This window comes from Labrus bergylta, chromosome 3, assembly GCF_963930695.1.
Source record: "Labrus bergylta chromosome 3, fLabBer1.1, whole genome shotgun sequence".
Lineage (NCBI taxonomy): Eukaryota > Metazoa > Chordata > Actinopteri > Labriformes > Labridae > Labrus > Labrus bergylta.
In genome coordinates this window covers 5,066,451-5,127,398 of record NC_089197.1, presented here as the reverse complement: position 1 = coordinate 5,127,398, position 60,948 = coordinate 5,066,451, and the positions used below count along the sequence as shown (strand labels likewise).

Here is a 60,948-nt window from a genome sequence, read left to right as displayed (position 1 = left end):
CTTTTCTCTAGTCCTTGACTTAAACAGCTTTTAGACACAAGCCGTCCCGTCCATGTAAACACGGCTCTGATAACAACACAGCCAGCGGGACTCGAGCTTCTCACTCATTGTAGACAGTCGTGACTCAGACACATTTACAGGATGAATTTGATGTCTGCTGTATTTATGTGTAAAATGTTGCACCTTCTTCCTTTCACCTAACGAGCATTTCTTTGGGCAGTAAAGCACCTCTCACAGACCAGCATCACTAGCTGCTTTAAAAATATTATAATAGAAATAACAACAAAAGTAATAATCCTAAAAGCAACTCAAAACACAGAAAAACTATGCAAATTAATCTGATAGTCAGACATTTGAAAAACGTGTCTAATTTTCTTTTTAAAGGCGAAGCTGAGGATATCGGCTTAGGAAGAGTGTTCCAAAGTGTCGGAGCCACAAAAATCAAAGGCACAATCACCTTTTTGTTTTCCGTCAGACACAAGGAAGAACACCTGAGGGTCTTCTGGTGATTGGTAACTAACGAAGGGACAACATGAGATTATAGATATGTGATTAACAACTTTGATATTGGGACCTCGAAACTTTGAATTTATGTACCTAATTTAGACAGCAGCTACCGCTAGTTGCAAGTGTAAGGATAAATGTGAAGCTAGCATTGCTCAAATTCCATTTTGAAGTTATACTAGGTCAGTTTCTGTCCGCAAATGACCAGAAAATGTGTAAGGATTGTATAGGGTTGCAACTGATTCGATTAAAGAGAAATAAAAGCAGTAACGAACTACAGAGGAAACAAACCCAGACAACACTGTTAAATATTAAACACATCGACGATCTTAAAAAAAATGTTCAGTTCAACTGTGGCCCAACATCTGCATCATCTGAGTGGGGTCATCTTCCTTTTTAGATCTCAGTTGGTTCAATTGTTTAATTTAAACGAACTACTTTTTGTGTATATTTTCACAGTAAGCAAGGCAAGGCAAGTTTATTAATATTAATATAGCACATTTCAACAACAAGGCAATTCAAAGTGCTTCACACAAGACATCAAAAAGCATCATGACAGAGGAAAGAAAAGAAACATTAAAAAATAAAATTTAAAAATCACTGAAATTATCAAATCTGAAAATATGTTCAAATAAAAATATAATTCAAATGAAATTAATTGAAGTAAAAATATAAAAAGAGTTAAAAGTTACAGTGCAAAGTTAGAGTTAGAGTTTAAAATCGTATTAAAATTGTTTAATTAAAGGACAATTAACCTATAATGGGTTATTTGTGCCTTACAAATATTTTAACATTTGTTTTGGACAGCATACCCCCTCCTCTGTGTAGTGGACCCCTATTGGTCTACAGCATTACTAGCAAAAGTAACTTCAGCATTACTTTCTATATGTTAATGACCACCCTGGTTGACAGCATTGGTTCCTGTTTTTTTTATTTTTTTAAGATTTAGTTTTGGGCTTTTTGTGCCTTTAATGGAGAGAGAGTGGGGAATGACATGCAGGTTAGGAGCGACAGGCTGGACCCGAACCCGGACCAACCCACCCTGAGGACCACAGCCTTCACAAGTGGGGCACGCACCAACCATTGCCCCACCAGCGCCCCTGGTACCCGGTTTTATCCAGATTTGCTCAAAAGTATCAGATCAGAGGCAATGGAAAAGTACAGGCGTGTTAGGACCACGCTCTACATTCAGTCCAATCACAGGGAGGTGGCTGAGCACAAACCGGACTGGCTGGTTTTTGATTGTGTGGTTCAGGTGGTGGTGTTTGCTGGGCGTGGTGAGGGGAGAGGATCATTAAGACACCAAATCACATGAACTGCTCTACCTAGTTCTCACACACTCACTATTCAGTGAGAAAAAAAAACAACGACTGCAGTCTGTAAAGAGGCAGCAGGAGAGATATGCATGTGTGGTTCATTGTCGTCATCATGTGGTGGTTCCTGGAATTGCTGTTAAATGCACAAACAGGAAAGGTGACTGAACAGAACAAAAACATGGACAGACAGCGAGACAAAATGAGATGAAATGTAATTAAAAAAGAAAAGAGGGAAAAAGAAATAAAAAATACATCACATAACATACAAAGCAAGAGTAGAATCTTGTTTAAAGACAGGATTTTAAAGATGTCCTTGAGTTTGCGAGCCTTATATCCTCAGGTTGTTGAAAGATGTTAAAATCACTGTCTTCTTTAGTTTCAAGCCTCGACTTTGTAACGTCTGGTAAAGCCCAACCTGAGGAACTAAGGCTGCAAGCTGGTAGATAACAGGGACATTTCAGTTTTTTAAAAATGCATCCATGTTTCCCTCATTAGCGTTTTTTTCCTTTTTTTCATAGTTTCAAGAGAGAAGAGAATAAATGAGTTTACAAAGACATTCAAATGGACAACGTGCCTCAGCATCCTCCCGTTGAACAGGATGAATCCAGAATATCTATATGATTTATGGGCACCAACATTTTGTAAATTTGCAACCAGAGTCTGCGCAGTATAGGGATCAGCTGAGGTTTTTTGTTATTGCTATTGATGTCAGGTCGCTTTGTGCCAGCAAAAACACAAATTTAACCTGCCAATTATATATTTAAAAAATACCTCAGGTGGGTACAGTCCACAGCAGAGAGTGTGGGTTCAAAGCTGACACTCACAGTTATCTAAATTTAATGACACTTGTGTTAGTGTTTGTTACGTTTTCAGGGTTACATAGCGCTGCAGGAGCCGCATTCGCTAACATGTAATTATACGGCTTTATAACACCAATTAATGTTTTTTGTTTTTTTTTCTTAAATACGTTCTTGACTTGTGTCATTACAACTTATTATCTTGACAAAAATAAATGACGTTCTTTTTTATTTTATGATTTTACCCATGTTCCAATTGTTAAGATAGAGGAGGCGGGGCTTATGAGCTACACTGCAGCCAGTCAACAGGGGGAGCTCTAAATCTTCTGGCCTTCCATCTTATGCAGCATGTACACCATATATGGCTGAAGCCAATACCAGCTGGATGAGAGAGACGCAGGGCACACACCTGGGGACAAACACCCCCTGTGTGTGTGTGTGTGTGTGTGTGTGTGTGTGTGAGTGTGTGTGATATCATCATGTCTAACATATGCAGAAGTTTTTGTTAATGTACTCTGTTTTTGCATTTTTGGCTTCATTGATAGGACAGCTGAAGACATGGAGAAAATGTTGGGACGAGATTAGACACGTATTGAAAGGTTGTGGCTCCGATTCAAACTGATGCATCATGACCCACAGCCTCTGGGATGCCTGCTCTGACTGATCTAAACTAGCAAGCCACATGCAAAGGTTATGCAAAAGCATGGTATGTATGTGCAGGATGAGCGTTAATATCAAGCCTCTCATTGGTAACACATTTGTCCTCTGTGGTAGAACCACTGCAGGTTTCTGATTCTTTTTGCCTGAGGCTAATAGTTTCAGATAAGACTTGCCACGTTTCAGCTTCCATAGCCACATTATCATTTATTGATTTGACAACAACGACATAACTGTTATAGTGTGAGCATTAACCACATCCCCAGCCACAGACTCAACCAGCACAGAGCAGCTGTGATTATACTCTGGCTGTGTACTGTCTCAGCTTTTAGAGGAGGAGTGAGTTACACCCAGGTGTACAGTATCTCATCATTTCCTCCTGTGTGTAGCAGCTGCGGAGGGTTGCCCTAAAATGACGGATAGGACCAACACACTTACTAGCAATACCCTTTGAGGGCCCTCCTGCTGGATGTAGTCACAAACTGCAATAATTTACAACATCTTCATGTAAGGGGCTGCACAGTGATGCAGTGCCCTGTGACTGATTGTCAACCAGTCCAAACTGTAACCACCTTTCCTGTACAATATCAGTTTGGGGTTCAGTGCTTTGCCCTATAGGACACTTGACAGATGAACTGCAGAAGCTAGAATTGAACTGCCAAACCCCCGATTGAGAGACAATCAACCTCACCACTGATCCAAAGCCATCCCTCATCTTGAATTTAGCCACATGATGCTGCCCTGTCACACCACATCTATAGCGTCGACAGTGCTCTCTAGGCATGCTCCGTGTGTTGACGATTTCTCCAGCAGGAGTATAGCAGCTGATTTTAATGACACAGCTCTGATAAAGCCATGGTGCTGTACATGCTAAATGTCAAACTGCAGACAGACTGATTCAGCAATTCCAGATTGATTGTCTCGTCTTTACTTCAGTGGAAGATGGAGAGAGAACAGCAGACCTGGAGTGGACTACTGCGGTTCTGGAGTCCTTAGGTTTTTTTAATTACTTCATTTGTCACTCATAGAGCGAGCAAGGTTGATCAAAAGAACTGAAAAAAACAGAAGACGTGCTTTAATCTATTGTGGGGAACTTTTATTTAACGCAGATGTTTTCAACCTCTATGGACAAGCATCTTAAATTTTTTTTTCATTATTATTTGGGGACTTTTAATGGAGAGATAAGACAGCGGATAGAGTTGGAAATCAGGGAGAGAGAGTGGGGAATGCAATGCAGGAAAGCAGCCACATGTGTGATTTGAACCTGGGCCGCCCGCTTGAAAGTTGTCACTGTTCAGGTCTGTGGAGCCTTGTGTGTATTTGAAAGTTACAAAAGCCAATCAATGGCCTGGTTTTAAAATTCCGATTATTTTTACTGAAGTTATGCTGTTAATTTTACATACTGTGCTCAGGGTCTCACATGTCTCACCTGTCTCACAACTACTGTTTTAAGAAATACATATTTTTTGTTACTTTTCTTCAAAACAGCAACTCTCTGAGAACATTATTTAAAGTGCTCACACGAGGGGACCCGGGCCCAGATTTGTGTACACTTGACCCCAAAGTTCAGTTAATTTGATCAGTGTGAACAGAACATACTGTACTAGGGTACCAGACCCGAGTCCACTTGAAGAGGTGGTATTGGGAACGATTCACATGTACTCCAGTACGGTCCGTGGGAGATGTGAAGGGAACTGTGCTCAAACAAAGAAGTGGACCGCTATATTATAGATATATGATAATGTAATTCTAAACGTCTCTGTCTGAGAACATATTTTAAAGTGCTCCACATCAGAATTTCAGTCAGAAGTCGCTTTGACTTTATACGATGAGAACGTTTCAAAAGTCTGGCATGTGTATTTTAGTTAAAAACAGGAAAACAAATTTGAACACTCACCTGGTGAGACGTCATGTTGAAACCTGTGCCATCAACGAGGTTGCAAGCACAAACGAGAACTGTCAAAACAACAATCTGAATATGGAACATTTTCTGCTGCCACAACTTGACGGAGTCCATAGTTATCACAGCATCTATAACCTTTTGTTTAAGTGTAGTTGAGTGTGACACCTTTTGTGACACAGTAAAGACATTTGAGCACAGGTACAAGATGTGTTAATTAAGGTGGAGAATGAAGTTAAACAAGAACTATTGAATGAAGAGCGAGTTGCAATAAAAACTAATACCAGGCCAAATGTGCACGACATATGTGATAATTGCAAGAACTTGAAGCGCTGCTTAATTTAATTATAGTTTATTATATAATTTTTATAATGACTGTTTTCAGCATGCTCATTGCTTCACTTTTATTCAATGCTGGACAAACTCTCCCGATTTAACGTCCCCGTCGCCCCCTGCAGGTGGATTACAGACTTCCTGTTTTAAGAGAATGACCATTTGATGACCTGGTGCGGTCAGAACAACCTGGAGCTTAACGCTCTGAAAACAGTGGAGGTGGTTGTGGCTTGTGAGCTTTTATCGCGCTTTTCTAGTCTTCTGACTACTCGGCAGGTCACACCTACACATTCAGACCCATTCACACACCGCTTTATAGTAACCATTAGCTAATCCCGTTCATACCCTGCTGATAAAGCAGTGGGAGCAGCCTGCGGTTAAGTCTCTTGCTCAAGAACACATCTGATATGTGGCGACAGGAACTGGGGATCGAACCCCCAATCTTCCAGTTAAGAGATGACTAACTCTAGCACTGAGTTATAAACTTACTGTAGTTGAATTTAGCATTGTATTGAATTGTATCGCACCAAATTGTATCGCACTGAATGACTCTAAATTAAAATGTAAAACTATCCGAAGCATATCCTGGTCTATGTATCGAGATGCGTATTGGGAAGGATGCACATTCTTACTGAGTAGTGTTTTTCCTGATAACTACAAACTGTCAAGTTGTCACTCTCCATGAATCTTTGCTGTGTGCTGTGAATGGCCTCCTGTAACCCAGACCTGGGGGGAGCAATTACAGTAAAAACTAGTCTGTGGGAATAGACAATCATGTTTTCTTTTGTATACGTCATGTAGAGACATCAGTCAGTTATCATGTTCCTGATTGGCCCTGCTCTGCATGTTGCAGTAAACAACATTTGGCTGCCTACACAGCATGGCTCTGGGAACTCGACACACAACAAATTAGGTTAACACATTCAAATGGACAAAGCACAAGCAAATTAGGAAAACATCCAGAAATTGTTCTAAATTATCATCCTCATTATCACAAACATGATCATCATCATCACATTCTATTCTAAATGAATGGATGAGGGACAAGGGGCACAAAAAGTGGTGATTGGATGAACAATTCAGCTTCATTACTTGGTTGTGGTTATTTGTGTTAGTTTAAAACGTTTCAATGTCAAGGAATATAAAACAATAGAATATGTTTATTGTCATTGTACATGTATATATATCCAATACTGTGTTGCACTGACCTGAGAGGAGTTCAAATAGAATAATAAAAATACATCTTAAACTTAAAACCAAACATGCTCATACAATGCCGTCAGATACAGCCTAGCGGTTATGTTGCATGCCCATGTATGGGGGGGCTAGTCCTCGTCCGAGGGGACGTGAGTTTGAATCTCGACCTTAACCTTTTGCTGCGTGTCCTCCCCCACTCTCTCCTCCCAACCTTTCCTGTCTCTCTTCAGCTGTCCTATCCAAAAATGGCCCCAAAAAGTAACTTAAAAAGTGCATACCAACATACACATAGACGTATGGTAGCAGAGAGGTTAGTAACTTATACAATAAATGATATGATAGAAGAGTTGTTCACTTTACGGTAAAAAACAGTAAAACCTGTTGGTTAGTCTGTTGGGGATTGCTTTAATGAAACTTTGCAGGTCAAATAGTCCAATTGCACTGACACAATGGATGTGGATCAGCATAGACTGACTGACAACCAAAAACTGAATTTATCTTCTGGTGCGTCAGGTGACATCTAGCCCAAGGCTGACAGAAGCAACCAATGGTAAACAAATGTAAGGGGGAGAAAGAAGGTTCAGCCTGTTTATAATAACAAGGAAAAACATTGACAGTGAACAGCGTGACCTCTTGTCTCCTCACATGATGTGAAACTTGAACTACAGCTCCATGGCAGCCTTTATGTCGTCTAACTTAGCAACACAAAAAAGCCAGTTTCATGCAAACAGATGCTCTGGGCATGAACATACAGGAGCACAAACAGACTTCTTATTTTGAATGTTTGCTTCATGCCAGAGAAGTCACATTTCGGTGGCTATAGGTTGCTTTTTGGTGTAATGATTGAAGCAGATTCAGCCTTTTCTGATGCATCTTCCAGTGTGCAGTATGTGCAGGACGACACTTAAGTGTTTGTATGATATGCGCTAAAGGAATGAACAAAAAAAGGACGTGATAGTTTCTTACCGAAAATAACATGAAAACACCTCCACAGAGAGAACTTGCACGATACCATCGGTCTGATTGATTTAATTACACAAAAAGAGGATTAAGCTGCTAATAAACTCAAGAGTTACAGCTTAAACATCCCTTTCGATGCACGTAGCAGCCATATTGGATCTGAACTCGGAGTTTCCGAATCGTAATTACGACTTCAGGGGGGCGTTCCAGTTGACACTACCGACTGGGAACTGGCAACTTCCCACTTACGAGATCAACTGGAATGCACCATTAGCCTGTCGTTAGGTTGACTGAAGTTAGGCTGAGACAGCAATTGCAGTGTTTTTCTTTTTTTCCCTCTTGTACTGTCTGTCTCAGACAAGAGGGGGGAAAAGGTCACCACATGTAAGCAAAGAGAGAGCCATTTTGAGCGAGTAGAAGAAAGAGTTGAAGCAGAGTGAAGGAGGAGTTGGATGGCGAGTGTGGTGGTAAGAAGAACTGGCTGGAACTGAATTAAACCAACCAACACAAGCCATTATAGAACGTCCATGGAAATTACAAAAGTCGGAGCCTCGTTAGTATGGTAAATGAAACTGTGAAACTTTGGACATCTCCAGCTTTCTTTTCTTGCTGCTTTTTAGACACTATAAACATTTCCCATTGAGGAACTATGACTGAGTGTCAATGTGTACTTGGGCAAGACACTTAAACCCAACTTGCTGTTGCTGCTTAGTCAGTGGTGTGAGATAGTGTATGAAATTGATTCGTTAATACTGATGGACACATTAGCAGCCTCTGCCATCAGTGTTTGAATGTGTAAGTTTGACCTTTGGTGTAAAAGCGGTTTGAGTAGTCAAAAGACTAGAAAAGCGCTACAGGCTACAAGCTCATGTCCATTTACCGTTTACATATCTGGCCATGTCCTGATGTCCACGTTTATCTCTATCTCTATCTAAACATGGCGCCTTGTGCTTTTTAACCACCTTCAAGTGGACACTAAAGGAATTGCAGTTGTTTGCACTTCCGCATTGTCTACAGCAGGGGCCTTCAACAGGTAGCTCGGGAGCTACCAGTAGCTCGCGGGCAGGTTTTAAGTAGCTCGCCTATAGGTTGACCGACTGCGTTAAAAATATATACATATATCTGATGACAGTAAATGCACCTCTTCCTGCTATCCATATATTTGGTCCATTAAAAACAAATGTAAAGTAGAAATGTTTTTTGGACCTTGATGTGAATTTAAGATTATTGATGAGCATTGGCTTTTTACAATTTCACCCGTGTACAAACAGCAGCTTAATTCAGCTGATGTGCACTATGTAAATAAATGCAAGCGATTTGATGCAAGTAGCTCTTGGTCACTTTCATTTTTTTCAAAGTAGCTCTCAGATGAAGAAAACTGTTTCTTAGCCCTGCTTTAACCAATAAACAAATTAGACATTGACACCACAACCCGTTGTGTGTACCAGGCTGTAAACATGTTTATTCCTGCTCTATAAGTGGACAGTTTATCATCAGAGGGCTTTTGGAGTCAGCCTGAAGTGGACACTCGAGGAACTACAGTTTTTTTTTTTGCACTTCCGCGTTGGTTTCATATTTCACCTCCGCTTCAACTCTGGAGGTTGCCTCTCACAGCAACGGAGGAAGGGAAGAGGCGTGCCGGCCGGTGGTGTCTGTGCGTTTCCGTGCCACTTCCTGTATTTTCGGCGGAGGGGCAAAAACTTTTCTCGGCTCGGACACGGCCGGGGACAAGTTACTTTTTGGCCTTCTGGCGTCAAATGGTTTAACTTATCATCTAAGTGTCACTGCATCGCCCCCAGCTCGCCTTTCCCCCCCGAGCTGACAGAAAGTTTGGAGCCATGGCTGACGGACGAGAAGAGGAGACGAGAGAAGAAGACCAGGAGCTTCTGGGCGCAGTGGGAGGGGAAGGTATGTGAAGCCATGTCTGCTCTTATTCTCAAACACAAACACAACTTTCAACCATACTTTTCTATTCTTTAAGTAACATTATTATTATTATTATTATTATTATTAACAAGGGATGTGAAAGTGTTCCTCTGCCGCGGTGAGAGTGAAACTTAAAGTTATTCAAAAGAGGACAAACATTAAAAACCTCAAATACCAGAGGATGTTTTCTGTCCCCCCATGCTTTCGGTTTTAACTTAAACTTGCGGGAAGATATGTTCATACAATCTTAAAATGTATGCATATTAAATCAGAGCCTTATAATGAACCTGTGAGGCCTTATGTCTGAACTGCCCTGTCATTAAAGTGCTCTGGTGACAAACAAGGTCATAAAAGAGATTTTAGACCGAGTCAGGTCACTGAGTCATAGAGCTACTTATAGGATTTGAAAACAAGGAGAAACAGACATAATTAAGTTGTACAGGTGTGCTTTTTTTTATTTATTTTTTATTAAAGAGGACATATTCTCAATTCAAATTCAAAAAACTTTATTTGTCCCCGGGGGGCAATTCAAAAATTAACAACAGTGCAGGTACGAAACATTTTAACCTGAATATAAAGTGTCAATTTAAATACAACTTAAAGCTTAAACTTAACTTAAAAATACAAAATATATGAGTGGACAGTGATCGGACTAACAGATGTAAACAGAACTATGTGCAGTAAACGGGAAATTACCATATATATATATATATATATATATATATATAAGTATTTGTTCTAGGCTGGGGGTGGAGTCGATGGGTGGGTGGTGGGGGGTTATTCCTTTATTGGAGGGATAGGACAGTGGATAGAGTCAGAAATCAGAGGCAGAGTGCAGAATGAGTGGGGAATGACGTGCGGGAAAGAAGCCACAGGTTAGAATCGAACACGGGCCACCCGCTCTTGCTGACTACAGCCTCTGTACACTCTGCCCTAACCAAACGGCCACCGGCGCTCTGAGGGGATTTTTTTTTTTTTTTTTTTTTACAAGAATCCAACTTGTGACATCACAAGTTGAGCAAATTTGAAACGGAGCATTTTTCTGTGTTGTAAGACCACAGACAAAGGACCAGATGGGTTTATTTCACATTTTGTGGGTGAAAAATCAACTTTGACAGTGTTTTTGAACATATTTTTGGGTAACCTGAGTGTCTACCAACCCACAAAATGTGAAATAAACCCATCCAGTCCTTTGTTTGTGGTCTACGTAAATCTTACAACACAGAGAAGAGTGCTCCGTTTCAAATTTGATCTGGTTAAAAAAAAAAATCCATCCCCTCCCCTGGGTGGTATCTCCACCCATGGACTCCACCCCCAGCCTAGAGCAAAACTTTTGCGCAGGTCAGCCGTTTTTATTCTTGCCACAGAGGAGTGATGTCTACCAGAAACCTCCTCTGCTGTTTGATTCATGTTATATTTTGACCAAAGCACAGCAAAGATGTTTCATTTAGACCACAGGGGGACTGTTTGAAAAAGGGTATATTATGTCCTCTCTAAAACAATGTGGGACCTTTAAGGCCCTGGCAAAGAACTAGAGGCGACAAAGGCGGCCTGTGGCGTTGCCTCATGTTTTGGCCAAAAAGTTGCACTAGAACACACCGCAAAGACTTCAGCCGACGGCCAACCACCACGTACGTTCTGCGCATGTGTAAGAGGAAATAACTCTCAATGCCAGCAGGGGGCGATAGTCCGTTGTTATGATAGGAGAAGACCATTTGTGGATGTGGCTCACCACTCGTATTATAGGTCGTCTACTAATGGAGAATAATGTCTGATGAAAAGTTGAAAATGGCGCTGGCGTTGTCAGTCCTTGGTCTTTTAATGGAAAAAAAAAAAAAGAAGAGGCGAGAGCGTCAAATGAGGAGAAACTGCCCTAATGGGTGAAAGCATGGATACTACAGCGACATGCTCAAGGGGCTTGTCGTGTCGAGAGCTGGAGATGAATGAAACTCGAACAGCCAATCAGAGAGATTCCTCTCACCGACCACCGATTCCACATGTCGAATCGGCCGAAAAAAGGCAGACTGGTAGTGACACACCGCAAAAATTAGGGTGACAACAGCTCACCGGTGCTCCAACTAGGACCTCGGGCCGACGATGTCCTTGGTGTGTCAGGGCCTTAAAGAACACTGAAGCTTCAGTGTTTATCCAGCTCTGCATGGGTCTGTAAACCTTTCTGCGTTCTAACTTCTCTCCTTTTTTCAAAAGGATCTCCATTATTGATCCTAGTTTGAGCACGTTTCTGCTCGTGGAGCTTATTAGAAACATGCAGAGGCTTTTAAGGTCGGGTACAATCACTTCTATCTGTACCAGTGCTCGTTCAAAACGTCCGTCAAACCGCCTACTTGTGATATGAATCAGGTCATATAGGCCACCTCAAATTAGCAAGGAGCACATGACGGTATATTGCTACATGATTTATTGAGCACAGCCTAACCATATCTCTCCATTATTCTCCACTCCTCTTGTCCCAATAATGTCTGAGGACATATTTTAACTTTAAAACTCAGGAAAATGTCAAACTGAAACACCATTTTAAACTACATGTCAACATTAATATGGAGTTCTTCATTTCATACATGGTCTGCATCATTGTAGTAAAGATACGCCTAAGTGAAGAGTTTATATTAATACTTTTTTATAAATATGTTTTCAAACTAAACTAACTGTACGCTATTATCAATCTTCTCATTGCTTCAGATGTCATTGATGACCCCATCATTGATCAGGGAGCGGTGGTCCTCAGAGGGTAAGTTCATAAATAATCCAAATAAAAATGATTCAATCACAGATTTCCAACACAAAGTTATTATTCATGGAGACCCAGTGACTTGATTCTTCGCTGGTTTGATCAAATTAGACGGGAGGTCAGGTTGTTTCTGCAAAATCAGGATAATTGGAGAACGTTAATAATGTTCAAAGAGAAGGACCATCACACTGAGCTGCAAAGTGCGAAGCGATGTGGATGAGGGTCAGCACCTCCAAGTCCGAGGCCATGGTTCTGTTTCTGGAAAACAGCGGATTGCTCCATCAGGGTGGGGAGCGAGTCCTGGCTTCAACTGAAGGAGTTTAAGTATATAAGGGTCTTGTTCACGGGTGAGGGTAGGATGAACTGTGAGAGTGACAGACAGATGCCTCCTGGACGCCTCCCTTTGGAGGTTTTCCGGGGACACCCAACTGGGAGGAGACCCCGGAGTAGAGTTCTGTGGAGGGGTTATATAACCCGTCTGGCCTGTGAACGCCTCGGATTCCCCCCAAAATGTTGCTGGGGAGAGGAACGTCTGGGTTGACTTACTGCGCCTGCTGCCATGGCGACACGAACTCGGACAAGAGGAAGAAAATGGATGAAGAAGGACCATAATATTTTTCTATATAACATAACATTACGATTACATGTTGTATGAAACCCATCGAACATTTACTGGACTGGAGGGACGTTAAAAGAGCTTTTCAGCACAGCCTGTGTGTCTGTATCATTGAGAGCTGATCTGCAGTGCTGCAGGCGTTAACAAAAAGGGAGAAGAATTGGTGTCATTAATTTGTAAGAATTTCATTGATCTCATGTAGTGATTCAACCCTTTTCACAGTGAGTGCAGATTATTTGGTATCCTGATATCCTTTAAGCCTCCAGTCTGTCAGACTTTCATTGGTATAAACAACTCTGCTGGTGGTATTATTATTATTATTATTATTATCTAGGTCCACTTGTGGAGTCTACTTATACCATGTCTATATACATAGCATAGGGTATTTTATATGTTTTAATTGTTCCTTCTGTCTTTATCTGCTGCAGAGTCTTGCTTTCCTTTACAGATTCAAAATCGGGCGACGAAGCAGACAGTCCATGACCCTCACTCTGTGTACATGTCCTAGGTATGTGATTGAACGTATAAACGCCGAGGAGCCCGGTCGACACGTGTCGCCTGAGGATCTGGGAGGAAGGTCGAGTGAACAACAGGATCCACAAGTCAAAGAAGTGGTGGAACAGCTGCTAAAGATCGCTGATGAGCTGAACAGGAACGCCGAGCTCCAACAGTAAGCTCAGCTTCATGATAAAAAAAAAAGATGCTAGGATCAGATCAGTCAGCAGAGGCCTGTGATAGATTTTTAATATGAAAGATATCTTTGAGCATATTAAGACTAAGTGAAATCAATCAATTTTTTGTTAATTGTGGTGAATTCTGCACTTTATTGTTATTTTTCCACCTGTAATGCAATCCTTCTCATTTTAGCCATATATTTGATTAATTAAATTAAAAGCCTCTTATTAATTAGATGCATATTTTTAATCGGTTAACAGCACTAAAATGAATCCATTGTGACATTAAAGTCTTTTCTTGCTGTCATGTCAGACTCATCAACCAGGTTCCAGGCAACTGCGCCCAGGGTATCTTCATGAAGGTGGCCAGAAACATCTTTGCTGATGGCATCAACTGGGGTCGTGTGGTGGCTCTCTTCCATCTGGCCTACAGACTCATCTACAAGGTGATACACTTTTCAAATCCCAAACACAACAGAGCATCACATATTCATGTCGGGGTGCTCAATGTCTAAGTTGACGTAGATTTGTCTGTTTTATCCAAATAAATTATGACTCATAGCCTGTATAAGTATAAATATCATCTTATTTATACTTTTAAAGTAATTCCCAAAATATCGTAAATCATTCTCCTAAATCTCCGATTTCCTAAAACGTACCCTGTTAGCGCACTCACACTAGGCAGTCCATACCGCACGCTTCACCCCTAAAGTCCAGTTTTTTTTACTAGTGTGAGCTCTCCGATCTGTGCTCAAGCGCACTTCCTTGGCCCTAGCACCCTTGAAAGAGGTGTGCTTCAGCATGTTACAGTTAATGCACGAGCACAAGCATGAAGGCGATACACAACGTCGACAGCCTTCATTATCGAGAAATCTCGGAGTGTTCTGGCTGTTTCTGACTAACATGACTCAAAATAAGACACAAATTCAGTAAAGGAGCTGTCATGTTTTCTGTGTTGTTCTCTGATGTGCAGACGCGGATTCGACCGCTGGTTCCTTGTAAACTAAGCATGCTTCATATTCACGTAAAGCCCAGCATGTGTTGTATGACGACGTCATGTACAAGAGGTAACCGTGCTCAGGCCCGGTTAGTCCTGGAGCAGTGTGAGTGTGTGTTTATTGGCTTAATTTGATTAGCCTTTATGAAAAAGAAACTAAAAGGACAGAGGTGTTCAGCTCCCAACGAGCAATTTCATTTTAAACGGGAACGTTTTGATGTTCTTTTGATTTTCTCTTTTACAAGGAACATTAGTCATCAGCACAGTTGCTTGCAATTGGCTGGCGCTTCATATTAACGTGAAGCCCAGCATGTGTTGTTACGGCATTACGTACAAGAGATGCATAATGTAGTAGCAGTAGAAGCAGATAAACATCGCACAAAAGTAAGGAAATTAGTGTTTGGTGGATTATGTCTTGGCTTCTTGGCAATAAATCTTATACCGTTGGAAAGCCTGTTTATTTCCCTTTTCAAATGGTTTCAAAACGTTTGTAAGGAACATGCAATTGTGGGATGAGCAGCAGAGCTAAGTATGTGGGTTGTGAGAAACTCTGAGTGAAGTCCGAGTGAAAAATTCTGCTGTTTGAGTTCACACATACAGCTCCTCCTGAAAATACGAGGAGTTTTTCAGGAGTTTTCTGGAAATGTGAAAGCCCTTTCCTTAAAGTCTGCTGACCTGAATTCCTTGGGCAGCTATTTTCCGTGCCTCAGGCCTTCGACTGCGACTGTGCTTTTAACCTGAGTTTTTCAGCTGTGCCTCAGGAACACATTGAATACCTCTGCCTTAGGATAACGGTAGTCAAAGAGGTCCGATATATAGCGTGGAGAGAGGCTATCGATAAGCGGAAAGGTCTGCAGTTCATTCCTAAGATTGATTCTAAAGAAACTAGTATTCAATGCAAAGAGGCTGAAGCAGGCGTAAGGTGATCACTTTTCTTGGTTCTGGTTAAGAGTCATGAGCATTGATGGAAACGGTGAAAAAATGTAGTTTGTTACAGTTGTGGGCGATATAACGGTATTAGATTGTGAAGGATTTTAACGTGCTGACGATCTGCCAAGGCAGAGAGATCGTAGAACCGGGCTAATGTGTTTATTCTATCATGCTGCAGTTTATGCTATTACACAGACGCGTCTCCCTCCCTCCTTTTTTTGCTCCGCAGCGGTGAAAACGAAACCGAAACTTAAGTCCGCAAAAACAATTCCATCCCGGTTATATGCAACTGTTCTGATATTTTTCCAAACTGACACAGCGTGAGCAACAGTTAACTTATCTGCATAGTTTGCATAGTTAAATTTACATCTCAGATAGCGACACAAGAAACCTTTTAACGAGCCGGAGAGACGTTAACAGTCTGCAGAGAGTCAAGACAGAGTGGACCTCAGGCAGACAGTGATGGGAGATATAACCCCGGTGTTTCAAATGATGCTGTCGGTGTTTTCTGCTCTCTCAGTTTTTAAAAGTTACTATCAAGCTTCTCCTCCTGAAGCTCACCTGTTGTGATAACTGAATTTATAGGGATTACACTAAACGACGTTACAAAGCAGCAGGCAGGTGAGAGTGAGTAACCATGGTGACTGTCTGTCTGTCAATCAACAATGTCCCGCCCCCTCTATGAATTAAACTCTTCTGTTAGTAAAACTTACTTTGATCATGTGTCACAGAATGAACACATTATGTTTGATTATATATAAACTAAACTAAAGTTAGTCCAATGATGTAATAAAAAAACAAAGACTACAGCTATAGCTACGAAGCTATAGCTGTAGGAACTCTGCAGGGCTAAGTAGAACAGAAACACAAGAACTCGAAGTCTACATGTTTTTAAATGAATGCATCACTGCGTGAAAATGTTCCCGATGAACATAAAAAGAGGACACATAACTAAATCATAATTTCAAAGTGGTAAGGAATACCTTCAAATTGTTCATAAATATTGATCAAATTGAGGGAAAGACATTTCTGTTGCTAAAGATGTTCTGGGTGAGACCTCCAGACCTCCTGCAAAGATGTTTTTCAAATAGATTAAACTTGTCTGCACAGTTTTTGTGCATTTAAAAACATTATACAGGGAAATAAGTTTTGTTTGAACTGGTCAGTAACTTACAAATTTGTCTAAAGATCAGTATGAAAGAAATCGTGATAAAATCGTGATAAAACCGTGATTGTGATTTTTCCCCAAAAAAAAAAAAAAAATCGTAATATGATATTTTTACCATATCGCCCACCTCTAGTTTGTTAATATTAATTTGTTTTTATTTCAAAGGCGATAACAAGCAACCATCTAGAGAACATCAAAATCATCATCAGCTGGGTTCTTCAGGTCATCAGAGAGCAGCTCCACACCTGGCTCGTACAGCAGGGAGGCTGGGTGAGTGATGGATGGTCTGTAAGGACCTGTCAGTCATGTGCTTAAGTCATTTCTCACATATTGACCTGTCAGTAGGGTCCAAAGCTCTAATCCTGCTCTCTGTACCTTTCCAGGAGGGAGTGATCCGTGGGATTTCTCGCTGGAGGACAGTAGCCATAGTAGCATCAGTAGTATTAGTGGCAACTTTTGTTTACTACAGGAGAACACGCTGAGATCTGCAGATCTCACAACCAGGACCGCAGTGCCATCACTTGGGGAAACGCCACTGCATAATAGAGCCAGTTTCTAGAAACATTTACGACCACTCCTAAGCCTCCGTCTTCTAATGCAGAGGAGGTCAAATACTGTACTAAGAGGGGAAAACCTCTTTTCTTTTAAGGATTTCAAGAGCCAAAAAAGTGCTTTTACAGTCTGCTGTCCATCAGGCGTCTCAAGCAGCAACTTCAAACTTAATTTCATGGAATGACACGTTCAGCTGCATCACCACCCACAGCAGCCATTTGGAGGGTTTCCCCCCGGGTGCAGCAGATGATGGTGTTCATGAACAAAGGATGTAGCAGTATGTTTCTTTTTAAACACACTGGAGGACCAAACCCCACCTGAACCACAGGTCTCAAGATTATTATTTTTTTTTTTTGTGGTCCAACCTGAATTTGACCAGCTTCTATGTGGATCACCTAAAATGACAAGAAAAGGTCGGAGAAAAATGTCTGATGACAAAATATGCTTCAACCTAAGTTTGCTAATCACGATTCAACAATTACAGAGCAAGTTGGCTTTAAAAAAAAAACGAAAGTGTTTCAGTTAAACATTTAACAGCTTGATTTCCAAAAGATCATGTTTACTCAAATGTTCACTAATCAAAAGGCACAGAAAACGAAACTCACCAAATCCACATTCATCACCAGCTGATGTTTCTGATGTGTTCATCTTATGTACTGTGTTGCTCTATTCGAGTTTTTTTTAAACAAAATATACTCAACAACATCTTTGATTTCCGCTTCGACAAACGTGAAAACGATCTTCAGCCAATCAGATCTGATTTCCAACACCTTGTTCAATAAACTTCACACTGCAAACCTTAAAGGAAGAATATGCGACTTTTTGATCCAGTAGATGTCGCCCTTGAGTACTAAACCAAAGCAAACTGCTGTTTGGCGACAACTCCGCTATTCTCCAGCCTCCGATCTCTTCCAGTGGCACACCTCCAACTCCTCTCCACTCGAATTCACAGGAAGGAGTTATCAATTAAAACGCACCATGAAGCGTAAGTGGTGGACACAATTGTCCTTTGCTTGAGCTGCAATTGCCTGTGGCCTGAATTGTTGTGTTAGCATGCTAATGTTAGCACACTTTAGTTAACTAATAGCTTCATAGTGATCTACAGACACTTACACTGAAATACTTTAAACCACAGACACTGGCTTTATAAGTGTCTCTGAGTCAGCTAATGCTAACTTTAATGTAAAAACAGAGCATTGGCTGTCCGGCATCTATGCACAACATGGTATTGCTGCATATGTTTGTTAGAGGGTGAAATACTTTACCGTTGTTGAATCAGCATTTAAAGAGTCAGTCTGTTAGCTAAGTAAATATTGAATGTGGTCTGCTGACTGTGAACGTACTGTGAACACGACTGCTTTTTAAACTGGCTCAACCGAACCTCACAAGTAGATTCATTTTAGCACTAACTTAGCCTGCTTTGCTAACAAAGGCAAATTCAACTGATGCATTGGAGACAGGGTTGTGAAACTCTGTATCAGTAGGATTTTGCTTTTTCCTGACTTCATTTTCGCCTGATCTGATTCCTCAGGTTGAGATTTGAAGCTGTCACATTGGTCTACGTTTGAACTCGTACATTGTAAGAGCTTCAGTAAAGTAGAGTATGACAAAGCAGCCTGACTCTCCAACATCTCAACCTCGTCGTCATTCCCAGCTCGGTTGCTCTGTGTAGTATTTTAACATCATCCTCACATAACATTTTAACAGTTAACAGTTAAATTTGTTTTTATCTTCTACCGCTGCAAAAAGCATTCATTTTTTCTTGTTTTTTTATTTGTAAAAATCTCGATTAAGATTCTTGAAAACATGAGAAAAAGGACCAGACTTTAAAAAAGAAAAGAGTTGTTCCGTGGGTAAAGGTATAAATGTTTAAAGGGGTCATATTATGCTTTTTCTGGTTTTATATGCTCTTTAGTGTGTTTTCCAAGTGTCCTGTGCATGTTCAGGCACATCTATGTGCAAAAATTCAAAGTGCGCGGAAACGCGGCTTCTCCTACCTCCTCCTGTTAGCTGCTGCATGTAACGCTCGGTTCTAGCCCCCCTCGATAAAAAATTGCCAGTGTGACGTCTTGTCAGTGTGAGATCACTGATCTAAGCCCATTGTCTCCCCTGCAGCTCATGTTGCACGGCCGTTAACTTCTGTAGCACGCCCACAATATGCCGTAGCCTGCGGTAGCACAGTAGTGCTAATGTTTATGCTCCCCTCGGAGCCAAAGTGGCTGCATTCCCAATATGGTAAAAGGGGCGTGACATTTCCGAGAACCGTGCTGAGTGACTGGTCAATTACGGCAGAGCCGACAGGCCAACCAATCAGATCAGACGTGGCACACGTGGGGACTCTGAACGCGGGCACTTCAGAGCCTCAGAGAGAGAGTCAGAAGCGAGCCGGTGCATGGAGCGGCAGTTCATGAAAACAGACACTTTTTTCAAACTTTAGCTATTGTGAACATACTTTAGTAGGTACAGGATTAAATATATGAACCCCAAAAAGGGCAGAATATGACCTCTTTAAATCATGTTTGTTGTTTTAGCTTTTAAGGGTATTATTTGTTATGATTTATTTTGGAACAGTCGATGGCTAATAACAAACTTTTATCTAGTGCCAACTGAGCTTTTATCAAATATTTTTACTGTCAAAATGATTGTGCAATGTTAAAGGGACGTTTACTATTTATCTGCGGTTTTCAGGTGTTTCGTAAAAATGTGACCTGCTTATTTTATCGTCAGTGAAATGATGTGATTGGACTCGAGTTCTGTGAATAAATATGTGTTAAACCACACATCTCGCTTTGTGAATTATTCACCACATCTGGGTAATGAGCTATCTAGCCGGACATATGCAAGATGCAACCTGAAAAAAAAGTGCAGTTCCAGTTTCTACTGACCACTTGAAGCATGCTGCAAATGCCCTTGGAAGTTCCATTGGCGACCATATTGAAAAGCTAACTTTTAAAGCAGAAAAAAACAGCAAACAAATAGCTCATGTTTTTAGTTGCACAAAATGAACAGGTGAATCTTTCACTCCTGACACTATAAATAATTTGATCTATTTAGGTAATTAACCATCTTAACCAGATAACCTTATGTGTGCTCCATTTCAAACAACCACAAAAAAATAAGTGACACACAAAATAACACACACACTTATTTTGGAGTTGGTCTGCTGTCAGATTTAAATTCATCTTGCTGCTGTAGATAAAAGACACATCCTACAGATCAGTGATGTTTTCTGGGTTCATTGGGTGTTTTGGGTCTCGCAACATCATGCGTCCTCGCCTATGCAACCCAGTCGGTTTTGATCAAGCCCCGACTTAAATCCCAGCAGCATTAGGCCATGAATCCCCCCTTTCTATCCACAGCCACCTGGAGACTTTCTCTGCTGCCCCCGTTGCAGTCCTGATGGCTGTTCTCCTCAGTTACCCTCTCATACTGAGCAGGGTGTAGACTCTGTGGAGAGAGCGGCCTGCAAAGCCTCAGCAGCTTACCTCAAATGGGTAACAGTTCACTTTCCGCCCTCGTTTCCGGCTATACTCAGGAAGTCCCTGGTATCTGGCCAGGGCACAGTCATTTCTCTCAGTGCAAGCTGTCTTTAGGCCTCTGATAAAATGACGATATCTGGTCACAAGCTCTGAGATGTAGTTTGGGCTGCTCTCCTGCCTTGATGAATGATATTGTACAGTAGTTTAGTCACTGCTCTTGATAATGCTGGTATTGACGGTCTAAAGCCAGACTGTCTCCTGTCATTTCTTTTCAATCACATTGATACCAATAGTTCAATATCTATAGCTCAAGACTAAAATAATACAAACATAAGAATATCAGATTGTCTTGATTGTGTCATTTTAGTGTCTGAAGTTTTGCACATAAAATTAGACGAAAATTAGACAATTTATTTACAAGACAAAGCTAAGTCCAATGATTTTCTAATTGACTGTCCAAAAACTAAAAATTCTTAATTCACAATTTTTAAAAACAAAAAGCTGATCTCAAGAAGAATGAGAAAGCAGTTGATGCTCTCTTATTTGTTGTAACATCCAAATGCAAGATCTGTAATGAAACATGATATATATTGAACTTAAATGTAATGTCTTGGATACGACTCAGCTGGTCATAGAGCTGAGTGTTTATAAAATACCATGAAAGGAAATACAGGCAGTTTCTTCATATTCCAATAGGGCATTGCAACAGATTTATTTTTACAGCATTTTGTATTTATATCATAAAACTTGTCAAACACTACTGCTACATGTGCTGAACACCCACACTTTTCAACTGAGTTAACACTTTAGTTGATCAAGATATGACTCGTACATAAATTGAATCAGAAATACTCTGAAATAATCTGAAATACACAAGCAGACATCCAGCAGCACCTGAATTATTAACCACTGTTAGGAAGGCAAGTAGACTTAACTCAGCACAACATAAGAATTTCAATGATCCTCAAAGGTGTTTTGTTGGTGGACATTTAAATTAGATGTGATATGTATGTGATCCATACAGGAATGCCACACTGACCTCTGCTGGCCAATTAAACCTTTCTGTTAACAGTGATTTATAAGGAACTTATAAATCACTGTTAACAGAAAAGTATATTCTTCCATAAGTAAACAATGATTCTGATATAGTTGGACTTAGTACTTCCTTGACTACATGCACCTGTACTATGAAGTACTTTTACTGTGTACTTTTTCAGAAATCCATTGCTACCATTAGCATACTAACACAACAATGCAGCTCGCGTATCATAAACATCAGCAATGTCATAAAAAAAAATCATACCTTTTAGAATACACATGCTCAATACAAGAGTCAAACACATTAAATTCTGCTATTCTAAAATAATTTATTTTCAAATAGTTAAGGACGAGACCTCTCGTTCAGTATTCATGAAGGATTTGGAGGGCCAAGGTCTTTGTTAATTATAGATGGATGGATCCTTTATTGTCATTGCAAATCACTACACAATGAAATTCAGTCCAGCCTCAACCCTTTGATACTTTAATAAATATTTTTAAATAATTCAAAGATATAGAAAGTAAGCAAGTTTATGGCACATAAGGAAAAAAGAATGCTTGAAATTACAAGGATTTTTACAAAATCAAGAAAAAGAAACTGTCATGTGTTACCAGAGATTGTACTCTTTCAAAAACCAACCTCTTCTTCATCATTCCCCCCACAAATTAAAAAATAAATGCATATGCTAAATAATGATATTAGAATTAAGTCTTCTCATGAGAGATAGGAGCTCAGCTGTTGAGTAGATAATACAATTACATTATAAGGAGTTGGATTTTATTGCAATCCCAATTGTTAGATAAATGTAGTTGTTGCTGTTCATAGTCTTTGTAATTTCATATGTATGTTCTACGAAAATGTTAATGTTTATAATAAATGTAAAAAAATGTCAGTATTTTTTTATTCGTGAAAGATTATTAATATTTGAAAAATGCTTGTATGTGTGTTTATTGCAATATATTAAAAGTGCAACATGTAGCTGTGAAAGAGCGAATCAAATTGGTACTGTCACATTCAAAACACTGCAGAGAGCTGTGCTGTGTAAGGGAGCTTGACAGTGGATTTCTCTGAAAGCACACAGTAAAAGTACTTCATAGTACCTGTGCATGTAGTCTAAGAAGTACTCAGTCCAACCATATCAGAATCATTGTCTACTTATGGAAGATTTTTTTTTTTTTTTACAAGACATCAAAGTCAGAAAAAAAGACTCATTACAGTGATTTATTAAGGACTTTGACAGTGGATTTCTCAAAAAGCACACAGTAAAAGTACTTCATAGTACCTGTGCAAGTGGTCTAGGAAGTACCAAGTCCAACCATATCAGAATCATTGTCTACTTAAATGTAAGAACATATATTTTTCTATTTTTTTCCAAGGAAAACACCTTATTTTAAAAAACGGAAGTTACTGCAGACTCGCAGTATCATTCTCAAACTAATTTCACCGACCTCAGAAGCTTTTCCCTGAACAGTATTTTGTTTACTCCCGTTTCATACACGTGTATTTCATAGCCAGTTTTATGGTAAGACTTCGGCATTTATCACTTTTGCCTGGAAAAGGAGATTAATAACAGACTCGCTCTCTCTGTCTGTTCCTCCTGCTCGCTCTGCAGTCCGGAGCATTTACCATAAAGATCAGAATACGTGAGCACTTCAGATTTAGGGTCGGCTCACTTCACCAGGTAAACTGGAGGAGCGGCTGGTTTGACAGCAGTCACAGACACACATACCCAGCTCGTATAACAGTAATGTATGAGAGGTATTAAGGATCCAATAAAGGGTGGCAGCAATCACCTCAGGGTGTCGGGTCAGGACACTATTTTTGATGCAAAGGTGTGTGTGAGGAAGAAAGATGGAGGATCCGGTCATTTATATAAATTTCAGGTGAACAGTACAAGGCATGAGTTTGAGGCCTTTCCTTTCCTTGAAATAATTGAACCTATGTGTATTTGTGTGTGGTTCTATGATTAAAGAAATAAAAGAAAGACAATTAGGAATGTGATTTACATAGAACATTCCAGAATACAGACTGCTGAAAACACTTAGCAACCAATGCACTTTTGCAGCGTAACAAGCTATGCTACTGTTATCAATTAGCAGCAATTAGTATGTATTTAAAGTAGAAAAATAACATCAGTACTTAGAAATTGAACAGGCAAAGTTGCTATGAACAATACAAAAGACATTCATTTCCAGCAACACTCAACTCACTTATCTCACGGACGCACAGAGTAATAATAAAAGTCGGTCAGAAATACACCAGTCCTTCTAGTTGAATCCAAATCTTGTCTGGGCACGTGTCAGAGGTGTGCTGTGCATGCTGCGTTCAGGGGCGCTCAGACAAAAAGCAACACATTCAGGTGCACTCAGAAACGGGAAATGCAGAACAAATACTAACTTGAACAGGCCTTTTTTTACAAGTAATGTAACAATGAGTAAGGTCTTTTACCTGCTTTTTGTAACATAACAATAAGTAAGGTCTTTTACCTGCTTTTTGTAACATAACAATAAGTAAGGTCTTTTACCTGCTTTTTGTAAAGTGTCTCGGGATAACACTTGTTATGAGTTGACGCTATACTATCTGCAAATTGACACTCGGGGAACTGCATTCTTTTGCATTTCCGCATTGGTTTTATTTATTCAGCTCAGCTTCAACTCCAGAGGATGCCTCTCACTTCCCCCGAGCTGACAGAAAGTTTGGAGCCATGGCTGACGGACGAGAAGAGGAGAAGAGAGAAGGCCAGGAGCTAATGGGCGCAGTGGGAGGGGAAGGTATGTGAAGCCATGTCTGCTCTACAGTCCAGCTGTGCAGCTCTTATTCTCCAATATGAACACAACTTTCAAAAGTGTGTGGGGGGTCTACACTATCCTGGAGCTTTGTTAGCTACACAGCTGTAGATACAGGCATGCAGAAAGTTTAGGAGCAGCTTCTCCCTGTGAAATGTGAGTAAAGTTCAGCTGTGGTTGGTGCCAGTGGATCATCAGCACTAAAATCTGATATGTAGGAGGGTCCGTTCAGCTTTGAATTCTCTTTTGCATCAATGGCCATAGTCTCGTCTCTTTCAAGGCGTTCACACTCCAGCTCTTTGATTTTTTATTGCAGCCACTTCAGGACCTTGGACAATAATATTATTTGGTATTAGAGTGGTTTTATATTTTCAGAACTGTTTAGGTAACAGCAACAATACATTTGGGTGTTAGACAACTGTACTACTAAATACTTACATCTTGTGTCCATCACGGTTTCTAGCAGGAAGTCGGCGGTTCTGGTGGAAAGTCAATGTTCTGTATACAGGTGTGACCAAACTGCTTCTATGCATACATAAGGGTGTGCTTTTGGAAGTTCTCCAAATCTGAAGTTGGGTAGAAAAGGCAGACAGAAAACAACCTGCTCTGTTAGTGACATACTTCTCACTTCCTCTTCATACTGCACCTAATAACATAAAGGTGAGCAGAGTCCTCAGCTTGAAAATCAGCTGGAGAGATAGAAAGAGTCAAAATATAAAGTGTGTCATTTTAAATACATTTGGTAATGGTCCTAGATAATAATGATTTAGCCATTGTTGATGTGAAAAAGTCAAAATGTGTTTGTATAAAAATCATTATGAATACAAGCATTTGCATGACTAGAGTCATACCTGAAGATGATGAACTTTGTAACAGGGGCTAGATCAAATGTGAACTTAGCAGAGAGAACATTTCTGCAGTGATGCTAACATGCTCATGTGATCACATCATTTTTTTTAAACCCTGTTTCCAATTAAATTTTTTATATTTATGGACTAGGTCACAGAAAAGTTGTGTATACAAATGATCTTCCATTATATTTACATGTAGACATCAGCTTTCTCTTAGATATGCAACCAGTAAATTAAACATAGTGTAACTGAAGAAGTGGAAGGAATTCTTCTTCAGAGCTGCCCACACCATCTCCACAGCACTTCTGAACAAGATCCTCCCCATCAATACTGCAAAGAAACAAACATAAACACGATAGACCGGAATGACAGGTCAGTGAAATAATGCACCTACATGCTGTTTCTCAAGTCATGAGCCTCCTCCTCCTCATCCAGGGAGTGCATGCTGCAACCAGAGTATAGAAAGACATACAATTAGATTCTTACTATTCAGTCAACACAACAATGTGTTTGCGCGTTCAAGATGTAAGTCAAACTTACCTATATTCTAAGACATCAGCCTCCTCATCTTCCTCATTCAGTGGCTGAACACGTCAGGCAGCATACACATCTTTCCTGAATCCTGAAAAGTAGAATATTACATTTTACCATTCAATGACAGTAAAGGATTAGATAATGTTACTCCTTGAAAACATACCTGTCCCCTGTCTGACTATGTAAGACTGGACTGTGGCAGGGATGGAGGTTGCATTTGTCCCTCTCTGGAGATCATGCTGATCGCCTTTTTAGAAAGCTGGTATAAAGTTTGAAGTCAGTATGCTAGTTGATACAACTGTACAGAGTATGTATAGTTAGTTTCAACAGCAACATGAGGGCAAAACTTTTGACCTGCGAGAACGTTAGCCCCATACACAGAGAATTAGGGCCACGTTAAAGAGGTCATATTAGTTCCTTTTTGGAGTTCATATATTTAATCTATGTACCTACTAAAGTATGTTTACAATAGCTTAAGTTTGAAAAAAGTGTCTGTTTTCATGAGCTGTCGCTCCATGCACCGGCTCGCTTCTGACTCTCTCTCTAAGGCTCTGAAGTGCCCACGTTCAGAGTCCCCACGTGTGCCAAGTCTGATCTGATTGGTCGGCCTGTCGGCTCTGCCATAATTGGTCAGTCACTCAGCACAGTTCTCAGAAATGTCACGCCCCTTTTACCATATTGGGAATGCAGCCACTTTGGCTCCGAGGGGAGCATAAACATTAGCACCTTAGCACTACTGTGCAACCGCAGGCTACGGCATATTGTGGGCGTGCTACAGAAGTTAATTGGACTGCAACATGAGCTGCAGGGCTTGCCGCAACGAGCCAATGGGCTTAGATCAGTGATATCACACTGACAAGATGTCACACTGGCAATTTTTTTTCGAGGGGGGCTAGAACCGAGCGTTACATGCGGCTAATGCTACAGCTAACAGGAGGACGGAGGAGAAGCTGCGTTTCCACGGACTTTGAATTTTTGCACATAGATGTGCCTGAACATGCACAGGACACATGGAAAACACACCAAAGAGCAGATAAATAGAATAGAATAGAATGTCTTTATTGTCATTATACAATTGTACAACAAAATTATTTGGATTCACCTTAAAGTGCACACACATACAAGCATCCACAGCTAAAAACAGTAAAAGAAGAAGAAAAAAAAAAAGGAACTCTCATTCAGGTAAAATGGGCAAAGTATGGTAGGAGTTATTTATAGGTAGTAGCATAACAGAATATAAATAGATATTGCAGAAATACAAAATAAATATTGCACAGTATGAAATGTAAATATTGCAGAAATATAAATAAATATTGCACAGTATGAGATGTAAAATATTGCAGAAATATAAAATAAATATTGCACAGTATGAGATGTAAAATATTGCAGAAATATAAAATAAATATTGCACAGTATGAAATGTAAATATTGCAGAAATATAAATAAATATTGCACAGTATGAGATGTAAAATATTGCAGAAATATAAAATAAATATTGCACAGTATGAAATGTAAGATATTGCAGAAAAATAAAATAAATATTGCACAGTATGAGATGTAAAATATTGCAGAAATATAAAAAAATATTGCACAGTATGAAATGTAAGATATTGCAGAAATATAAAAAAATATTGCACAGTATGAAATGTAAAATATTGCAGAAATATAAAATAAATATTGCACAGTATGAAATGTAAAATATTGCAGAAATATAAAATAAATATTGCACAGTATGAAATGTAAAATTATTGCAGAAATATAAAATAAATATTGCACAGTATGAAATGTAAAATATTGCAGAAATATAAAATAAATATTGCACAGTATGTGTGGTGAGGGTGGGACGGTCAACGCATGTCCAGGTTCAGTGTGGTTATGGCTCTGGGGAAGAAGCTGTCCTTGAGTCTGTTTGTCCGTGCTCTGACAGACCTGTAGCGTCTGCCAGAGGGCAACATGTCGAACAGATGAAAGCCGGGGTGTGAGCTGTCCTTTACAATGTTTTTTGCTCTGTTCAGGCAGCGGGAGTTATAAATGTCCCCTTAAGTGAGGGGAGTGTGCAGCCGATGATCTTTTGTGCTGTGTTTATTACTCTCTGAAGCCCCTTTCTGTCTGCTTCAGTACAGCTGGCGTACCACACTGTGATGCAGTACAGCAGCAGCCTCTCGATGGAAGAGCGGTAGAAGTTCACCAGCAGCTTCTCATTCAGGTTGTTCTTCCTGAGCACTCTCAGGAAGTGCATGCGCTGCTGTGCCTTCTTGGTGATCTCAGAGATGTTGGGAGTCCAGGAGAGGTCAGCAGAGATGAGGGTGCCCAGGAACTTAAAGGTTTGGACCCTCTCTACACAGACACCGTTGATGTGGAGGGGAGCTGGGTCTGCACGGTGCTTCCTGAAGTCGAAGATGATTTCCTTTGTTTTTGTGGTGTTCAGTGCCAGGTTGTTTACTGAACACCACGTTGTCAACTTCAGGATCTCATCCCTGTATGCTGACTCGTCTCCCCCTGAGATTAGTCCAACCACAGTGGTATCGTCTGCGAACTTGACAATGGTGTTACCGGGGTGGGTTGGGCTACAGTTGTATGTGTAGAGGGAGTACAGTAGTGGGCTCAGCACACACCCCTGTGGAGAGCCGGTGCTGAGTGTGCGGGTGGAGGAGACGTGGGGGCCAAGTTTAACAGTCTGGGGACGGTTTGTGAGAAAGTCTTTAATCCATGAGCAGGTGTGTGAGTGGAGGCCTAAGTCCGACAGTTTTTTAACCAGAATGTCCGGGATGATTGTGTTGAAGGCTGAGCTGTAGTCAATGAAAAGTAGCCTTACATAGCTCCCCTGGTGTTCCAGGTGGCTCAGCGCAGTGTGGAGAGCTATGGCTATGGCGTCCTCTGTGGATCTGTTTGCTCTATAAGCAAACTGGTGTGGGTCGAAGGTCTGAGGAAGGCTGGCTTTGATGTGGTTTAAAACCAGCCTCTCAAAGCACTTCATGATGACCGGTGTCAGAGCAACTGGATGGTAGTCGTTGAGGCTGTCTGTGGTTGATTTCTTGGGCATGGGTATGATTGTGGCTGATTTCAGGCAGGATGGAATGGTGGCTTGTGACAGGGAGAGGTTGAAGATGCAGGTGAAGACTTGTGAGAGCTGGCCTGCACAGGCTTTGAGCACCTTCCCTGGTACTCCGTCTGGGCCAGCTGCCTTCCTGGGGTTTATTGCTCTTAGCACCCGTCTCACTTCGTGCTCCTGTACAGTGAGTGTGACGGTGCTATGTGCTGGTGGAGGCTGAGGTGGTGTGGCTGTGTGGAGCTCAGTTTTCTCAAACCTTAAGAAGAAGCAGTTCAGCTCCTCTGCCAGCAAGGCGTCTGAGTTTCCAGCTGTGATGTTGCAGCCCCTGAAGTGTGTGATTTGTTGTATGCCTTGCCACACCTGTTGTGGGTTGTTGTCAGAGAGGTGGTCCTCTAGCCTCCTCCTGTAGGCCGACTTAGCATCCTTGATTCCTCTCTTCAGGTCGGCTCTAGAAGCACTGTACAGCGCTCTATCACCTGACCTGAAGGCAGAGTTGCTGTTTCTAAGCAGCATTCGGACCTGGCTGGTCATCCAGGGTTTCTGGTTGGGAAAAACCCGGATGCTTTTTTCAACAGTGACATTTTCAATGCAGTACTTGATGTAGGTCAGTTGTGTTTCTGTGTGTTCTGTCAGGTCCTGATGTTCAAATACATCCCACTGGGTGTTAGCAAAGCAGTCCTGTAGCTGAGAAAGTGCATCCTCAGGCCAAGTTGTTACAGTCTTTGTAAGGGGTGTAGTTCTCCTCCTGAGAGGGGTGTATGCCGGGGTAAGGAGCAGAGAGAGGTGGTCTGACTGGCCTGGGTGAGGGAGAGGTATGGCTCTGTATGCGTGCTTGATGTTAGAGTAAACATGATCAAGTGTGTTTGCACCCCTGGTTGGACACTTAACGTGCTGAAACCGTTTTAAGGTTTGCCTGATTAAAATCCCCAGCTATAATGTGAACTCCATCGGGGTGAGCGCGCAGCTGTGTGTTTACTGTGTTTAGCAGGGTGGAGAGAGCTGTGCTAACATTAGCATCCAGAGGTATATATACAGCTGTAACTATCACTACTGTTAGCTCTCTGGGTAAGAAAAATGGTCTGCATTTAACTGACATGGATTCTATGTCCAGGGAACAGTATTTATCTATGATTATGATTTTGTTGGACCAGTCGTTCTGTACGTAAATGCAGAGACCCCCTCCTCTGCTCTTACCGGAGTCTTTGTTTCTGTCCCAGCAGTGGAGAGTGCGGCCTGCTAGCTGTACTGCAGCGTCTAGGATCCGCGGGTGATCATCATATCCGCAGTTATAATCATAACACAGCAGTTACGAACATAGCGATTCCTAGCCATTTGTAGTTCCAGCTCGTCCATCTTGTGAGCAATTGATCTCGCGTTTGTGAGGAACATACTGGACAGAGGAGGCTGGTGTGGGTGTGTCCTGAGTTTCACCAGAAGGCCTGACCGACATCCTCGCTTCTGCTTTCTCTCCCTCCGCCGTCTCCGCCGCCTGCTGGACCCGATAACAATCCACGGAGAGCCCGGTGGTCTCGCGACGTCGTCGGGTATATTGTGAGTGCGTTGAAAGTCGCCTGTGATAGGTAACTTGTGCCGAAAACCAATGTCGAGTAAGTCCTGGCGGCTATAACAGCAATTTGCACAAGTAATCACATAAAACACAAACGAAAAACACAGAAAATAGCACAAAAAGGGAGAGCCGTGAGCCGCAGCATGCGTGTGCGCAACCATCTTGGATTCATAAAACCAGAAAAGCATAATATGACCCCTTTAAATTTACGAGAATAAAGTCCTAAATGTACGAGAATAATCTTGTATATTAAAGAGTTTGAGACAAGCCTGCGTGAAAATGATGAAAGTAGAACTCTATTTTCCTCTGCAGACAACTTCCTCCAAGTCAGTGTGGTTCTTTCTTCAGTTTCTTTCAGTATCTTTTCAGGGTGCTGATATTTTAAATACAATGCTAAGATGATGATGTGCCAAAGGTGTGTGTAGCTTCATATCTGCATAAGTAAAGCCCCAACACAACTATTTGTGTCTGTTATCGGTCTGCCTCGTTAAAGTGTCTCATGTGCAGAGACAGCTTGTGTCATGTTCATCATTTTACAGATAAACAAGGTCTCGCAAGTCCAAGTGAAAACTTCTCTTGAACAAACTGTTTTTACCGACTACACAGGGAAGTAGCCTTTCCTTATTAGTGAAACCTTTACTGAAGTATAACAAGATGCTCCACTTTTGTCATTTGAGAACAGGACGCTGCTGCTCATCTGATATAGACTACAATAACAACTTTATTCTTTTATTCTTTAAAGGCGTTAAGGTTTCTCCTTTCGTCACTTTCGCGCATGCTGGTCTCGAACTCGTAAATTTGCAAATTAATCTTGTAAAATTACGACTTTATTCTCGTAAATCTAAGAGATTAATCTTGTAAATTAAGATTTTATTTTCTTTAATGTGGCCTAATCCTCCGTTGTAGCCCCAAAGGCTGCTCAGATAAGTAGCAACAGGACCTGAACCCGGGACAATTTGTTGTCCATGTGATCATTCTACGGGCTAAACTTTGCTAACAGGTCGACAACTTTTCTCGCCCTGCATCAGTCAAAGTCTGCCAGAAAAACGTTAGCATGCGTTGCTTACTCATCAGGGGACACTAACGTTATTCTGCTATTCTGGTTGTTATATGATAACGTCAGCTACCTGTCGAGACAGATTTAATGGGTGTTTGGTGAAACAACTCTGTAACTATGATACACAGTTTCAAACGAGAATTTTTTAAATTTTTTATTCACCAGTCCGCAGCATTCAATAATTCCTCTGGTCCGGCTTCTTGTTCAATCACGCTCACCTTTTCTCCTCTTAGCTTCATCCAGTCCATCAAACAGTCCATCAAACACTACAGAGACGGGCTACGTATCTTCATAGTATAAGTGCTGCTGACTGCAGTAGTCAAACGGTACATACTTCTCGCAAGACACAGCCCTATGTCTCTCCTCTTGTTTTTGGAACAGCTCAAGTCAACACCGATATGGTTTTCTTCATTTCATACATGGTCTGCATCATTGTAGTAGAGATATGCCTAAGTGAAGAGTTTATATGAATACTTTTGTATAAATAAGTTTTCAAACGTTTCTAAACTAACTGTACGCTATTATCAATCTTTTCTTCTCTTCAGATGTCATTGATGACCCCATCGTGGATCTGGCTGCAGTGCTCCTCAGAGGGTAAGTTCATCCTCACACATTGAAAAAGTATCCAAATAAAAACGATTCAATCACAGATTTCCTATACAAAGTTATTATTCATGGGCTAATCAGCTCATATAAACTCAAGGTTGACCTTTTGGATATTTTGCCTGAGGGAGACCCAGTGACTTGATTCTTCGCTGGTCCTAGGTATGTGATTGAACGTATAAAGGCTGAGGAGCCCGGTCGACACGTGTCGCCTGAGGATCTGGGAGGAAGGTCGAGTGAACAACAGGATCCACAAGTCAAAGAAATGGTGGAACAGCTGCTAAAGATCGCTGATGAGCTGAACAGGAACGCCGAGCTCCAACAGTAAGCGCAGCGTCATGTTAAAAAAAGACGCTAGGATCAGATCAGTCAGCAGAGGCCTGTGATAGATTAAGATTTTTAATATGAAACATTTCTTTGAGCTTTTCACTGATATCATCCGACAACAGACACTAATTAAAATATTAAAGCCTTGAATTGGTTATACTTAAAGGTATAAAAGTAATGCTTCGTATGGCTTAGAATTACGCTTTCATTTATGTTTTATTTTCTGCACAAGTCAGTTTAATACCATCAAGGCTGCAGCCTGAATAATAAGTTTTTAACTTTCATACACACCAGAGATGGGGACTCGAGTTTGAGACTTGAACTTGAGTCGCTCTTAAGTTGCACAAAGATTTAACCTAGAGACTTCACTTTGACACGCCCTCTCAGCGACTTTAGACTTCACCTGAACTCGAGGTTTGTGCCCAATCTCTTTATATCGTATATCTGGTGCGTTACCGTAACAAGCTTAATCTCGTTCCCTCCCATCATGTGGAACCCCCACGCGTCATGTGCGCGAGTGGCCACAGATGACAAGATGATGAGCATGTCACCTGAAGCTGCTACTGACGAAACGTCGGCTCAGGCATGAGGTAGTCGTCTGGAAGATGGACTGCCTCAAACGCTTTCTTTGGTCCGGACCAAATACGATGTTTCTCTTTTTGGTTTGGTGCGGTTCGTTTCCACATTGCACTTTTCACAAGAGGCCCTGAAATTTGTAAACAAAACAACGTGTGCAAAGACCGTTCAATCATTGGACAAAAAAGACCTTGCGTGCTGCACTCGTTGTCCTGGGATTGATTTGGTTCATACAGTTATAAACGTTTGCAGAAAGGTTTGAGCAGCAAGAGTGTTTGATACAACGTCGGTTTTATGATGTGATGCTTTCTGATATGGTCCTCTGCCCAAATATCCAGGAGACAGCGTGTCTCCCCGGCACTCCATGTTGAAACACAACTAATTTTTAGCAAACAACAACACTGTGCTGCTAACCAAACAATAATTTCGGTTAACAGCACTAAAATGTATCCATTGTGACATTAAAGTATTTTCTTGCTGTCATGTCAGACTCATCAACAGGGTTCCAGGCAACTGTGCCCGGGGTATCTTCATGAAGGTGGCCAGAAACATCTTTGCTGATGGCATCAACTGGGGTCGTGTGGTGGCTCTCTTCCATCTGGCCTACAGACTCATCGACAAGGTGATACACTTTTCAAATCCCAAACACAACAGAGCATCACATATTCATGTCGGGGTGCTCAATGTCTAAGTTGACGTAGATTTGTCTGTTTTATCCAAATAAATTATGACTCATAGCCTGTATAAGTATAAATATCATCTTATTTATACTTTTAAAGCAATTCCCAAAATATCGTAAATCATTCTCCTAAATCTCAGATTTCCTAAAACGTACCCTGTTAGCGCACTCACACTAGGCAGTCCATACCGTGCCTAAGCACGCTTCACCCCTAAAGTCCAGTTTTCTTAACTAGTGTGAGCTCTCCGATTTGTGCTCAAGCGCACTCCCTTGGCCCTAGCACCCATGAAAAAGATGTGCTTCAGCATGTTACAGTTCATGCACGAGCACAAGCATGAAGGCGGTACACAACGTCGACAGCCTTCATTATCGAGAAATCTCGGAGTGTTCTGGCTGTTTCTGACTAACATGACTCAAAATAAGACACAAATTCAGTAAAGGAGCTGTCATGTTTTCTTTGTTGTTCTCTGATGTGCAGACGCGGATTCGACCGCTGGTTCCTTGTAAACTAAGCATGCTTCATATTCACGTAAAGCCCAGCATGTGTTGTATGATGACGTCATGTACAAGAGGTAACCGTGCTCAGGCCCGGTTAGTCCTGGAGCAGTGTGAGTGTGTGTTCAGAATTTTTATTGGCTTAATTTGATTAGCCTTTATGAACAAGAAACTAAAAGGACAGAGGTGTTCAGCTCCCAATGAGCAATTTCATTTTAAACAGGGGAACCTTTTGATCTTCTTTTGATTTTCTCTTTTACAAGGAACATTAGTCATCAGCACAGTTGCTTGCAATTGGCTGGCGATGGATCAATGTTGGATCTTGGTAGATGATATAACAAAGATTAATATCTTTTTTCTGCTCTTTTGTAAAGTGTCTTGAGATAACGTTTGTTCTGAATTGGTGCTATACAAATGAAGATTGGTTGATTATTGATTAGCTGTACTGTAGATACGTCAGAATAGGGGCACGCACCTCCTTTCAACTCATGCTCTCATTGGCTAATATAGGCTGGAAACAGTGAATGGAAGGTCGTAATTGGCCAAATGTGGCCAAAAGTGTCAATCAACTGGTTAAGAGTCATGAGCATGGATTGAAAAGGTGTAACATGTAGGTTGGTAATATTCATTTGTTTTGGTTTTAAAGGCAATAACCAGCAACCATGAAGAGAACATCAAAATCATCTTCAGCTGGTTTCTTCAGGTCATCAGAGAGCAGCTCCACACCTGGCTCGTACAGCAGGGAGGCTGGGTGAGTGATGGATGGTCTGTAAGGACCTGTCAGTCTTGTGCTTAATTCATTTCTCACATATTGACCTGTCAGTAGGGTCCAAAGCTCTAATCCTGCTCTCTGTACCTTTCCAGGTGGGGGTGATCCTTGGGATTTCTCGTTGGAGGACAGTAGCCATAGTAGCATCAGTAGTATTAGTGGCAACTTTTGTTTACTACAGGAGAACACGCTGAGATCTGCAGACCTCACAACCAGGACCGCAGTGCCATCACTTGGGGAAACGCCACTGCATAATAGAGCCAGTTTCTAGAAACATTTACGACCACCCCTAAGCTTCCGTCTTCTAATGCAGTACTATAAATAATCACAATTTTACCTATTTAGGTAATTCACCATCTAAACCAACCTTATGTATGCTCCATTTCAAACAACCACAAAAAAATAACAATTTAAGTGAACTTATTAACACGTTCATAAATCCAGGCAAGAAATGCAAATCAAGCTAAATAACCACACTCGAAAAATAACGCACACACTCGTTTTGGAGTTGGTTTGCCGTCAGATTTAATTCCATCTTGCTGCTGTAAATAAAAGACACATCCTACGAATCAGTGATGCTTTCTGGGTTCATTGGGTGTTTCGGATCTCGCAGCATCATGCGTCCTCACTCAGGCGACCCAGCCGGTGTTGATCAAGCCCCCGACTTGCGTCCCAGCAGCATTAGGCCATGAATCCCCCCTTTCTATCCACAGCCACCTGGAGACTTTCTCTGCTGCCCCCGTTGCAGTCCTGATGGCTGTTCTCCTCAGTTACCCTCTCATACTGAGCAGGGTGTAGACTCTGTGGAGAGAGCGGCCTGCAAAGCCTCAGCAACTTATCTCAAATGGGTAACAGTTCGCTTTCCGCCCTCGTTTCCGGCTATACTCAGGAAGTCCCTGGTATCTGGCCAGGGCACAGTTATTTTTCTCAGTGCAAGCTGTCTTTAGGCCTCTGATAAAATGACGATATCTGGTCACAAGCTCTGAGATGTAGTTTGGGCTGCTCTCCTGCCTTGATGAATGTACAGTAGTTTAGTCACTGCTCTTGATAATGTTGTTATTGACGGTCTAAAGCCAGACTGTCTCCTGTCATTTCTTTCCAATCACATTGATACCAATAGTTCAATATCTATAGCTCATTTTTGTCTTGAAGACTAAAATAATACAAACATAAGAATATCAGATTGTCTTGATTGTGTCATTTTAGTGTCTGAAGTTTTGCACATAAAATTAGACGAAAATTAGACAATTTATTTACAAGACAAAGCTAAGTCCAATGATTTTCTAATTGACTGTCCAAAAACTAAAAATTCTTAATTCACAATTTTTAAAAACAAAAAGCTGATCTCAAGAAGAATGAGAAAGCAGTTGATGCTCTCTTATTTGTTGTAACATCCAAATGCAATATCTGCAATGAAACATGATATATATTGAACTTAAATGTAATGTCTTGGATACGACTCAGCTGGTCATAGAGCTGAGTGTTTATATGAAAGGAAATACAGGCAGTTTCTTCATATTCCAATAGGGCATTGCAACAGATTTATTTTTACAGCATTTTGTATTTATATCATAAAACTTGTCAAACACTACTGCTACATGTGCTGAACACCCACACTTTTCAACTGAGTTAACACTTTAGTTGATCAAGATATGACTCGTACATAAATGGTATCTGAAATAATCTGAAATACACAAGCAGACATCCAGCAGCACCTGAATTATTAACCACTGTTAGGAAGGCAAGTAGACTTAACTCAGCACAACATAAGAATTTCAATGATCCTCAAAGGTGTTTTGTTGGTGGACATTTAAATTAGATGTGATATTCATGTGATCCATACAGGAATGCCACACTGACCTCTGCTGGCCAATTAAACTTTTCTGTTCACAGCGTAACATTGGACTCCCACTGTGTCTATTCACTCAGACTCTTGGCATTTTTTCAGTCGCTGCTAAAATACTCGACTACTATTCCCCACTTCTTCATATTTTTCTAAAGAATAAAAGATAATCATTTTGTTCAAATTTACAATGATAAAACTATACGTCCATTTCAGGCAGCTGATTATCTGCCTACGGTAGTGATCAATTAAATTCATTATAAGCTCTGAGCAAATTGATGACATTATCAACAAGAAATGGCAACACATCAATTACCTTCCTTGAGTAACCATTCACCCCTCCAAAGATCACAATATTGTACCTGTTCAAAAGGGGGAACATTTTCAACATACTGAAGGCTGTTCTTGATTCATTTGGATTTTTTCCTTTTAACATGCTTCCTTCCACAAACATTCTGCATGTACATTTATTGAAAAATTATATTTCCTGTACCTGTGTCAGTATATGATTTGTTTCAATTTGGACCAAGGAGAGAGGGCCATGCACAGAGTAACTTCTTTGTACTAAACACCCCAGTTGTATGAGCCGTAAGAATATCCCTGCATCATCAACACGATGCATGGATGCCATCATTCTCCACCGCTGTACTCGGAGACCCATTGAAACCAAACGGCCTTGTACCATTTGATACCCAGCATTTGGCATCTGAGCTTTAACAAATGAGATAATATCATCCAGCTCTTGGTCAGTCACTGTGCTGTATGATCCTCGTACAGACAAGCCAAATTCGTGCATTCTCCTGTAAATTGTTCTTCTTGAGACACCAAGGCGCTTTGCAATGCAGGAGACTGGCAGATGTGTCTCCAGAGAATTCTTTAGTTTGTCTTTCCCTATGATGATTTTGGGGTGTCCAGATCCTGGACCAGCCTCTGTTTCCTGTTCCACAATTGGCACAGAGCTGGCACTTATTTCCCTCTGGACAGCATGATAGAGGTATTGTAGTCCTTCTGTTATCTCTGATAACACTGCCTGTCTGTTCAGAGAATGATTCAAACAATAAGCGATCTAATCGGAGAAGAATCATTTATTTCATTTAACCTTTATTTAACCAGGTAATTAACCCGATGAGCCCAAGATGTCTTTCACAAGGGTGATCTGGCCAAGAGGGCCAATATAAATCATAATTGAGCTTTCCTGACTCCCGATTGGTTGATTTTGTGGCACATTTGTTACAGCATGCAATGTTGAGCGAGCATACTGGCAAAGTTGAGTGCGTCAGAGTGAGCAGGTCGAGAAAGAGAGAGAGAAGAAATGTGAGCGAGTGGGCGGTGGCCTACCAGTGCACACAAAGAAAACTGAGGGAGAGAGAGTGTTAAAGCACACTTAGTGTATATGGATCGTTTCGGGCACTAAAACTGATTTAATGAACACTCTATTGATTTTTGTTTGTTTAAACTATGATTTTTCTCTTAGTATATTTTTTTGTGCTCAAAAGTGCCCATTGATTGCTCAGAAATGAGGCACAAATATAACACCATTAAATACCCTAGCTAAACTTACTCAGTGTATTGTGTGTGTGTGTGTGGGGGGCAAACATTGTATCATGTTGCGGCTGATAACTGTGCGAAGGAGTGACGGTACGGCTCCACTGGTTCCAGCGATGGACAGCACTTCAACGCTTTCCATTCATTTCCTATGAAGACCTGGAGAGGCAGTCGCGCGATGCATTATGGGATCTTTGCCGGACAAGAATAGACCTGAAATCTATTCTATGTAAATGAATACAGCAACCTCCCGGACTAGCCATGCGTCTATCCAATCAGGTGCATGCATTGAGACTACTTCACCAATTGCGTAACCTACAGCGAAAAGGAGGCAAAACAGAATACAATAATATGCCGACCGCCATAAAACGGGTATACGTCCATCAAGCAGTGAGTTGAGTACAGCTGAAAATCTGGGGCCATATTCACAAAGCCTCCTAGGTACTAAGAGTTAAGCTTGGCTCACACTGTGCGATTTTCCCCCGATAGTATAAAAGTCGGGTGGCATGTCAGCTCACACTGTACGACTGAATCGTTTACGACGCCCGACCAGACCTTGAGATTGACGTGCTCACACTGTACAACCCGATTGTCGGGCACGGCCGGAGAGCTCACACTGTATGAGTGAAATCGGGACGGAGCGTTGACAATTGTAAATAAAGTTTCATTTGAAAACTCAAACAGACGACGGTTGGTGAATGAGAATGAAGTGGAAGTTGTTGTATGATATAGTAAAGTAGATACAATGGTAGATATATGGATACAAGTTTCAGAAAAGTGCTGCACTGATGATCTGTATCGAAAACCAAAAAAAAAAAAAAAAAATGCTGTGTTGCATCCTGCAACTGGTTGCCATGACTACACTCCTCCTTTGTCTCTTGTGATTATATTGTAGTCACACACAACTTCTGCTGGACCCTTTTCACGACGTCTCGTCAAGATTTTAAATTCTAATTATCAAACATGTTTGAAATAAATCGGGGCGTCCACTGACGATCACCGGGCAGATCGGGGACGTTAAGATTGGATCTTTGTACCGCTCACACTACAAGATAATCTGAGCAGATAATCGGGTCCGAGCAGCCTCGAGTCGGGAGCGACCCTGCGATTGTCGGGAAGGAAGAATCGGAGCTCAAATCGGCCGATGATCCTGCAGTGTGAGCCAGGCTTTACTCCTAGTGACTAAATTCTTAGAAAATCCGGAATGGAGACATTTTCTAAGAGTTTCCCCTCAAAGTTAGGACTAGCTCCTTGTAAAGATAAAAGTTCTTTACAACGTGTCTTAGCCCTTAAAAGAGCTCCTAAGGTGACAAACTGTTTTGAGTAGTAAAGAGTTTCTCAAGCTGAGGAGAAAATGGAGAAATGTTCTCACTACATGAGGAATAATCTTTTTGAGTCAAAGTCAGCCCAACAGACAAAAATGATTCATGCAGACATTTCAATCCATCTATGACTTTATTCAGTACAAAGTGAGACATGCATGTTGAGTTTCTCTACATGTGGTTACCTCCACAGGTTCATCCAATCACTAATTAAGAACCTTTACCTGCTGATGTAATGATCAGCATGTGAAGAAGCTGCTGCACAAGTGGACATTTGATTTCAAACTTTGTGTAGGCTTTTAAAGTACATCTTCCAAATTATCACACAGATTGTAATTTCATAGTTTTCACAATAACACAATGTCTGACTAGATTCTATGTTTGACTTTATTTCTCCTTTTGTTTTTGGATTAACCAATCACAGCTTCTGAAAAAATGTGTCATTCTAACAACGGGGTCAATCCCGCATTCTCTTTTTTAAAGATTTATTTTTTGGGCTTTTCGTGCCTTTAATGCAGAGAGAGGGCAGTGGATAGAGTCGGAAACCAGGGAGAGAGAGCGGGGAACGACAGTCTCAATACATGGGACGCGCGCCCTAACCATTGCGCCACCAGCACGCCCCAATCCTGCATTCTCACTAAGATAAAAGTTTCTGTCCATTCCTTGCTCAGAGATGCTCTAAGAATGTTCCTAAATCAATCATAGGCTAAAAGTCCTTGATAGGAATTTTTAAGCTAAGTTAGGAGCTCTCTGAGAGGATTCTCAGAATGTTTGTGAATACGGGCCCTGGGGTTCAGTTACCCTGAGGCTTTATGAATGTGGCCCCTGGGCTTTTGGAGTCAGTCTAGGCCTGTGAAGGCTGTTTCGTCATGAGCCGGGGATCCAGCAGAAGATTTCTGCCTTTTAAAAAGGACGTTTTTTCCTTTTTTTCTCAACTTTTGCTGCTTTGCTAAAGTGCTCACGATGGATAGGCCGGGTCTTTGTAATGTTAACCTTCCTGCTTCGCGTTCCAACCGTGGTCAGGGCGCACAGGGGAGACTTATTTGTCTGCTCCAGGGCCGAAGTTGTAGTCCTCAACTTCGGGGCTAACCCCCGTGACTTCATTGGGGTGCAGCAAGGCATAAACAGACACGGAGAGTCCGGCTTGTTATTTTGAGGTACCGGGCCGTTTATTAGGCTCGCAGAGCTTGAACTGGCATCATAACGTGCCTCTCGCACACACCTGCCGAACACACACACACTCGCCTCGTTCTCTCTCTCTCCTCACTCGCTCCCCCCACCCACACACATGCGCACTGAGCCTTCACAGACAGACATACCTTGCTCGTATAACAGTAATATAGCAATGAGTATGGTCTTTTACCTGCTTTTTGTAATGTTAAAAGACAAAAGGTAATGAGTGATGTGTGGAGGGTACACAATCCCACATCTAACGAATTTACTTTTTACTCAAATAGGCATAAAACCTTTTCAAGGATACACTTCGTATTCATATCAGCATCCCTTGTTTCGTGGGTTCAAAACATAGAGATAAAGCACGAGTCTGACAGACCATCATGCATAGAAATGTAAGCTATTAATCTCTTTGTTACCCCAAAGAGCCACTAGGTGGCGATTTAATTTAACTTTGTTACAAAATCAAGATTTCTGTGAACAATTTGAATTGGAACTATTAGAATTTTTAAAGGCCAATAGACAATCAGTTAATGATGCTCGGTTCCTCTGGGATCAATCAATCAATCAATCAATCAATCAATTTTTATTTGTATAGCGTCAACTCATAACAAGTGTTATCTTGAGACACTTTACAAAAAGCAGATAGAATACCTTACTCTTTGTCTGTTAACATTACAAAAGAGCAGGTAAAAGACCTTACTTATTGTTATGTTACAAAAGAGCAGGTAAAAGACCTTACTTATTGTTATGTTACAAAAGAGCAAGTAAAAGACCTTACTCATTGTTATGTTACAAAAAGCAGGTAAAAGACCTTACTTATTGTTATGTTACAAAAAGCAGGTAAAAGACCTTACTTATGCTATATTACAAATATCTGGCCTATCCATCATGAGCACTTTAGCAAAGCAGCAAAAGTTACAGTGGTTGTTCTGGCAGGCCGTCAACCAACAATCTCGAGGAGCCTAAGAGAGCTCAAGAGCTCCCAGGAAAGTAGGTGGTTAGTGACTGAGATTTACAGATAGATACATGCAGTAATATGATGTACTGTATATGCACAGAGAGAGACAGAGAGAGAGAGAGAGAGAGAGAGAGGAGCTCAAGGTGCCAGTTCCCCCGGTAGTCTAAGCCTATAGCAGCATAACTAGGAGCTGGTCTACACCAGCACCAGCCCTAACTATAAGATTTATCAAAAAGGAAAGTTTTAAGTCTATTCTTAAAAATACAGACTGTGTCTGCCTCCTTGATTCCGGCTGGAAGACGATTCCAGAGGAGAGGAGCCCGATAACTGAAGGCTTTACCTCCCATAGTACACTTAGAGACTGTAGGTACCACTAGCAGGCCTGCATTCTAGGACTGTAATGTTCTCGAGGGGCAGTACGGCACTAGTAGCTCCTTAAGATAAGATGGTGCCTGGCCATTTAGAGCTTTGTAAGTGAGAAGAAGGATCTTGAATTCTATTCTGGACTGTATAGGGAGCCAGTGCAGAGAAGCCAACACAGGAGTAATGTGGTCCCTTTTCCTAGTTCTGGTCAGTACACGAGCTGCAGCGTTCTGGACTTCCCAGAGCACCCTGACAAAAGAGAATTACAATAATCCAACCTGGAGGTAACAAATGCATGAACTAGTTTTTCTGCATCATTTTGCAATAGGATATTCCTGATCTTAGATATATTACGAAGGTGAAAATAGGCTGTTCTTGAAATTTGCCTGATGTGAGAGCTAAAGGACATATCTTGATCAAATAGAACTCCTAGATTCCTAACAGTGGTGCTAGATGCCAGGCTGATGTCATTAAGGACAGTCAAATCACTAGAAAAAGTCTCTCTGAGGTTTTTAAGGCCTAGCACAATAACTTCAGTCTTGTCTGAGTTAAGTAGCAAAAAATGTCTGGTCATCCAGGTCCTAACGTCCTTAAGGCACGTTTCTAGCTTACATAACTGACTGGTGCCATTGGGCTTCACTGATACATAAAGCTGAGTATCATCTGCATAACAATGAAACTGTATGGAGTGTTTCCTCATAATATTTCCCAGAGGAAGCATATATAATGTAAAGAGAATTGGTCCAAGCACTGAACCTTGTGGCACTCCATGGCTAACTTTGGTGTGCATAGAGGACTTATCATTAACATGTACAAACTGAGATCGGTCTGATAAGTAGGATTCAAACCAACTTAAAGCAGTCCCTGTAATTCCAAGTAAATGTTCTAGTCTGTATAAAAGGATGCAGTCAAGGGTTTTATTAGAAATAATGCAATTTCATTTGCTTCAAAATTGAATAAGGAGCAGTTAAAGAAGATATACAGTATGATTTAGAAACATCACTCTCCATTCAAGAGCATAATCAGGAAGTTAATTACTCTGAAGAAACTGCAAAAACTTTAACAGAGGTAAAGCTAGAGTTAAATTCTTTACTAACACAAAGAGCTAAATTTATCATGCATAGAACTAGAGTTAATCATCTTTTTTATCGCAATCGTCCTAGTCGCCTGTTGGCTAATAAATTAAAAACAGGAAATCAATTTACAAATATAGCAGCAATAACATTAGAGAATGGGATCAAATCAAATGACCCTAAGTTGATTAATCAAAGATTTTGTGACTACTACAGGCAGCTGTATACATCAGATAACAACTCTTCACCATTGGCTAGAGATAATTATCTCAAGACTCTTAAGCTGACTTCTCTTTCTTCAGAGGAATCCTGCATGTTAGATTCTTTGTTGTCTCTGGATGAACTTGAACAATCTTTAGCCAAACTGAATTAGGCTAGATCACCAGGAATTGATGGCATTCATCCTGAGGTATACTTGAAATTCTGGAGTATCTTAGGTCCCCTACTGCTTGACATGTTTAATACTTCGATCCAGAAAGGATCTTTTGGAAGAGATGTAAATACAGCCCTAGTAACACTACTCTTAAAAAAAGACAAGGATCCCAGTAACTGTGCCAGCTACCGCCCTTTGTCTTTATTAAATGCAGATGTGAAACTATTTTCTAAGGTGCTCTCAACTTATCTTGAGAAATACTTGCCTAAATTGATACATCCTGACCAAAGCGTATTTGTCAAAAAGCGTCTATCGGCTGACAACATACGGCGTATATTACATATTCTAGAGCATTCTGATCATCTTTTATCTTCAGCCAGACTGTCAGTTGATGCAGAAAAAGCTTTTGACCGTCTTGAATGGCCTTTTTTATGGTGTGTACTAAATCATATGAGTTTTGGCTTTAATTTTATCAACATGGTTAAAACAATATATGCAAACCCCTCTGCAAGTGTAGTCACTGGCAATATTTGTTCTTCTCCCTTCAAAATAAGTCGAAGCAGTCGTCAAGGTGATCCAATCTCTTCAATGTTGTTTATTTTGTCACTTGAGCCACTGGCACAGTCTATTAGGATATCACAAAACATCACACCAATAATACTTAAATCTACCAAGCATCATATATCACTCTTTGTTGATGACATCCTCTTATTTTTTTCTGATATAAAGAATTCACTTCCACCTATACTTAGTATCTTCGAACAGTATAGTTTTGTCTCTAGTTTTAAAATAAACTGGACCAAGTCTGCGCTTCTACCTATAAATCAAACTAGTAGAGACGAATGTGCACATTTCAATATACCAGTGGTCTCTCAGTTTAAATACTTAGGAATAAACATAGTTCCGTGCCTTAACAAAACTGTTTATAAGAATTATGCCAGCACTCAGAATATACTTAAAAATGATATGGAGAGATGGCATAACTTACCTATTTTTCTCTCTGGCAGAATCTCAATAATTGAAATTAATGTACTTCCTGGGTTAAATTTCTGTAGTTACATGTTACCCCTAGCACCTCCTTCAAAGTATTGGGATAAAATACACAGCATCATCACAAGATTTTTATGGAAAGGAAGACGTCCTAAAATAGAACTTGCTAATTTACAAAGAAAGAATGAGTTAGGAGGACTTTCAGTCCCTAACTTTAAATTGTATTTTCAGGCACTCTCCCTTTGTCCCATTATAAATTGGTTTAATGACAATATTTCCATACCATGGATCAAAATTGAGAGGGACCTGGTAGCTCCAGCTGCGTTGAGAGACATTTTGTTTACTCAGCTCTCAATTAGTAAATGCAAAAGTAAGTATGGTGAAATAATAAGTTATGCAATTGAAAATCTGAGAAAAATTGAAAAGTTATATAAGTGGAAAACTAAATGGCATGCCAGCACACCATTATTCTATAACAGTTCTCTGAGGTCTGGAGGAACACATTTTTTTTCAAATCATTGGTCTGAGTCAGGAATACATTGTCTGGGTGACATCATGGGTACGTCTGGATTAAGAAGCTTTCAGGATTTAAAAGAAACGTATAAATTATCAACCAATACTTTCTTTTTGTTTTTACAACTACGTTCTGCCATACGGGCTGCTAATATTCCAGTTGACCAGCCACCTGTTGTTCAAGAAACTTTTACTTCTACGTGCACGACTGGAAAAGACCGGCTCGTAAGACTGTGACATTCTCTGGGTCCCTGTCCCCTTCCGCAGAGCTCCATGTCAACAATTTATTCAACTACAGGACTTGGACCTTTCGAGGCTTCTAGCACTTCCAATATTCCAGTAAAAATGTCTTTCCGATATCACAGAGGCTCAAAATCCCGATCTGCCACTGAACGTCGCAGCGGTGTAAACTATAGTAACCTCCGCTCTCTGCCATGGACGCCGCTAGCGCACGTCAGTAATGCGGCCCCAATTAAACTGGCTCTAATAAATGCCAGATCAGTGCTAAATAAGACTTTTATTCTTAACGACTTTTTCACATCCCAGGGCCTAGATTTCTTTCTGGTGACTGAAATTTGGCTGAACTCCAATGATGTAAGTCCACTCATTGAGCTTTCTCCAAATGAATGTTCCTTCTTTAACACGCCACGACCCTCCGGACGGGGTGGGGGTCTGGCAGCAGTTTTTAAAAACAAGTTTGATTGTTATTGCCTTGCTCTGGGTTCCTTTTCCAGTTTTGAAGCTCAGTTCATTAAAGTGGGTACAGCAAACCCTCTTCTTATCATCTTAATATATCGTCCTCCAAAATCAGATAAACATTTTATCACTGAGTTTGCAGACCTTTTATTGCAAATTGTGCCATCATTTGAAATAATTTTAATACTTGGTGATTTTAATATCCATGTATGTTGTCCGTCAAAACCACTTGTTGGTGAATTTTTAAACCTAATTGAATCATTTAATTTTGCACAGCATGTCTCAGGTCCCATTCATAAACATGGCCACACTTTGGACTTGGTCTTGTCTTGTGGTCTTCCTATTAACAATTTTGAAATAATGAACCCTTGTCTTTCAGATCACAGTGCCATTATTTTTAATGTGTCTCTCTCTGACCTGTCACCCAATGGTCTCCTCCCCATGCGTTACTCTCTTCTACTGCCAGTTTATTCTCAGCTGCATTCTTATCTGCTCAAGCTACTCTGTCCGTTGAAAATATTCCTACTGAACTCTGCACTGAGGATCACATTCAGTTATTCAATGCCACCTGCTCCTCAATTCTCAACCATATTGCTCCTCTCAAGATAAAAAAAAACAAAGCCTAAATCACAGAATTGGCTTACTGAATCCACTAAAGCCATAAGGAGGAGTTGCAGACAAGCTGAACACAAGTGGAAGCAAGATAAGCTTCAAATCTCACATGATATCCTTAAAGAGCGGCTGATCAGCTACCAAATTGCAGTCAAGGCAGCGAGAGCAAAACATTTCTCAGATATCATCTCAAAACATTACCATAATCCTAAAGTCCTATTCAATATTATAAACTCTCTCACCTGCCCCCCTCCTGGATCCAAAGACACCTAGTAGAGCAGAAGACTTTTTAAAGTTCTTCACTGAAAAAGTTGCTTGTATTAGAAAAAATATCTCAGCCCCAACCAGGCACATCTCAGCCTCCCCGCCTTTCAACTGCTCTGCCCAGTTAAACTGTTTTGAGCCTATCACCTCACTCAAAGAGATGGTTTTTAAAATGAAATCTGCCACCTGCCCCAGTGACATAGTACCTACCAAGCTCCTCAAAGATTCATTTGATGTTACCGGCCCTTTTATCCTCTCCATTATAAACAGCTCTATGTCAACTGGTGCTGTTCCTCCCTCATTTAAATATGCTATAGTGCAGCCCTTGTTAAAAAAAAACCCAACCTGGACCCCATACCACTTTCCAACTACAGACCCATCTCAAAACTACCCTTCCTTTCTATGGTGCTAGAAAAGGTTATTCTGGAGAAATTGCTACCCTACCTTCGTCATAATAGTATTTTAGACACATTTCAATCAGGTTTCAGAGCAGCCCATAGCACAGAATCTGCACTTCTCAAAATCCACAACGACCTTCTGCTTACAATGGACTCTGGAAACTGTGCTTTCCTGATCTTACTGGACCTTACTGCAGCATTCGACACTGTCGACCACACAATTTGAATTAATCACCTGCAGCATTGGGTTAGTGTTGGGGGCACAGCCCTGACTTGGTTTACATCATACCTGAACAACAGAACCTTCTCTGTAAACTTAACCAACGCCACATCCTCCCAATCTGGTCTGAGCTGTGGGATACCACAGGGATCCATCCTAGGCCCTCTACTATTTTCACTATACATGCTCCCATTGGGTCAAATTATCCAGAAGCACAACCTCTCATACCACTTCTATGCAGATGACATACAGCTTTATCTACCGGTCAAACCAAACAATCTCGCAGAACTCACCTCTCTTATACAATGCCTTGAAGACATGAAACACTTTATGGCCCATAACTTCCTATAATTAAATGAGTCAAAAACTGAAGCTGTTCCCCCCCGACATCATCAAACGGGTCTCCAACAGCTTAGGTCACTTATACAGCCACATTAGGCCCCACGCCAGGAACCTTGGCTTTATCTTCGACTCAGGCTTTACATTTGATCGGCAAGTAAATTTAGTTGTCAAATCCAGTTTCTTTCAGCTCCGTACAATTTCCAAGCTAAAACCTATCCTCTCATTCAGTGACTTACAGACAGTAACCCATGCACTCATTTCATCCCGGCTTGACTACTGCAATTCTTTATATACCGGGATAAGCCAGTCGTCCCTGTCCTGTCTGCAGCTGGTCCAAAATGCTGCAGCAAAGCTGCTGACTGGAACCAAGAAGAGGGAGCATATCAGTCCTGTGCTAGCGTCCCTTCATTGGCTCCCAATAAGATTCAGAATCGATTTTAAGATTGTGTTGTTTGTTTTTAAAGCCCTGAATGGCCTGGCCCCCCTTTACATTACCGACCTCCTCAGGCCGTACACCTTATCTAGGCGCCTGAGATCATCAGACATGGGCCTCCTGGCTGTTCCCTGCGCATGGCTCAAGCTAAAGGGAGATCGGGCATTTTCAGTAAAAGCCACTAAACTGTGGAACAGCCTCCCTCATTCAATCAGGTCTGCACCCTCTGTTGACTCTTTTAAGTCCTGTCTCAAGACATACTTTTATATTTTAGCATTTGAGTCCGCTGGTCCTGAATAGATCATTTCTTTCAGGTTCCTTTGTTGCTTTTTATTTGTATATATGTATACATATATATATATTTCTCTCTTGTGGACAATGTGATCTGAAGTTGTTTTTTCTTTTTTAATTTATTGTACAGCACTTTGGTCAGCTGTAGCTGTTTTTAAATGTGCTTTATCAATAAATTTGACTTGACCTGACTTGACTTGACTACCTAAAGGACATGTCTCCCTGATTTATAATACCTTATTGGAAAAAATACAAACTCCCTTAGCAATTGTATCAAAATGGAACAAAGACTGCTCTGAGTCGTCTATAAACTGGGCAAATGTTTGGAGAAATACATCGCATTCATCACAAAATCTAAATTATAAATTAACAAACTTATTTAACACCTATACGGCATTACAGAATGCATATTGAGTTCCCCCCACTGCTCCTTATGTGAGTTAAACCAAATAGGGACATTCCTACATATTATGTGGGAGTGTGCACCTGTTCAAAAGTTTTGGATGCAAATTACAGAAATCCTGACTGAAAATTTTAATTTGCCAATTACCTGCTCTCCTGAAATTATGCTTTTGAATGATGACTCCGGGCAGAATTTTAACAAAACTCAAAGACTGCTGTGGCTTTCAGCATGCTGCCAAAAAGATGCTGGCAGTAAGATGGAAGCCCCCTCACACTCTTTCTATAAATCAGTGGATCAGCTTATGGATAGAAATTCTGACATTGGAGCTCTCTGTGGCTCGGATGAATCGGGCAGGGCCGACTACTTTAGAAAATATTTTTACCTGCTTTTTGTAAAAGTTAACACTTGTTATGAGTTGACGCTATACAAATAAAAATTGACACTCGGGGAACTGCATTCTTTTGCATTTCCGCATTGGTTTTATTTATTCAGCTCAGCTTCAACTCCAGAGGATGCCTCTCACTTCCCCCGAGCTGACAGAAAGTTTGGAGCCATGGCTGACGGACGAGAAGAGGAGAGGAGAGAAGAAGACCAGGAGCTTCTGGGCGCAGTGGGAGGGGAAGGTATGTGAAGCCATGTCTGCTCTACAGTCCAGCTGTGCAGCTCTTATTCTCCAATATGAACACAACTTTCAAAAGTACTATTCCTTAGGTAACATTATTATTAACAAAGGAGGCACCTTTGTTCTGTGAAAGTGTTCCTCTGCCGTGGAAACAGCATCCTTACGAGAGTGAAACTTAAAGTAATTCAAAGCCTCGAATACCATTAGCCTAGTATGTTTTACCATTGTCATGCAGAAGTTATTTACACATTCAGCTGGCGGAAAGTTTAGGAGCAGCTTCTCCCTGTGAAATGTGAGTAAAGTTCAGCTATGGTTGGGTAGAAAAAGCAGAAGGAAAACAACCTGCTCTGTTAGTGACATACTTCTCACTTCCTCTTCATACTGCACCTAATAACATAAAGGTGAGCAAAGTCCTCAGCTTGAAAATCAGCTGGAGAGATAGAAAGAGTCAAAATATAAAGTGTGTCATTTTAAATACATTTGGTAATGGTCCTAGATAATAATGATTTAGCCATTGTTGATGTGAAAAAGTCAAAATGTGTTTGTATAAAAATCATTACAAATACAAGCATTTGCATGACTAGAGTCATACCTGAAGATGATGAACTTTGTAACATCTGCAAAATATATATTTTTAAAAATCATTATGTATTATAACCAGAAGAGGTTCAGCCAGGCCATGACTGATGATTGGTCTTTCACCGTGTAAGCCTAATTACAAGATACACAAGATCAGAAAAATTATTCTTCCTTGCACAATAAGGTTTGAATGTGAAAATACAATCTTTAGAAAACAAATGAGAGAACAGATATGAGTGTAAGAACATGTTTTCGAAAAGCCTTACCTGATGTAGCTTTTTACCCAATTTCTTTGCAGCATGCGAGATGTTGAGTAAACGTTTGAGACCCCATTCTTTGTACAGATCCACGCTCTGGATCTGTAACAAATTGTACAAGTTTGATTTATATAATCAAATATAGCTAATAACAGGGGCTAGATCAAATGTAAACTTAGCAGAGAGAACATTTCTGCAGTGATGCTAACATGCTCATGTGATCACATCATTTTTTTTAAACCCTGTTTCCAATTAAATTTTTTATATTTATGGACTAGGTCACAGAAAAGTTGTGTATACAAATGATCTTCCATTATATTTACATGTAGACATCAGCTTTCTCTTAGATATGCAACCAGTAAATTAAACATAGCGTAACTGAAGAAGTGGAAGGAATTCTTCTTCAGAGCTGCCCACACCATCTCCACAGCACTTCTGAACAAGATCCTCCCATCAATACTGCAAAGAAACAAACATAAACACGATAGACCAGAATGACAGGTCAGTGAAATAAAGCACCTACATGCTGTTTCTCAAGTCATGAGCCTCCTCCTCCTCATCCAGGGAGTGCATGCTGCAACCAGAGTATAGAAAGACATACAATTAGATTTTTTTTTTTCTTTTTTAATCGTTTATTTGAATCAGGGACAGTGTACAAAAAAAACCATTAGTCTCAGAAGAGAAGAGATGCTTTGTACCAGATTTAGCTAGCTAGCTAATTTTCATCTGTTGTCCCTGGGCAGATTATGGCAAAAGCAAAATACAAATCAACCAGTCACACACACATACACATTTTCATAAGATAGAAGAAAGACATAGAACAATGTACAGATATTAAAACATTATGTACAAGTTTCCCTGATGACACATTAATGCTGACAAGACTGGTTACTTAAAATCCATTTTTTGACTTCCCAGGTGAAAGTGCAGAAGTTTGTGCAAAGTTTAAGACTAGCTGGAAGACTATTCCATTCTTTAATGGCTTTAAAAGAAAAAAACAGATTGTGCTAAAGCGGAGCCACGTTTAGGAATACTGCAATCTCCGTTAGAGGCAGACCTTGAAGATCTGCTGATCAGCTCAGAGCGAAGTTTCACAAAGCTTTTCAATGGTCGGGGAGAAGCATCATGGATTATTTTGTACACTAAGCGGACATCGGTATAAAAAATTTAATTGTCAAAGCTTAGAATTTTATATTTATCAAGAATATCACAATGTTGATACTGTTGTGGTTTCAATTGACAATTACATTAAACGACATTTCATGGGAGAGAGTGATAGTAACTCCAACACATTCCAGATTATCAGTAGGCACTCTTACTCTTAATCCCTTCTTTAACATAGATCATAACACCACCACCCTTCCCACATTTACGATCTCATCTATAGACAGTATAGCCTGGAACGTTAAAAACACTAGATGGAGTTGTTTGAGTTAACCACGTTTCTAATAGGCACAAATAGTCGAGATTTGAGTCTGATAATAGCTGTTTGAGTTGTTCAGTCTTTGATATAATACTCCTTATGTTTAGGTGTCCTCCAAAAATCCCTTTAGGTTTTACTTTCGGGTCCCAAAGCACCTTCGCATGGTTTACAGTCTGATTTTTTTATTTTATTTTGTTGTTTAATGGTCGCAACGTCTTTGTTTCGTTTCGTGTTAGTCAGTGATGATGCCGAGGGAGAATTGTTTACAAGTCCACACGTGACTTTCTTCAGTTTGTGTACAGTGTTTACCACAGATTTACCGTGCGCTGTATCTAATGGCGTGTCGCCGGTGGAAATATGATGCAGAAGTTCGGGAACTGAAAGAAGACCGCAGTTAGCAGATGTGTATGTAGCATCGTCACCTCCTGCTACTTTGTGGCCTTGGGATCCAGGTGTAGTTTGGAAGCTGTCACCTCGAGGTAGTTGGAAGTCTCTGGGACCAGGATTAAGGTGGATCGCCTATTTCCTTATTAGTGAAGCCTTTAGGACAAGATGCTCCATGTTTGTCATTTGAGAACAGGACGCTGCTGCTCATCTGATATAGACTACAATAACAACTTTATTCTTTTATTCTTTAAAGGCGTTAAGGTTTCTCCTTTCGTCACTTTCGCGCAGGCTGGTCTCGAACTCGTAAATTAGCAAATTAATCTTGTAAAATTACGACTTTATTCTCGTAAATCTCGTCAATTCAGATTTGATTTTCTTTAATGTGGCCTAATCCTCCGTCGTAGCCCCAAAGGCTGCTCAGATAAGAAGCAACAGGACCTGAACCCGGGACAATTTGTTGTCCATACGATCATGCTACGGGCTAAACTTTGCTAACAGGTCGACAACTTTTCTCGCCCTGCATCAGTCAAAGTCTGCCAGAAAAACGTTAGCATGCGTTGCTTACTCATCAGGGGACACTAACGTTATTCTGCTATTCTGGTCGTTATATGATAACGTCAGCTACCTGTCGAGACAGATTTAATGGGTGTTTGGTGAAACAACTCTGTAACTATGATCCACAGTTTTAAACGAGAAAATTATTCACCAGTCCGCAGCATTCAATAATTCCTCTGGTCTGGCTTCTTGTTCAATCACACTCACCTTTTCTCCTCTTAGCTTCATCCAGTCCATCAAACAGTCCATCAAACAGTACAGAGACGGGCTACGTATCTTCATAGTATAAGTGCTGCTGACTGCAGTAGTAAAACGGTTCATACTTCTCGCAAGACACAGCCCTATGTCTCTCCTCTTGTTTTTGGAACAGCTCAAGTCAACACCGATATGGTTTTCTTCATTTCATACATGGTCTGCATCATTGTAGTAGAGATATGCCTAAGTGAAGAGTTTATATTAATACTTCTGTATAAATAAGTTTTCAAACGTTTCTAAACTAACTGTACGCTATTATCAATCTTTTCTTCTCTTCAGATGTCATTGATGACCCCATCGTGGATCTGGCTGCAGTGCTCCTCAGAGGGTAAGTTCATCCTCACACATTGAAAAAGTATCCAAATAAAAACGATTCAATCACAGATTTCCTATACAAAGTTATTATTCATGGGCTAATCAGCTCATATAAACTCAAGGTTGACCTTTTGGATATTTTGCCTGAGGGAGACCCAGTGACTTGATTCTTCGCTGGTCCTAGGTATGCGATTGAAAGTATAAAGGCCGAGGAGCCCGGTCGACACGTGTCGCCTGAGGATCTGGGAGGAAGGTCGAGTGAACAACAGGATCCACAAGTCAAAGAAATGGTGGAACAGCTGCTAAAGATCACTGAGCTGAACAGGAACGCCGAGCTCCAACAGTAAGCGCAGCGTCATGTTAAAAAAAGACGCTAGGATCAGATCAGTCAGCAGAGGCCTGTGATAGATTAAGATTTTTAATATGAAACATTTCTTTGAGCTTTTCATTGCTATGAGATGAGATGAGATGATGAGATTCAACTTTATTGTCATTACACATATACAAGTATAGAGTAACGAAATGAGGTTTGGCATCTCACCAGAAGTGCAAATAAGCAGAAAGTGCAATAGTCTGTGCTATGTACAGTAATTCTGTGCTATGTACAGTAATTGCAAAATTTACAGATGTAGCCAAAAAAAGTGAATTATTAGGTAAATCTGGATGGCTGGATTAATGGGATGCAATAAATATAAATAAATGCTATAAATAAGTAAGTAATGCTACAAAATAAGTGTGTTTTTAGGATTATAATATACAGATTAAGATGCAGTGAGCATGCTATACTAATAATATACAGATTAAGATGCAGTGAGCATGTTATACAAGTTTACAGATAATTTAAAGAATATGAACATACTATAATACAATAATACAGATGGATGAGAGATGAGTGTGTGTGTGACCAGGAGGAGTGGTGGGGGGATGATGGGTGTGAGGTGATATGGAGGGGAAAGGGGGGTCAGCAGGGTGCGGAGAGAGAGAGGGAGAGAGAGAGAGAGACAGAGTTCAGAGTTCGGGGGGTAGAGTTCAGTAGAGAAACAGCTCTGGGGAAAAAGCTGTTCCTCAGTCTGCTGGTTCTGGTCCGGAGGCTTCTGAAGCGCCTGCCGGAGGGCAGGAGGGTAAACAGTCTGTGGGCAGGGTGGGAGGAGTCTTTAAGGATGCCATGAGCTCGCCGCAGACAGCGTTTTCTTTGGACATCCTCAATGGCAGGAAGTGGACACCTTGTGATGCGCTGGGCGGTTTTTACCACCCGCTGTAGCGCCTTACGGTCTGCGACAGAGCAGTTTCCGTACCAGACTGAGACACTGCTGGTCAGGATGCTCTCGATCACACAGCGGTAGAAGTTCATCAGTACAGCTGAAGACAGGTGGTGTCTCTTCAGTGTCCTCAGGAAAAAGAGGCGTTGATGAGCCTTCTTAACCAGACTGGAGGTGTTAGTGGACCAGGAGAGGTCCTCTGTGATGTGGGTCCCCAGGAACTTGAAGCTGGAGACACGTTCAACAGCCATCCCGTTGATGTGAATGGGGTTGTGCGTGCTTCCTCTTTCTCTCCTGAAGTCCACGATGATCTCCTTCGTCTTGCTGGTGTTGAGGAGCAGGTTGTTGTCAGCACACCAGACGGCCAGATGCTGTACCTCCTCCCTGTAGGCCGTGTCATCGTTGTTGCTGATGAGGCCAATCACCGCTGTATCGTCCGCAAACTTGATGATGGTGTTGGATCCATGTACAGGTCTGCAGTCGTGGGTGAAGAGGGAGTAGAGGAATGGGCTCAGCACACAGCCCTGTGGTACGCCTGTGTTGAGTGTGATGGTGGTGGAGCAGGTGTGTCCTGACCTAACATACTGGGGTCTGTTGGTCAGAAAGTCCATTATCCAGTGACGGAGGGAGGAGTTGAAGCCCAGGTCTCCGAGTTTAGTGTTCAACTTGGAGGGGATGACAGAGTTGAATGCTGAGCTAAAATCAACAAACAGCATTCGTGCGTATGTGTTGTTATTGTCCAGATGAGTGAGCACAGAGTGCAGCGCAGTGGAGACTGCATCCTCTGTACTCCTATTGCTGCGGTAGGCAAACTGGAATGGGTCCAGTGTGGGTGGGAGGCAGTTTTTCAGGTGTGCTAGGACCAGTCGCTCAAAGCACTTCATTATGATGGGTGTGAGTGCCACAGGGCGGTAGTCGTTCAGGCCTGTCGGGCTGGAGTGTTTCGGCACTGGGACAATGGAGGTGGCTTTGAAGCATGCTGGCACAGCTGCTTGGGCGAGGGACAGGTTGAAGATGTCCGTAAAAACCCCAGTGAGCTGCTCCGCACATGCCCTAAGCACGCGCCCGGGGGTGCCGTCTGGACCAGCAGCCTTTCGAGCGTTGATCCGGCTCAGTGCAGCGTGGACGTCTGTGGAGGTGAGTGAGAGGGGCTGGTTGTCTGCAGGAGGTCTGGTCGTGGTCTGTGTCTCTCTGTTGTCTCTATCGAAACGAGCATAAAAGTGATTTAGCTCGTTCAGGAAGGAGACATCTGTGGTTATCGGGGTGGAGTTTCTGGGTTTGTAGTCACTGATGGCCTGGATGCCCTGCCACATGCGTCTGGGGTCGGAGTTGGAGAAGTGTTCCTCTACCTTCAGCTTGTAGCAGTGCTTGGCCTTGATGATGCCCCTCCTCAGGTTTGCCCTGGATACGCTGTAGGCCATTGCATCATCTGATCTGAAGGCGGTGTTGCGGGCCTTCAGCAGGAGACGCACCTCCTTGTTCATCCATGGCTTCTGATTTGGGTACGTGGTGATCTGCTTCCATGTTGTGACACTGTCGATGGTGGTATTGATATAATCCAGCACAGAAGAAGTGTAGGTGTCAATGTCTGTGTGAGAGCCCAAGGTAGCCTGAGAAGCAAACATACTCCAGTCTGTGTGATGGAACTTGTCCTGAAGTACAGAGTCTGTCCCCGCTGGCCACACTTTAATAGTTGTTACTGATGGCTTCACACGTTGGATGAGTGGGGAGTACTTGGGGATGAGGAACAAAGAAAGGTGGTCTGACTGTCCCAGGTGGGGGAGGGGGGTCGTGGTGTAGGCTCCTGCGATGTTTGTGTAAACATGGTCCAAAGTTTTGTTTCCTCTTGTATTGCAGGAAACATGCTGGTGAAATTTAGGGAGCACTGTCTTTAAGTTTGAGTGATTAAAATCACCTGCAACTATAAATGCAGCCTCCGGGTGAGCAGTCTGTTGTTTACTGATAGCGGTGTAAAGTTCCTTCATAGCAGCTTTTGCATCGGCATCAGGGGGGATGTAGGCTGCAGTTACAATAGTGGAGCTGAGCTCCCTTGGCTGATAGAAAGGTCTACATTTAACCATGAGAAACTCAATGTTAGCTGAGCAGTGTCTCCCAATAATGACAGAGTCTGTGCACCAAGCTTTGTTAATATAAATGCACAGCCCTCCTCCTCTGGTCTTACCGGAGTCCTCTGCTGTTCTGTCTGCTCGGTGTGTGTGGCGACCGGCTAGCTTGATAGCATCGTCCGGTACTCCGTTGTTTAGCCATGTTTCCGTGAATATCATGACATTACAGTCCATAATTCTCTTGCTGTGGATGATGCGAAGTCGTAACTCGTCCATTTTGTTCACCAAAGACCGCACATTAGCGAGGAAAATGCTGGGTAACGGGAGACGGTGCGGTGTTAGCTTTAGCTTAGCCCTTATACCTCCGCGCTTCCCCCGCCTTTGTTTACGGTCTCGACGCCGCCTGCGAGCACTTCCGCCCGGCCGGGTAGAGTGCGTAGCCTCGGGTGTTTTGGCGATCTCAGGGATGAGTCGAAGATTGTTGATTAAATCGTCAGGGAGGTGTATTCCGATATCCAAAAGTTCCTGTCGGGTGTAGGATGTTAAGGCGAGGCTGTTCCGTGCGAACAGACCCGAAATTAACAATAAAATTACTGCAAAATTGCAAATCTGAGAGAGACGCTGGGCCTCGCGATGCGCTCGCGCCGCCATCTTGGTCATCCGACAACAGACACTAATTAAAATATTAAAGCCTTGAATTGGTTATACTTAAAGGTATAAAAGTAATGCTTGGTATGGCTTAGAATGACGCTTTCATTTATGTTTTATTTTCTGCACAAGTCAGTTTAATACCATCAAGGCTGCAGCCTGAATAATAAGTCTTTAACTTTCATACACACCAGAGATGCGGACTCGAGTTTGAGACTTGAACTTGAGTTGCTCTTAAGTTGCACAAAGATTTAACCTAGAGACTTCACTTTGACACGCCCTCTCAGCGACTTTAGACTTCACCTGAACTCGAGGTTTGTGCCCAATCTCTTTATATCGTATATCTGGTGCGTTACCGTAACAAGCTTAATCTCGTTCCCTCCCATCATGTGGAACCCCCACGCGTCATGTGCGCGAGTGGCCACAGATGACAAGATGATGAGCATGTCACCTGAAGCTGCTACTGACAGAACGTCGGCTCAGGCATGAGGTAGTCGTCTGGAAGATGGACTGCCTCAAACGCTTTCTTTGGTCCGGACCAAATACGATGTTTCTCTTTTTGGTTTGGTGCGGTTCGTTTCCACATTGCACTTTTCACAAGAGGCCCTGAAATTTGTAAACAAAACAACGTGTGCAAAGATCGTTCAATCATTGGACAAAAAAGACCTTGCGTGCTGCACTCGTTGTCCTGGGATTGATTTGGTTCATACAGTTATAAACGTTTGCAGAAAGGTTTGAGCAGCAAGAGTGTTTTATACAACGTCAGTTTTATGATGCGATGCTTTCTGATATGGTCCTCTGCCCAAATATCCAGGAGACAGCGTGTCTCCTCGGCACTCCATGTTGAAACACAACTAATTTTTAGCAAACAACAACACTGTGCTGCTAACCAAACAATTATTTCGGTTAACAGCACTAAAATGAATCCATTGTGACATTAAAGTATTTTCTTGCTGTCATGTCAGACTCATCAACCAGGTTCCAGGCAACTGTGCCCGGGGTATCTTCATGAAGGTGGCCAGAAACATCTTTGCTGATGGCATCCACTGGGGTCGTGTGGTGGCTCTCTTCCATCTGGCCTACAGACTCATCTACAAGGTGATACACTTTTCAAATCCCAAACACAACAGAGCATCACATATTCATGTCGGGGTGCTCAATGTCTAAGTTTACGTAGATTTGTCTGTTTTATCCAAATAAATTATGACTCATAGCCTGTATAAGTATAAATATCATCTTATTTATACTTTTAAAGCAATTCCCAAAATATCGTAAATCATTCTCCTAAATCTCAGATTTCCTAAAACGTACCCTGTTAGCGCACTCACACTAGGCAGTCCATACCGTGCCTAAGCACGCTTCACCCCTAAAGTCCAGTTTTCTTAACTAGTGTGAGCTCTCCGATCTGTGCTCAAGCGCACTCCCTTGGCCCTAGCACCCTTGAAAGAGGTGTGCTTCTGCATGTTACAGTTCATGCACGAGCACAAGCATGAAGGCGGTACACAACGTCGACAGCCTTCATTATCGAGAAATCTCGGAGTGCTCTGGCTGTTTCTGACTAACATGACTCAAAATAAGACACAAATTCAGTAAAGGAGCTGTCATGTTTTCTTTGTTGTTCTCTGATGTGCAGACGCGGATTCGACCGCTGGTTCCTTGTAAACTAAGCATGCTTCATATTCACGTAAAGCCCAGCATGTGTTGTATGACGACGTCATGTACAAGAGGTAACCGTGCTCAGGCCCGGTTAGTCCTGGAGCAGTGTGAGTGTGTGTTCAGAATTTTTATTGGCTTAATTTGATTAGCCTTTATGAACAAGAAACTAAAAGGACAGAGGTGTTCAGCTCCCAATGAGCAATTTCATTTTAAACAGGGGAACCTTTTGATCTTCTTTTGATTTTCTCTTTTACAAGGAACATTAGTCATCAGCATAGTTGTTTGCAATTGGCTGGCGATGGATCAATGTTGGATCTTGGTAGATGATATAACAAAGATTAATATCTTTTTTCTGCTCTTTTGTAAAGTGTCTTGAGATAACATTTGTTCTGAATTGGTGCTATACAAATGAAGATTGGTTGATTATTGATTAGTTGTACTGTAGATACGTCAGAATAGGGGCACGCACCTCCTTTCAACTCATGCTCTCATTGGCTAATATAGGCTGGAAACAGTGAATGGAAGGTCGTAATTGGCCAAATGAAGTGTCAATCAACTGGTTAAGAGTCATGAGCATGGATTGAAAAGGTGTAACATGTAGGTTGGTAATATTCATTTGTTTTGGTTTTAAAGGCAATAACCAGCAACCATGAAGAGAACATCAAAATCATCTTCAGCTGGGTTCTTCAGGTCATCAGAGAGCAGCTCCACACCTGGCTCGTACAGCAGGGAGGCTGGGTGAGTGATGGATGGTCTGTAAGGACCTGTCAGTCATGTGCTTAATTCATTTCTCATATATTGACCTGTCAGTAGGGTCCAAAGCTCTAATCCTGCTCTCTGTACCTTTCCAGGTGGGGGTGATCCTTGGGATTTCTCGTTGGAGGACAGTAGCCATAGTAGCATCAGTAGTATTAGTGGCAACTTTTGTTTACTGCAGGAAAACACACTGAGATCTACAGACCTCACAACCAGGACCGCAGTGCCATCACTTGGGAAAACGCCACTGCATAATAGAGCCAGTTTCTAGAAACATTTACGACCACTCCTAAGCCTCCATCTTCTAATGCAGTACTATAAATAATCACAATTTTATCTATTTAGGTAATTCACCATCTAAACAAACCTTATGTGTGCTCCATTTCAAACAACCACAAAAAAATAACAATTTAAGTGAACTTATTAACACGTTCATAAATCCAGGCAAGAAATGCAAATCAAGCTAAATAACCACACTCGAAAAATAACGCACACACTCGTTTTGGAGTTGGTTTGCCGTCAGATTTAATTCCATCTTGCTGCCGTAAATAAAAGACACATCCTATGAATCAGTGATGCTTTTTGGGTTCATTGGGTGTTTCGGGTCTCGCAGCATCATGCGTCCTCACTCAGGCGACCCAGCCGGTGTTGATCAAGCCCCCGACTTGCGTCCCAGCAGCATTAGGCCATGAATCCCCCCTTTCTATCCACAGCCACCTGGAGACTTTCTCTGCTGCCCCCGTTGCAGTCCTGATGGCTGTTCTCCTCAGTTACCCTCTCATACTGAGCAGGGTGTAGACTCTGTGGAGAGAGTGGCCTGCAAAGCCTCAGCAGCTTACCTCAAATGGGTAACAGTTCGCTTTCCACCCTCGTTTCCGGCTATACTCAGGAAGTCCCTGGTATCTGGCCAGGGCACAGTTATTTCTCTCAGTGCAAGCTGTCTTTAGGCCTCTGATAAAATGACGATATCTGGTCACAAGCTCTGAGATGTAGTTTGGGCTGCTCTCCTGCCTTGATGAATGATATTGTACAGTAGTTTAGTCACTGCTCTTGATAATGCTGGTATTGACGGTCTAAAGCCAGACTGTCTCCTGTCATTTCTTTCCAATCACATTGATACCAATAGTTCAATATCTATAGCTCATTTTTGTCTTGAAGACTAAAATAATACAAACATAAGAATATCAGATTGTCTTGATTGTGTCATTTTAGTGTCTGAAGTGTCACATAAAATTAGACGAAAATTAGACAATTTATTTACAAGA

At 41.4% G+C, this 60,948-nt stretch overlaps 3 protein-coding genes across 5 annotated transcripts in view; all 3 read left to right on the top strand.

The window, feature by feature from the left end:
• The first annotated feature begins 9,289 nt into the window (after positions 1-9,289).
• On the top strand, positions 9,290-20,056 carry zgc:153993 (uncharacterized protein LOC767645 homolog). Of its 3 annotated transcripts, none has more exons than XM_020653818.3 (6): positions 9,290-9,572; positions 12,291-12,339; positions 13,404-13,625; positions 13,943-14,075; positions 16,890-16,994; positions 17,108-20,056. In XM_020653818.3, exons 1-6 carry the CDS (start codon positions 9,503-9,505, stop codon positions 17,204-17,206), a joined length of 678 nt encoding a protein of 225 aa, XP_020509474.1. In that variant the 5' UTR covers positions 9,290-9,502; the 3' UTR covers positions 17,207-20,056. The 3 variants fall into 3 exon arrangements, with proteins under 3 accessions (XP_020509474.1, XP_065808588.1, XP_020509475.1); XM_065952516.1 differs by having other exon boundaries at positions 9,292-9,572; positions 13,384-13,625; XM_020653819.3 differs by having other exon boundaries at positions 9,294-9,572; positions 13,464-13,625.
• A 4,354-nt stretch (positions 20,057-24,410) lies between these two features.
• LOC109998906 (apoptosis regulator BAX-like) lies at positions 24,411-39,331 on the top strand. Its single transcript, XM_065952515.1, has 6 exons — positions 24,411-24,565; positions 32,187-32,235; positions 32,407-32,568; positions 33,637-33,769; positions 34,968-35,072; positions 35,186-39,331. Exons 1-6 carry the CDS (start codon positions 24,499-24,501, stop codon positions 35,282-35,284), a joined length of 615 nt encoding a protein of 204 aa, XP_065808587.1. The 5' UTR covers positions 24,411-24,498; the 3' UTR covers positions 35,285-39,331.
• Positions 39,332-49,190: 9,859 nt separating this feature from the next.
• LOC109975989 (apoptosis regulator BAX-like) overlaps positions 49,191-60,948 on the top strand; it is a 13,840-nt gene continuing 2,082 nt past the window's right edge. Inside the window, exons 1-6 of the mRNA XM_065952514.1 lie at positions 49,191-49,528; positions 53,263-53,311; positions 53,483-53,641; positions 58,237-58,369; positions 59,561-59,665; positions 59,779-60,948. The exon at positions 59,779-60,948 is cut by the window's right edge and continues 2,082 nt beyond it. Of these exons, the coding sequence (XP_065808586.1) occupies positions 49,459-49,528; positions 53,263-53,311; positions 53,483-53,641; positions 58,237-58,369; positions 59,561-59,665; positions 59,779-59,877 (615 nt within the window). The 5' untranslated portion in view covers positions 49,191-49,458 and the 3' untranslated portion in view covers positions 59,878-60,948. The remainder of the gene's footprint in view (positions 49,529-53,262; positions 53,312-53,482; positions 53,642-58,236; positions 58,370-59,560; positions 59,666-59,778) is intronic.

Excerpts from the sequence above, each read along its gene's own strand:
- zgc:153993 (XM_020653818.3), top strand. The coding sequence starts at position 9,503 with ATGGCTGACGGACGAGAAGAGGAGACGAGAGAAGAAGACCAGGAGCTT. Across the intron at positions 13,626-13,942 it reads AGGAACGCCGAGCTCCAACA|ACTCATCAACCAGGTTCCAG; the intron begins GTAAGCTCAGCT and ends CTGTCATGTCAG. Across the intron at positions 14,076-16,889 it reads CCTACAGACTCATCTACAAG|GCGATAACAAGCAACCATCT; the intron begins GTGATACACTTT and ends TTTATTTCAAAG.
- LOC109998906 (XM_065952515.1), top strand. The coding sequence starts at position 24,499 with ATGGCTGACGGACGAGAAGAGGAGAAGAGAGAAGGCCAGGAGCTAATG. Across the intron at positions 33,770-34,967 it reads CCTACAGACTCATCGACAAG|GCAATAACCAGCAACCATGA; the intron begins GTGATACACTTT and ends TTGGTTTTAAAG. Across the intron at positions 35,073-35,185 it reads TCGTACAGCAGGGAGGCTGG|GTGGGGGTGATCCTTGGGAT; the intron begins GTGAGTGATGGA and ends GTACCTTTCCAG.